Below are 71,551 nucleotides of genomic sequence, written 5' to 3'. Positions count from 1 at the left end.
CATAATGGGCTTAGCGGTAGGATACACTTTGGAAGGAGTAATCTGACAAGGAAGTATACTATGAAAGGTCTGACTCTGGGAAGTTCTGAAGGACAAAAGGACCTTGGCGTGTTTGTCCACAGATCTCTGAAGGCAAAAAGGCAGGAAAATAGGGTGGTGAAAAAGGTATATGGCTCACTCGCCTTTATCAATCAGGAAATAGATTACAAAAGCAGAGAGGTCGTGATGGAGTTGTAGAGAACTTTGGTGAGGCCAGACCTGGAGTACTGTGTGCAGTTCAGGTCGCCACATTATAGGAAGGATGTGATTGCACTGGAGTGGGTGCAGAGGAGACTCACCAGGATGTTGCCTGGGATGGAACATTTAAGTTATGAAGAGTGGTTGGATAGGCGTGGGTTGTGTTTTCTCTGGAGCAGAAAAGACTGAGGGGTTACCTGAATGAGGTGTTCAGGATTATGAGGGGCATGGATACGATGGATAGAGAGCAGCTGTTCCCCTGAGTTGAAGGGTCAGTTATGAGGGGACACAAGTTAGAAGTGAGGGGTGGGAGGTTTAGTGGGGATTTGAGGAAAACCTTTTTGACCCAGAGGGTGGTGAGGGTCTGGAATGCGCTGCCTGGGAGGGTGGGGGAGGCGGGTTGCCTCACATCCTTTAAAAAGTACCTGGATGAGCACTTGGCACGCCATAACATTCAAGGCTATGGGCCAAGTGCTGGCAAGTGGGATTAGGTGGGCAGGTCAGGGTCTTTCATGCATCAATGCAGACTCGATGGGCCGAGGGGCCTTTTCTGCACTGTAGGATTCTGTGATTCTGATTCTGAACTCATTTCATCCCAAAATGCCTTAAAGCCAATGAAGTGCTTTGTGAAGTGTAGTTGCTGTGATTTTGTGGGAAACGCAGCAGCCATTCGGTGCACAGCAAGATCTCATGATTGGCAATTTATTAACGGCCAGATAATTAGTGATGTTGTAGAGGGATGACATGGAACAATGTCCCCTGCTCCTCTTCAGAGCAGTTGCCGTGAGATTTTTTTATATACACGGCCTCAGTTTAACCTGAAGGTGAGGCACCAGCACTGAATCCCAGGTATAGCTGAGCTGGGATGTTACCTCAGAGACACGTGAATCAGCTGTGAACTGTCACCCATTGACCATTGTTCAGTGGGTTGTATCATAGAACCGCAGAGTCCCCACAGTGTAGAAGGAGGCCATTCAGTCCATCGAGTCTGCACCGACTCACTGAAAAAACACCTTACCCAGGCCTACCCTGCCATATCCCCGTAAACCTGCACATTTACCATGACTAACCTACACATCTTTGGACTCTAAGGGGCAATTTAGCATGGACAATCCACTTAACCTATACATCTTTGGAGTGTGGGAGGAGACCGGAGCACCGGAGGAAACCCACACTTGACACGAGGAGAACTTGCGGACTCCGCACAGGCAGTCACCCAAGGCTGGAATTGAACCCGGGTCCCTGGCTCTGTGAGGCAGCAGTGCTAACCACTGTGCCACCCTTGATAAAAAGGTTTTGTTCTTGGAGGCAAATGGAAATGAACTATCTTCTTGAAGTTTATCTCCAGAACAGATCTCTTGCAGAATGACCGGACGATATAACTTCATAGAGGTTACTTCTGAATAGAGGGAGGGAGAAACCAGATATTAATGTAGAGTTAGTTTAATATTAATGGTGAATTTACTGGAATCTATCATCAGAAACAGAGTGACTCAGTGGTTGGACAAGAATTAACAAATCAGCAAAGATCAGCCTGGATTTGTGAAGAGTAAGTCATGTCTGAGTAACATGGTGGAACTTTTCAGGGGACTGCTTACTTGGTGGATGGGGGTGGATATGGAAATTGTCTCTTTAGCTTTCCAGACAACAGTTGATAAAGTTTGATGCAAGAGATTATTAGAAAACAGAAAGACTTGCATCTTTATCGCAATTTGTATGACCTCAAAATGTCCCAAAGAGATAAATGGTCATTAATTGATCCATTAAGGGCCTCAATTGGAGGTGGGGGCAGGAAGGTTGATCAAGAGCCTTCCCACCCATAATTTAATGCTGGTGGAAGCAGGAAGGAGGAGAGGTTTAACTACGCCACCAACCCATCTAATTAAATGCCCTTCCTGCTCCCAAGCTTGCCATGAGGGACAGCAGAGGATTGCATTCACTAACTCTGCCCCTTCATGGATGCTGCTTGACCTGTTGAGTACTTCTAGTATTTTCTGTTCGTAGAATCCTACAGTGCAGAAGGAGGCCATTCGGCCCATCGAGACTGCACCAATCAAAATCCCACCCACGCCCTATCCCCATAACCCCATGCATTTACCCTAACTAGTCCCCCTGACACTAACGGGCAATTTAGAATGGCCAATCCACCTAACCTGCACATCTTCGGAGTGTGGGAGGAAACCGGAGAACCCGGAGGAAACCCATGCGGACACAGGGAGAATGTGCAAACTCTACACAGACAGTGACCCAAGCCGGGAATCAAACCTGGGTCCCTGGTGGCGTGAGGCAGCAGTGTGAACCACTGTGCCACCGTGCCGATAGATTTACAGGTGGGTAAGGTTATTAAGGGATACGAGGGCTAGGGCAGATAAATTGAGTCAAGGTACACATCAACCATGATCTAATTGAATGGTGTGGAGATGCTGGTGTTGGACTGGGGTGGCCATAGTAAGAAGTCTCAAAACACCAGGTTAAAGTCCGACAGATTTATCTGGAATCACGAACTTTCGGAACACTGTTCACCTGATGAAGGTACAGTAACGGTCGCCACACTACCAGAAGGACGTGGAGGCTTTGGAGAGAGTACAGAGGAGGTTTACCAGGATGTTGCCTGGTATGGAGGGGCTTGGTTATGAGGAGAGATTGGGGAAACTGGGGTTGTTCTCCTTGGAAAGACGGAGGATGAGGGGAGACTTAATAGAGGTGTATAAAATTATGAAAGGCATAGATAGGGTGAACGGTGGGAAGCTTTTCCCCGGGTCGGTGGTGACGTTCACGAGGGGTCATAGGTTCAAGGTGAAGGGGGGGAGGTTTAACACAGATATCAGAAGGACATATTTTACACAGAGGGTCGTGGGGACCTGGAATGTGTTGCCGGGCAAGGTGGTGGAGGCGGACACACTGGGAACGTTTAAGACTTATCTAGACAGCTATATGAACGGAGTGGGAATGGAGGGATACAAAAGAGTGGTCTAGTTTGGACCAGGGAGCGGCGCGGGCTAATTGTTCTTTGTTTCTCGTTTCAAGGCTTCATTCTATGATCATCTTGCTGGTGCCAGTACAGAGCGAGACTGCGGATAGTTGGGAACCTGTCTCGGGGGCAGGGAATTCAGATGGTGTTCGTAAAGCAGAAGTGGAAATGAATAGGGTTGGGAAGCATTTTCTGATCAGGGCCAGTGTGATCTCCTGGACTCGTTTCGATCGCCTCAGGGGGTCGGAGAGGAATTTCCCAGATTTTTTTTTCCCCATATTGGCCCTGGGGTTTTCATTCTGGGTTTTCGCCTCTCCCTGGAGATCACATGGTCTGGAATGGGGGGGTGGGGGTGAGTTAATAGGTTGTGATGAACAAAGCATCGTAGCTGTGAGGGACAGCTCGGTGGATAGGATATTAGGATGTAGATAGGCTGGAAAATTGGGCGGGGATCCTGGATTCAGGATTCAATCCTGGACCGCTATATGAACGGAGGGCCGAAGGGCCTGTTCCTGTGCTGTATTGTTCTTTGTTGTTCTTGTAAGAAGTCTCACAACACCAGGTTAAAGTCCAACAGGTTTATTTGGTAGCAAATACCATAAGCTTTCGGAGCAATGCTCCTTCGTCAGATGGAGTGGTCTCTGTTCTCAAACAGGGCACAGACACAGAAATCAAATTACAGAATACTGATTAGAATGCGCATCTCATCTCCTCCGGAGCCTTCAACATGTCATTGATGAAGACGAACATCTCGCCAAGGCCATCCCCACACCCCCACTTCTTGCCTTCAAACAACCACGCAACCTCAAACAGACCATTGTCCGCAGCAAACTACCCAGCCTTCAGGAGAACAGTGACCACGACACCACACAACCCTGCCACAGCAACCTCTGCAAGACGTGCCGGATCATCAACACAGATGCCATCATCTCACGTGAGAACACCATCTACCAGGTACATGGTACCTACTCTTGCAACTCGGCCAACGTTGTCTACCTGATACGCTGCAAGAAAGGATGTCCCGAGGCATGGTACATTGGGGAAACCATGCAGACGCTACGACAACGGATGAATGAACACCGCTCGACAATCACCAGGCAAGACTGTTCTCTTCCTGTGGGGGAGCACTTCAGCAGTCACGGGCATTCAGCCTTGGATCTTCAGGTAAGCGTTCTCCAAGGCGGCCTTCACGACACACGACAGCGCAGAGTCACTGAGCAGAAACTGATAGCCAAGTTCCGCACACATGAGGACGGTCTAAACCGGGATGTTGGATTTATGTCACATTATCAGTAACCCTCACAGCTTGCCTCCTGGACTTGCACAATTTCACAAGCTGTACTGTCTGGAGACAATACACATCTCTTTAACCTGTGTTGAATGCTCCCTCCACCCACATTGTCTGTACATTTAAGACCTGGCTGGCTGTAGAGATTTGCATTCTAATCAGTATTCTGTAATTTGATTTCTGTGTCTGTGCCCTGTTTGAGAACAGAGACCACTCCATCTGACGAAGGAGCATTGCTCCGAAAGCTTATGGTATTTGCTACCAAATAAACCTGTTGGACTTTAACCTGGTGTTGTGAGACTTCTTACTGTGCTTACCCCAGTCCAACGCCGGCATCTCCACACCTGATGAAGGAGCAGCGCTCTGAAAGCTCGTGATTCCTAACTGAATGTTGGAACAGACTCAAGGGGCTGAATGGCCTTCTCCTGTTCCAATGTTTTAATGAAGTTGAGACTAAAGATATTCTGAGGGCTGTGCCCTCAGCCCAACTCCAAAGACTTGAGCATATAATCTTGGAAGACACTCCCTGTGCAGTGCTGAAGGAGTGCTGCACTGCCAATGGCCAAAGGCACTGGCTTTCTGGTGAAATATTAAACCAACCCTTTTAGGTGAATTCAAAAGATCCCATGACATGATTTTGAAGAGGAGCAGGGCAGTTCTCCCCAGTGTCAGTGTGTTGGGCTAACATTCATCCCTCAATCCACATATTACCCATTGCTATTCATGTCACTGTCTGGGCCAGCATTTATTGCCCATCCCTAATTATTGAGAGTCAACCACATTGCGGTGGCTCTGGAGTCACATGTAGGCCAGGCCGGGTAAGGACAGCAGATTTCTTTACCTAAAGGACATTAGTGAACCAGGTGGGTTTTTCTGACAATCGACAATGGTTTCATGGTCATCAGTAGATTCTTAATTCCAGATTTTTTTTATTGAATTCAAATTCCACCATCTGCTGATCCACCAGGTCATGAGCTGAGTTCCTGGATCAATAGTTTAGCGATAATACCACTCGGCCATTGCCTAGTGCTTTTATCGCTCTATTGACTGTTGTATTTCTGAAATTACAACAGTGTACAAAAACCTACACTATTGACACTTCAACAATGTCCTTGGGTTGTCCTGCGGTTGAGGAAAAGGTGCTAGCTAAATGCAAGTCTTTCTTCTTGTACTGAAACGCTACGTGGAGTGCTCTGCGGAGGAGAACACCTGCGGGCTGCAGAGAGCAAGAGGGAATTCAGTATTTTAAAGCTAACCAGTGGAAAACTAACTGCACACAGCTGTGGAGGAAGCAAAGGCTTCGTCGAAGAGTCAACAATGTAGTCATTGATAAATTTACACAAAAGGCATGTTTTTTTTTCCATAGTCCCTTTTAAGTTTTGATGAATATTTCCTTTGCATGAATCACCAGTGGCTCGATATGTTTTAAAATTCCAGGTCTGCTTTGTCCTGTATTCTTCACCTGTGAAGCCCTGCGGGAGGGTGAGGGAAGGGGGAGAGGGAGGAGGCAGAGTGGCTGTGCTCTGCGTGGCACACACATTACCACACTCCCACAGGTTTGAAGCATTTTCCTCCGAAGGTCCACCAAAGGCAACACGAAAACACAAGGACAAAGACAGAAAAAGAAAAGATGAAACAGGAGTTCCCGCACTGCCCAACATGTAACCGAGTCAGACGGAGCATGGTTAGCACATGCCCTGCCATGCCCTCACCTGTCCTGATCTCTGTAACCTCCTCCAGCCCCATGACCCTCCAAGATCTCCGCGCTCCTCCAATTTAAAAACCTTGCCCAAATCCTGATTTTAATCGGGAAAAAGATACAAAAGTCTGAGGTGCGTACCAACTGACTCAAGAACAGCTTCTTCCCTGCTGCTGTCAGACTTTTGAATGGACCTACCTCGCACTGTGTTGATCTTTCTCTACACCCTAGCTATGACTGTAACACTACATTCTGCACCCTCTCCTTTCCTTCTCTATGTACGGTATGCTGTGTCGATACAGTGCGCAAGAAACAATCCTTTTCACTGTATACTAATACATGTGATAATAATAAATCAAAATCAAAATCAAAAAAGTCGCTCCAACATTTGTGGCCAAGTCGTCAGTCACTTGGGCTCCAAGCTCTGGAATTCTGACCCTAAACCTCCCTAACTCTCTCCTCTCTAAACCTCTCTAACTTTCTCCTTCCCCCATTAAGACCATCCTTACAATCTACCTCTTTGACCAAGCTTTTGATCACTTTGGGTGACTTGGTATCAAATATCTGATCAATGCTCATGTGATGTGGTTTGTGGCACCTCACTGCATCAACACCCGTGGTTGTTGAATCATAAACCGAGTGAAGATGCCTGACCTCCTTAAGCAGTTTGACTTGAGGGGAGATGTTGGCAAGGAGACGTGGTGTGAATGGAGCTTCTGTCAACCTTTCCTTCTCAGAGGTTAAATGCTTCACTGGGAATGTGAGGGATGGAACAAAGCTTATTCATTATGCATGTGCAGTGACTTGAATCGCAGCTATCACTGAGATTAGGTCCATGAATCACAGGAAGGCTCCACTCCCAGAGTAGTGACCTTGTGGATATTTGCTGTTAGCTGTGGCTCAGTGTACAGCAGTCTCTCCCTCCCTGGGTCAGAAGGACACGGACTCAAATTCTTCTCCAGACATTTAAATCCAGCCTGATACTCCGAACGCAATACTCAAGAAGTGCTAAACTGTTAGGGGTGCCATCTTTTTGGATGAAGTGTTAAATCGAGGCCCTGTTTGCCCTCACAGGTGGGGCAGGAAGAGCTGGGTTGAGTACTGATGTCATAGAGTCATAGAGGTTTACAGCCTGGAAACAGGCCCTTCGGCCCAACTTGTCCATGCCGCCCTTTTTTTAAAAAACTCCTAAGCTAATCCCAATTGCCCACATTTGGCCCATATCCCTCTATACCCATCTTACCCATGTAACTATCTAAATGCTTTTTAAAAGATAAAATTGTACCCGCCTCTACTACTACCTCTGGCAGCTTGTTCCAGACACTCACCACCCTCTGTGTGAAAAGATTGTCCCTCTGGACACTTGTGTATCTCTCCCCTCTCACTCCTTATCTCTCTGTGGTGTAGAATTCCAAACACTAACCACTCTCTAAGAAATAAACCCAACATATGTGGGAATTTACTCTGCTTTGATTTACTTTACACCTGACGTAGTTTTAAAATACGGCACCCAATTAATCCCTGGCACAATATTAAGAAATTCTAGACCCTCTCTTTCTTAATTTAGCAACCTGTGCCTCGGAAATCTCTATTTAAATAAATATGGGATATGAATGTGGTGTGGATAGATTATGATTATATTATTAACGTGATTATAGATTTAATTTTTCTTTTAGACTTCGTCTTCAGGCACCCAGGGCCAAGGTGAAGAATAAAAGAAAAGGCAACGCAACAATTAAACACATATGTGATGTACTGCATTGGTTTGAGGGGGTCTCCTAGTTTTGGTCCTATCGAGTTGGTTGGAACAGGCTGGTCTCCTGAAAAATCAAAAGGATGTGCTTTACTAACCGTACAGTTAATTACACTCAATCGAATCCTGAATTACTAACGCAAGATGCCTTACAGAAATCAATCAACTTAACTTGGATGTAAACCTATCCCGATCTGCGCCTGCACGAGCCGGCAGCAGATTATCGAGTGACGCACGTGTTGCTGACGCCTGATGGCAGCCACATTCTTCCCTCACCGTGCTGAGATGGACAGTGGGGGCGGGGAACATGTCTATGTCTGGACAATATTTACGCCGGAATTCTGCCGCCCCGCCCGCCATGGAATCGGAGTAGGTGAGAGGCGGACAATGGAAATGTCCGTTGACCTCGGGCGGGATTTTATGGCCTTGCCCTAGTCTCAGCCAACATCACTAATAAACAGCTGGGTTTGGCACTATGGGGCTGGAGGGCAGCACTGGGCCCAAAAATAAAACTGTAATTTGACTGAATAAGATTGCTTTAAAAAAGGTTTTTGTCTTATAGTTCCCCTTTGCTTGAGAAAGGATATACTGGCACTGGAGGGGGTGCAGAGGAGGTTCACTAGATTAATTCCGGAGTTGAGAGGGTTGGCTTATGAGGAGAGACTGAGTAGACTGGGGCTATACTCATTGGAATTCAGAAGAATGAGGGGGGATCTTATAGAAACATATAAGGTTATGAAGGGATTAGATAAGATAGAAGCAGGGAGGTTGTTTCCACTGGCGGGCGAAACTAGAGCTGGGGGCACGGTCTCAAAATAAGGGGGAGGAGATAAGGACTGAGTTGAGGAGGAACTTCTTCACCCAAAGGGGTGTGAATCTGTGGAATTCCCTGCCCAGTGAAGCAGTTGAGGCTACCTCATTGAATGTTTTTAAGGCAAAGATAGATAGATTTTTGAACAGTAAAGGAATTAAGGGTTATGGTGAGCAGGCGGGTAAGTGGAACTGTGTCTATGAAAAGATCAACCATGATCTTATTGAATGGTGGAGCAGGCTCGAGGGGCCAGATGGCCTAATCCTGCTCCTCCTAATTTTTATGTTCTTATGTTCTTAAGGGGTGTCACTTTAATTTGATTTGATCTGTTTGTTTGATTTGATAGATTGACCTGTTAATTTACCAAATACTCGAAAGAATATAAAGACCCCTAGGACACGTTGGCTGGAATTCTCCGGCCGTTCACACCCACTGCCAGTGAGAACGGCGAATCTGACATTCAGCCAAGTGTCCGTTCACTGCAGCGGGACTGGAGAATCCCAGCGGTGGGCGAGGATGGAGAATCTTGTCCATCTTGCTATTTTTGAAAAGAAAAACAGACTGGCTCTTTGTGGGAGCTTGCTATGCGCAAGTTGGCTGATGCTTTTCCTATTTTATAGCACTGAGTACAATTCAAAGCGTATTTAACAGCTTTGAAGTGCATTGAAACTTTTGACATATGGCCAGAGAAGTTGTTTAATCTAGTGGTTAATGATAGAACTCCCGTACTCTTCTTTGAATAGTGGTCATGGGATCGATCATGGGTGGCACGGTGGCACAGTGGTTAACACTGCTGTCTCACAGCTCCAGGAACTCGGGTTCGATTCCCTGCTGGGGTCACTGTTTGTGCGGAGTCTGCACGTTCTTCCCCATGGGTTTCCTCCAGGTGCTCCAGTTTCCTCCCAAGGTTATGAGGAGAGATTGGGAAACTGGGGTTGTTCTCCTTGGAAAGACGGAGGATGAGGGGAGACTTAATAGAGGTGTATAAAATTATGAAAGGCATAGATAGGGTGAACGGTGGGAAGCTTTTCCCCGGGTCGGTGGTGACGTTCACGAGGGGTCATAGGTTCAAGGTGAAGGGGGGGAGGTTTAACACAGATATCAGAAGGACATATTTTACACAGAGGGTCGTGGGGGCCTGGAATGTGTTGCCGGGCAAGGTGGTGGAGGCGGACACACTGGGAACGTTAAAGACTTATCTAGACAGCTATATGAACGGAGTGGGAATGGAGGGATACAAAAGAATGGTCTAGTTTGGATCAGGGAGCGGCGCGGGCTAATTGTTCCTTGTTTCTCGTTTCAAGGCTTCATTCTATGATCATCTTGCTGGTGCCAGTACAGAGCGAGACTGCGGATAGTTGGGAACCTGTCTCGGGGGCAGGGAATTCATATGGTGTTCGTGGAAGTGGAAATGACTAGGGTTGGGAAGCATTTTCCGATCAGGGCCAGTGTGATCTCCTGGACTCGTTTCGATCGCCTCAGGGGGTCGGAGAGGAATTTCCCAGATTTTTTTTCCCCATATTGGCCCTGGGGTTTTCACTCTGGGTTTTCGCCTCTCCCTGGAGATCATATGGTCTGGAATGGGGGGGGTGGGGGTGAGTTAATAGGTTGTGATGAACAAAGCATCGTAGCTGTGAGGGACAGCTCGGTGGATAGGATATTGGTATGTAGATAGGCTGGAAAATTGGGCGGGGATCCTGGATTCAGGATTCAATCCTGGACCAGGGAGCGGCGCGGGCTTGGAGGGCCGAAGGGCCTGTTCCTGTGCTGTATTGTTCTTTGTTCTTTGTTCAAAGTTGTGCGGGTTAAGTGCATTGGCCATGCTGAATTGCCCCGTAGTGTCCGGGGATGCGTAGATTAGAGGAATTAGCAGGGTGACTATGTGGGGTTACGGGGATAGGGCCTGGGTGGGATAGTTGTCGGTACAGACTTGATGGGCCGAATGGCCTCTTTCTGCACTGTAGGGATTCTATGATTACAGCATAATTATTAGATAATTGAAATTTGGAAACAGATTGGACAATACCTCAACAGACACTGAAATAAAACCGGCTCATTGTTTAACGTGCTGTAAGTTGCCACATCGATTTCGTAGGAAATCTTGCTAACATCCTGGTGGTTTGGTAACATTCGTCATAATCCAACCTCAACCAATCTGGTTACAAGGTGTCTGGTGATTGTTAAAGGATATAAAATGGAGGGACCCCAAAACTGGCTATCACAGAGGGGCAACCCGGTGCATCAGAAGAGGGGAAATGTCTCAAATGCTTGAATTTCATGGAGGAAGTTCAACTGATGTCCATGACAGTTGGATTTGTGCTGATAATTCCCAGGGTTTACGGAGAAGGGTTTGAGATTCCTGAAGGAGGGATGGGCTTGTTGGGGCGAAGTTACCGTTTCTTGTTTTCTAATAGTATCAAAACCAATGGCAGCATCCGATTGTTATGGGAGGATGAGAGATTCCTTAAGGGGTTAATTTTCTTCAGCTAGAAAATGAGAATTGAGCCAACATCCTGGTTTTGTTACTGTGTTGCAGAATCCCCGGTCCCAGTTAGAGTATCCTGGTTATTGTAAACTCATGAACAATAATGCAGCTGGAGTGGAGAGCAATGCCTCCACCGTACGCACACACACACACACCGACACACACACACACCGACACACCGACACCGACACACACACACACACACACACCAACACACACACACACACCGACACACACACACACCGACACACACACCGACACACACACACACACACACACACACCGACACACCGACACACACACACACCGACACACCGACACACACACCGACACACACACACAAGACCCTCAATCGACCATACTGAACTCTCACCTAATCGAAAAAAGAAAGACTAGTAGAACCTCAGGATGTCCCAAAGCGCTTTACAGCAAGTTACGTATGTTTGAAGTGCAGTCGGTGTTTTGAAGTAGAAAAGCCGGCATCTAACTCCCACAAACAACAGTGTGATGTCTCGATCACCTGGTTTTTAACTGATGTCGGTTGAGGGTTAAATTTTGGCCTCAGTACACTGAGGAGAACTCTCCTGATCTTTGGATGTGGCGGCAGGTAACATCAACCTAATGGGGGCGGGGGGAAGGTAGGCTTCAATTTAATGCCTCATTTGAAAGACAGCGCTTCTGACTGTGCAGCACTCCCTCAGTACAGTGCAGGAGTGTCAGCCTACATTCTCCGGGTGCTCCGGTTTCCTCCCACAGTCCGAAAGGCGTGCTGGTTAGGGGGCATTGGCCATGCTAAATTCTCCCGCTGTGTACCTGACCAGGCGCGCTGGAGTGTGGCGACTAGGGGATTTTCACAGTAACTTCATTGCAGTGTTAATGTAAACCTACTTGTGACACTAATAAATAAACTTTAAAATAAATAAACTTTACACTTTTTGCTCAGATCCCTGGAGTGGGACTTGAACCCCCGCCCCCTGATTCAGAGACAAGAAGCATTACTCGCTGAGCCTTTGCCTTCACAAGTGCTGAGCAGCCGTTGATGTTTTGAGTTAAGTGAATCCCAAGTGTTGACAACATGCATTACGGCCCACTCTGCACTCCAGCTGTGCGATTGTTGCTGAGTTTACAATAACTAGGATACTGTAACCGGGGATTCTGCAACATGGCAACAAAACCAGGATGTTGGCTCAATCCTGCTTTTTTAACGCAATGTCAACTAAAGACCATTAACTCTTTAAGCAATTTCTCTTCCTCCTATAACAGACAGATGCTGCTGTTAGTTTTGACATTGTTAGTACACTAGAAATGCAAACCCATCCCTTTTCAATAGACCTCAAAGTCCACATCCTTTAAACTTATCTAGTCACACAACCACCATATTTCCAACTCACCTACTACCCCACTATATCCCTCATCTACCCAGCTGCTCTCCATATCCCTCAATCCCACCTATTCACCTTCTCCCCATATCCCTCAATCCCACCTATCCACCTTCTCCTCACATCCCTCAATCCCATCCATCCGCCTGCCCATCTTCCCTCCATATCCCTCAGTCCCTGAGTTTACTCCCTAACCTCAACTATCCACCCATATCCCTCAATACCAACTTGTAGCGATATCCTTCAACCTCTCGAATCACTTTGCCCTCATGTCCCCCAGCTCAGCTCCCCAGCACGTCTATTAGACTGTTGCAAAAACCCATTTGGTTCAATGATGCTCCATTAGGGGAGGAAACCTGGTGTCCTTACCCAGTCTGGACCTATAAGTAACTCCAGTCCCACCCAGGTGATTAACCCTTTACTGCCTTCTGAAATGGCTGAGTAAGCCACTCATTTAGAAGAAGAAAAGGGAGAGGAAATTAACACTAGCCTTGCCAGTGATGCCTTCATCCTGAGCATGAGCGACAATGGAGTATTGGTAATATTACTAAACTCAAAATCCAGGGTCCCAGGCCAATACCCGAGGGACCTTCTCAAATCCCATCATAGCAGCTGGTGGAATTTAAATTAAATTCATAAATTTGGTATACAAAGAACAAAGAACAAAGAACAATACAGCACAGGAACAGGCCCTTCGGCCCTTCGGCCCTCCAAGCCCGCGCCGCTCCCCGGTCCAGGATTGAATCCTGAATCCAGGATCCCCGCCCAATTTTCCAGCCTATCTACATACCAATATCCTATCCACCGAGCTGTCCCTCACAGCTACGATGCTTTGTTCATCACAACCTATTAACTCACCCCCACCCCCCCCATTCCAGACCATGTGATCTCCAGGGAGAGGCGAAAACCCAGAGTGAAAACCCCAGGGCCAATATGGGGAAAAAAATCTGGGAAATTCCTCTCCGACCCCCTGAGGCGATCGAAACGAGTCCAGGAGATCACAATGGCCCTGATCGGAAAATGCTTCCCAACCCTAGTCATTTCCACTTCCACGAACACCATATGAATTCCCTGCCCCCGAGACAGGTTCCCAAACAAATATATAAAACTAATCTCAGTCAAGGTGGCTATGGCAACTATCACTGATTGCTGTTTAAAATCCATCTGGTTTATTAATGCCCTGAAATCTGCCATCCTTACCCGGTCTGGCCTACATGTGACTCCAGATCTGCTTCAATGCAGTTGACTCTTTATTGCCCTCTGAAATAGCCTAGTAGCCATACAGTTCAAGGGCATTTAGGTACGGGGAACAAATGCTGGTGTGGCCAAAGGTACCCAAATCCCATGAAAGAATAAAAGAACTTGGTGAATATGTTTTGAAGGATTTTCCTTTTGTTTTCTGGTAAAACCCTGTTTGGTTTGATTTGATTTATTATTGTCACATGTTGTAATAAGTCCTCGGAGGCAGAAGTCCCTTCACCAAAATCCCTTTGTTTACAAGTCTGACAACAGCATACAGAGTGATTTCAGTTAGCAGTCTACACTAGGAGTCCCAGAGGAACTGACACGCCTGGTTAAATACAAAGCAAATGGCTCCCTGATTGGTCCATCAATTTGGCCCTTAATCAGGGAGTTCATATTCTACCTCAATTGCTTGATTAAAGTCATTACACATGTATTAATATACAGTGAAAAGGATTGTTTCTTGTGCGCTATACAGACAAAGCATACCGTTTATAGAGAAGGAAAGGAGAGAGTGCAAAATGTTACAGTCATAGCTAGGGTGTAGAGCATTGTTAGAGAGTTTAAAAGAGTTAGAATGAAGTTTTGGAAACATAGAACGAGAGTAAAAGATAGAATTAGAAGGTATGCTGGGCACAGCTTGCAAGAAGTCGCCTTGCTCCAGCGCCATCTTGAGAGAGACTAGAGTGTTAGTGTGTTAGTAATGCTGAGAATTCTCGGTAAGGTTTATTTATTAGTCACAAGTGGGGTTACATTAACACTGTAATGAAGTTATTGTGAAAATCCATCACCTGTTCGGGTACAGTGAGGGAGAAATTAGCATGGCCAATGCACCTAACCATCCCGTCTTTCAGACTGTGGGAGGGAACCGGAGCACCTGGAGGAAACCCACGCAGACATGGGGAGAACATGCAGACTCCGCACAGACAGTGACCCAAGCCGGGAATTGAACCTGGGTCCCTGATGCTGCAAGGCAGCAGGGCTAACCACTGTGCCGCCGTGCCACCCAATATGAGGTGGCAACCAAAGTTGTCAAAATGACTCGGGTTCAAAGTGGGCAGCTTGAGGGCACAAAAGTACTTCCTCAGGACCCCGGCTTCGGCCATTTTGTGAATACTCCCTTTTGAGAAGAGCAGCTGGAACATCATTTGCCTCTTGTACAACACGGTGCCATCCAAGATTCTAAGCTTTTAAAGGACGCATGACAAACGAATCAAATGGCTGTACATTGTTTTTATTTATCCATTCCTGGGATATGGGTGTTGCTTCTTACACAATCAGCCAGTGACAGATTGAAAGCTGCCTTGGTTTCTCTGCTGACTGGGAGAAACTCAAACAACAGAAACTTCCTCTTGTCTGAAAAACCAAAAGCAATGCCTTGTTAAAAGTTAATTCTTGAGATGTGGGCCTCACTGGCAAGCTTGGCATTTATTGCTCATCTCTAATTGCTCTTGAGAAGATGGTGGTCCTGCATCAGGTCATGTGGTGTAGGCACACCCGCAGTGCAGTTAGGGGAGTTCCAGATTTTGACCCAGCAACAGTCATAGAATCATAGAATCCCGACAGTGCGGAAGGCAGCCATTTGGCCCAGCAAGTATGCACCGACCATCCAACCAACATTCAGGACCGTGTTCCCTACCTCCACCCCCCCTGACCCCAAGCATTTACTCTGCTAATCCCCTTAACCTCCACATCTTGGGACACTAAGGGGCAATTTAGCATGGCCAATCCACCTAACCTGCTCATCCTTTGCCAGTGAAGGAACAATGATATATTTCCATGTCAGGACGGTGTGTATCTTGGAGGGAAACTTGGAGGGAAACGATAATCCTGATGATCTCTTTGAAAAACATAAGAGTCTGAGATGGGTTTAACAATGTAAATACTAAGAGGTTGACTCAGCTGGCTGTGGAATGTACAAAATGGGGACACAGCCTCAAGTTAAAGAGTTGATCATTTAGGATTGAGATGGGTAGAATTTTTAATCACTCAGAGGGCTGTGAATCTTTGAAATTGCCTACCCCAGAGGGCTATATTCCAGGCTGAGATTGAAAGATTTTTGTTCTTTCAGGAAGTCAAGGGATATGGGGAGTGGGTGAAAAAGCGGAGTTGAATTAAGAAGATCAGCCATGATTGTACTAAATGGCTGAGTGGGGCTGAAGGACTGAATGGTCAACTCTTTTTCATTTCTTATGTTCTTAAGTTCTTCTGCCCTTGTACTTCCAGGTGATAGAGGTTGCTTGTGAGTTGGGCTGTAATTCCGCGAGGTTTCATCACATGACCTCCTGCCCTGTGCCAACCCAGCCCCAGCTCCAACTCCCCTGTTAATAGACAGTAATGGTGGGTACAATACCCACAATGCCCTGTGCTCCAGAAACTGCTCTATCGACACATGTAGGGACTGTGTCCCTTGTTGCAAATCACAGCCTGGTGATGGTGAAACGCAGGAAGGAAACACCCCTGTGACTCTTCTCCTGGATTGCTCATAGGGCATGAATTTGTAATTTCAGGAGAGTCTGGGATAATCCATAAGGGCTGGCAATCCTATCAGCCAGTGCTCCCTCCTTGGGAACATGTCTTTACAGTGCCGGGTGACGCAGAGGCAATCAAAAAGGATTTGGAACTGGAAACACGGAGAGTGAGCATTACCACCCCACCTTCGTGAGCCTCTGGCACAATCATATTGCTGACCCTGTACAGGGTGTGGGAAGGGTGTGGTGTTAGTCTGTACACACCAGCTGTTCCTGGCTCTGAATGCATTTTCTATTAAGCCTTTCCCTTTCCAACTCCAGCTCAGGAAATGGGCCTGAGCTTTGTTGCTCAGTTGGTGCTGAACTGACTCCAGTGGGCAAGTTTCTCTCGGATTTAACCAGTTGCTGACTGGTACCATTCCTTGACTCCCTACTCAGCACTGTGTTCGGAAGACATTAAATGTAAACCCTCATATATTAGCAGGGCTTCAGAGGAAAATCAAGCAATGTGATATTCTTAGAAACAAAATAAGATTTGATTTGATTTGATTTATTATTGTCACATGTATTAACATACAGTGAAAAATATTGTTTCTTGCGTGCTATGCAGACAAAGCATACCATTCATAGAGAAGGAAACAAGAGAGTGCAGAATGTAGGGTTACAGTCATAGCTAGGGTGTAGAGAAAGATCAACTTAATGCAAGATAAGTCCATTCAGAAGTCTGACAGCAGCAGGGAAGAAGCTGTTCTTGAGTTGGTTGGTACAAGATGTCAGGCTTTTGTATCTTTTTCCCGATGGAAGAAGGTGGAAGAGAGAATGTCCGGGGTTCGTGGGGTCCTTAATTATGCTGGCTGCTTTGCCGAGGCAGTGAAAAGTGTAGACAGAGTGAATGGATGGGAAGCTGGTTTGTGCGATGGATTGGGCTACATTCATGACCTTTTGTAGTTCCTTGCAGTCTTGGGCATAACAGTATGACTTTCATGGAATATGACGAAAGAAATATGACTTTCAAGGACCACCCAAGAGACAAATGAGACTTTGATGTAACATTTCATCCAAACAACTGCACTCTAACAGTGGAGCACTCCCTCAGTGATATGTTATGTGCTCCAATCACAAGTGCAGGACTTGGACACCCGACCTTCTGACTTAGAAGTAAAGGATTATTCACTGAGCCACAGCTGATACCGATACGGTATACCTATAGAGAGGGGTGGCACGGTGGTACAGTGGTTAGCATTGCTGCCTCGCAGTGCCAGGTTCAATTCCTGGCTTGGGTGACTGTGTGGAGTTTGCACATTCTCCCCGTGTCTGCGTGGGTTTCCTCTGGGTGCTCCGGTTTCCTCCCATAATCCAAAGATGTACTGGTTAGGTGCATTGGCTGGCTAAATTCTCCCTCAGTATACCCGAGTAGGCACCGGAGTGTGGCGACTAGGGGATTTTCACAGTAGCTTCATTACAGTGTGAACGTAAGCCTACTTGTGACTAATAAATAAACTTTATCTTTACTATACAGCACATTGTGGTCATAGCCCAACACTAACAGTTCCCCTCAATGCAAGGATCTTCATAGTTTGCGTCATGATCCATGACGAAGGCTCATCCAGACTTGAAACGTTGGCTCTATTCTCTCTCCGCACAGATGCTGTCAGACCTGCTGAGACCTTCCAGCATGTTCTGTTTTTGTTTCAGATTCCAACATCTGCAGTATTTTGCTTTTATTTTGCTTAGACTCATTAGCAGAGTGAGACCAGTCTGTACCTGCTGGAAACCCAGTCCTGCCAAATGCTCAAAGCTCTCCACTGATCAGTCCTGAATTAACTCTGGTCACTGCCACTGGGGCTGAGCATTTTATTTTACAAGAGAAACAACTGAACTGTAATCAATCTGAACTAAAAACAAGAAGTGCTGGAAAAACCCAGCAGGTCTGGCAGCATCTGTGGAGAGAGAAACAGCGTTAAAAATGTTTTGAGTCCAATAATACTCGCTTTCGGAACTTCCAGAGCTGCTGAGGTTTTCCAGAATATTCTGTTTTTATTTCAGATCTCTAGCCTCTGCAATAAAGAACAACACAGAACAATACAGCACAGGAACAGGCCCTTCGGCCCTCCAAGCCCGCGCCGCTCCCCGGTCCAGGATTGAATCCTGAATCAAGGATCCCCGCCCAATTTTCCAGCCTATCTACATACCAATATCCTATCCACCGAGCTGTCCCTCACAGCTACGATGCTTTGTTCATCACATTCTGCTTTTAGATTTAATTTGATTTATTATTGTCACATCTATTAGTATACAGTGAAAAGTATTATTTCTTGCATGCTATACAAAGCATACTGTTCATAGAGAAGGAAACTGGAGTGCAGAATGTAGTTAAGTTAAGTTAGATTAAGTTTATTTATTAGTCACAAGTAAGGCTTACATTAACACTGCAATGAAGTTACTGTGGAATTCCCCTAGTCGCCACAGTCCAACGCCTGTTCAGGTCAATGCACCTAACCAGTGTTACAGTCATAGCTAGGATGTAGAGAAAGATCAACTTAATGCAAGGTAAGTCCATTCAAAAGTCTGATGGCAGCAGGGAAGAAGCTGCTCTTGAGTCGGTTCGTATGTGTCCTCAGACTTTTGTATCTTTTTCCCAACAGAAGAAGGTGGAAGAGGTATCTCCGGGGAGGGTGGGGTCCTTAATTATGCTGGCTGCTTTGTTGAGGCAGCGGTAAGTGTAGACAGAGTCAATGGATGGGAGGCTGGTTTGCGTGATGGATTGGGCTACATTCATGACCTTTTGTAGTTCCTTTTGGTCGTGGGCAGAACAGGAGCCATACCAAACTGTGATACAACCCCAAAAAATGTTTTCTATGGTGCATCTGCAAAAGGTGGTGAGAGTCGGAGCTGACATGCCAAATTTCCTTAGTCTTCTGAGAAAGTTGGTGGGCTTTCTTATCTATAGTGTCGGCATGGGGGGACCAGACAGATTGTTGGTGATCTAGACACCTAAAAGCTTGAAGCTTTTGACCATTTCTACTTTGTCTCCGTTGATGTAAGACAGGGGCATGTTCTCCGCTACGCTTCCTGAAGTCGATGACAATCTCCTTCGTTTTGTTGACATTGAGACAAGAGTTGTGCCAGCTTTGCCAAGACTGACGACTGGTCAGTGTCATTACAAGTAATGATTCACTGAGGATTCAGCCTTTCTACAATAGTTCCATTCAGGCACACACTGCTTCACACCGGGAAAGTTTCACAGTCCACACTTGGTCCCTCAAAACCACTTAATTGGCAAGGTGCCAGCATAGAAAATCTGACTAAGAAGCCTTGTTATGTCTGTGACTTTGAGTCATTAACTCATTCTATTAGTTCTGGAGGAAATATAACAATCCAACACATTGTGTATCCCAAATAGCTTCCAGCTCTTAAAACAAATAATCTGTCAGAGTTAGAAATAAACTGATCATTGATTCTGCAATTAGGGGGATTAGATTACAATGTATTATCACCAAAAGGGGAACTGCAACTATTAGTAGATTTCAAAGCAAGATTCTTTGTAAAATTAGAAAAAGATGTTTGTCATTTCAAGAAAGCCTTGCATTTACGTAGTGCCTTTCAAGTCCTCAGAAGGGTTCAGAGCCACTGCATTTAAATAGCAATTTTAACATAGTCAAAATCATCTTCGGGTTAAATATTACAGCAAGGTTGCCAGGGAGAAGGATTGAATCAATGTTCACAAGTCAATGAGGCATCTTCGAAGTGTGTTCACTGCTTGTAATGTCAGAAACGTCTGACAGGTAAATTGTGCACAGCAAGATCCCACAAATGAGCAGATAATTGGTTTTTAGGTGTGAAGTGAAGAATAAATATCAGGCCAGACACCTTAGACATGTCATGAATCTCACAGTCAGAACTGAACAGCAGGGTGTGATAGAGATGCTGTATAGGTAGCGGGGAAGACAAGTGAAGGATTCAGGGAGCGCCCTCAAGGGTCTAAATGTGCTTTTACGATCATCATCACACCTGCTCTGCCTTAAGACAGATCCTTGGCACACAGTAGTCCAAGGCTGGAATTTTCCAGCTGTTCATGCCGGTGGGATTCTCTGGTCCCGCCGCAGTGAATGGTGATTTGGCTGAGCGCCAAATTCTCCGTCCTTGCATGCAGCGGTGATGGGGCGAAACATTCCAGCCGACATCTCTCAATCCTGTTTTTCATCTGCCAACAATTCCCTTCAATATTCACATCACCCACCTATTTTCTTTTTCTCTTTTTTTCCTGAAACGTCCCACATAAATCTGTTTTATCCATTGTTGGAAGGAGATTGACAATCAACCCTGTTTGGCCACATCATGAACCATCATTGGCCATCAAGGTTTGGGACTCAGAGACAGGGGCGTTAGCCACTGAACCACAAGACCTCCAAAATGTGCTTCCAAACCCTCCAAAAGAACGTTAGGAGGCACAATCTCACTGGAGAGATCCTCCATCGCATTCAATATGGGCTCCCTCTGAGCCAGGGTCCTATTAACCTATAGCCTTCCCAATTCACACCAAGCCCCCATTCACTCTAATGCCCAATTCACCCTAGCCCCAATTCACCCTCACCCCAACCTCCAATTCACCCTCATCCCAACTCACCCTCACCCCAATTCACCCTAACCCCAATTCACCCTCACCCCAATTCACCCTAACCCCAATTCACCCTAACCCCAATTCACCCTCACCCCAATTCACCCTCACCCCAACCTCCAATTCACCCTCATCCCAACTCACCCTCACCCCAATTCACCCTAACCCCAATTCACCCTCACCCCAATTCACCCTCACCCCAATTCACCCTAACCCCAATTCACCCTCACCCCAATTCACCCTCACCCCAATTCACCCTCACCCCAATTCACCCTCACCCCAATTCACCATCACCCCAATTCACCCCAACCCCAATTCACCCCAACCCCAATTCACTCGAATCCCCAGTTCACTCAAATCCTCAGTTCACCGGGCACAGTGGTTAGCACTGCTGCCTCACAGCACCAGAGACTCAATTGGATCACAGTCTGTGGAGTCTGCACGTTCTCCCCGTGTCTGCATGGGTTTCCTCCGGGTGCTCCAGTTTCCTCCCACAGTTTGAAAGACGTGCTGGTTAGGTGCATTGGCCGTGCTAAATTCTCCCTGAGTGCACCCAAACAGGGTGCCGGAGTGTGGCAACTAGGGGAATTTCACAGTAACTTCACTGCAGTGTTAATGTAAGCCTACTTGTGACTAATAAATAACCCCAATTCACTTTAATCCCCAATGCCGCCATCTCAATTCTGTTCATTTCAGATCCCCCCAATGTTCATTGGAGGAAACCTCAGCTCAATACAGCCCCACCCCTGCACGTAAGCTCCGCCCCGGCACGTAAGCTCCGCCCCGGCATGTAAGCCCCGCCCGGCTGGAAACCCCGCCCCTGCCAGCCAGCTGCTCTGTGATTGGGTAAAAGTTTCTATGGTGTGGCTGCGGAGCCGCTGATTGGTCAGGGCGCTGGGCACAGGGAGAGTTTGGAGGGAAGTTTGGGACCGGGAGCTGCCCGGGGGCGGAGACCGGGACACCGGCTCCCTCCTCCGCTGGCTCAGCGCCTCCTGTCCCAGTCCGAGCCCGGGACCTCCGCCATGGGACAGGCGCTGCTGCTGCTCTGCTGCCTCCTCACCGCCGCTTGTCCTCAGGATGTGCCGGCCCCGGGGCTCGGTTACCGGCGGCAGCAGCAGGAGAAGGAGGGGGACGGGCTCCGGCCACTGGCCCAGGAACCCCCACCCCCGGCCGGAGCCCGGGAGCCCGCGGGGAGGAGACGCCGAGAGCAGGAGCCCGGAGTCAGGGAGCTTTGGGGGGACGGCGGTCCCGCTCGTTGCCGCCTCCGGCACACAGGTAACGGACCGGGCGGTCCTGAGGCCAACAGAGGGGGCGGGGAGGCGGGGAGGGGGTCCGGAAGGGGCTGCATTCATTCTGGATTCAATTGAGGAATAAAAATCCCTTTAACATCGAGGAACGTTCATAACGATCAACCTCCCCATCCCATCCCACTTAATCCCTCTATCCTCCCTTATTCCCTCACATCCTAACCCACCCACCTATCCCCCTCACCCCACCCACCCATCCCCCCTCGCCCCCCCCACCCACCTACCTATCCCCCTCGCCCCCCCCCCCACCCACCCATCCCCCCTCGCCCCCCCCACCCACCCATCCCCCCTCGCCCCCCCCACCCACCTATCCCCCTCGCCCCCCCCACCCACCCACCCATCCCCCCTCGCCCCCCCCACCCACCCATCCCCCCTCGCCCCCCCCACCCACCCATCCCCCCTCGCCCCCCCCCACCCACCTACCTATCCCCCTCGCCCCCCCCACCCATCTACCTATCCCCCTCGCCCCCCCCACCCACCTACCTATCCCCCTCACCCCCCCCACCCACCTACCTATCTCCCTCACCCCCCCCACCCACCTACCTATCTCCCTCACCCCCCCCCCCCCCCCACCCACCCACCTACCTACCCCCCTCATTCTCATCACCCTCTCTCTTAATCCAGAGACCCAGCTTAATGCTGGCACCAGGGTTTGAATCCCAGCAGGGCAGATGGTGGAATGTGAATTCAATTAAAATCTGGAATTAAATGAGGAACATTGTCACTTGTTGTAAAATAAAATCTATCTGGTTCACTCAATATCCTTTTCGGGGAAGGGAATCTGCCATCCTTCCCTGGTCTGGCTCTCGTGACAGGTTGACTCTTAATTGCCCTCCGGGATGGGCAATAAATGTTGACCCAACTAGTGAAGCCTGCATTGCCATGAATACATTTTTGAACAAAATTGGGATGGTAGAATTGGCAGAGTAATGCCAAGCTAGGTGTGTAAATGGTTCACAATTGTGGGTTACACGCCCCTGGTGCATTGTGCATGAAGAGAGTCCGGTGTTTCCTCCTGGTGGTTTCACGGTGACACCCCCCCCCCCCCCCCCCCGGGCCTCCATAACAGGAAATGCCCCCATGTTGGCCTCAACATGTGCGTATTTACAGCAGTTGGGTCTAGTGGCTTTGCACATAAGGGGCATCATCTAACCTACTTGGTACATCTGAGGCAACTCGTGATCTCAGATGGATGAATTTCCGTGCTGGCTGGAGAGATACATGTCCTGTCCATTATGTGAGCCCCCTGCCCAGCTTTCGTTCATTATGCTTTCACTGGGATGTCGGACTTCACTGAATCATGCAGCACAGAAGGAGACCATTTGGCCCATCATGCCTGTACTGGCTCTTTGTGTGAGTTATTTTGTATATGAGAGTAAATGCAGTTACTGTTGAGGCAGGAATATCCAGCAGAAATATAGTGTACATCAAGACTCTATGTGCATGATCAGTAACCTTACTGTTGGTATTTTTGAAGGAGGGACATGGAGAGATTCCTACTAATTGATTTTATGAAACATATTTTACTAAATTGTACTGGAAGTATGCGGCAGACTCCATATCTGACGGTGTATGGCCTAAGGTTATTTCCAGCAGCCAAATTATAAGCTGCATTGTCAAATGCACCAAACACTAACTTCTAGTTACTTCCAGCTGATATGTCAGTGCATGTTTCTGCCATGGCACAGTGGTTAGCACTGCTCCTTCACAGCGCCAGGGACCCGAGTTTGATTCCCGGATTGGGTCTCTGTCTGTGCAGAGTCTGCATGTCCTCCCTGTGTCTGCGTGGGTTTCCTCCCACAGTCCAAAGATGTGTGGCTTAGGTGCATTGGCCATGCTCAATTGCCCCTTAGTGTCCTGGGATGCGTAGGTTAGAGAGATTAGTGGGGTAAATATGTGGGGTTACGGGGAAAGGGCCTGGGTGGGATTGTTGTCGGTGTAGACTCGATGGGCCGAATGGTCTCCTCCTGCACTGTAGGGGTTCCATGATTGGAATTAAGGGAAGCGACTTTGGCTCAAGAATAAACAGAAACATTAAGATTTGCTCCTGTGCGGAACTTGCTTTCTCACAGCTAATTGAGTTTAACAAGCTAGAACATCTGGAAGCTATTTTAAAATGATTGTGTGAGGAAAGGAGCTCCCGTGTCTGGCACTAGTTCAGCACAAATCCAGTTTGTGTCTGTGCCTTTGCCTTGCAGAGTAAGAAATCTGATCGTCTACCACAAACCTGTGCTCGTCCAAGGTTTCAGAGAAGGGTGCAGGGGAGATTTGCCAGGAATGTGGAACTTAAATTACTCGGAGATACTGGAGAAGCTGAGGCTGCATTTTCTTGGAGTGGGGATGAAGAAGGGAAGGCTTAATAGTGGCATTCAAAATCAGGCAGGGTTTTGATAGGATAAATAAGGATAAACTGTTTCCCGTGACAGGAGGATCGGTAGCTCAGAGGGGACAGATTTAGACAAAATAATCATAGGCAGCATAAAAGAAACATTTTTCTATCCAGTGAGTTGTTGTGTTTGGAATACTCACCTGAAAAGATGGTGGAAGATGATTCAACAGAGACTTTCAGAAGGAAAACTGGATAAATACTTGAAGGGGAAAGATTTGCTGGGATCTGTTCCAAGTGTGGGAGTGGGGCTAGTTAGATAACTCTTTAAAAGAGAACTGGAACAGACGTGATGGGCAGAATGGCCTCCTCCTGTTCTGTATGATTCCTGATCCACACCAGGTAGGAATATTCCACTAGAAAGATTTAATCTATGTAGATTTGGAATCTAAATGTGAAGGTTCAGAAATGTCATTTGGTTCTATATTTAGATCCTTAACTCCTTATCCTGAAGGTAAGTGACGTTTCTGATGCTGACGTACTTGAGGATTTCCTGCTTTTTTTTTTGCAGGCTGCAAATGCCAAGAAAAATGTTGTCAACTTTCTGGCCTCTTGGATGCACTGATCTTTTGTAAAAAAACCAATCCACCATTGGCAGACTTGCCTTCAGTTGCCTTGGACTTAACTCTGGAATTCCCTTCGTAAACCTCACCACCTTATTGTTTTCTCCCGCTCCTTCACGATGCTTCATTATCTCCTTGTGTGTTTTGGTGGGTGTGGCAGTCGCTAATCACCTCTGAGAAGGTGGTGGTGTGCTGCTACCACTTGTACCGCAACAGTCGCTATGGTGTTGGTGCACCCACCATGCTATTAGGGAGGGAGTTCCATGATTTTGACCCAGCCACAGTGAAGGAACAGTGATACGTTTCCAAGGCAGAACAGTCTGTGCCTTGGAGAGGAACTTTGCAGTTGGCGTTATTACCCAAGAAACAGGGTGGGAGTAGACCACAAGGCCTATCGAGCCTGCTCCGCCAATCAACGTGATCATGGCTGATCTTGGGCTTAAACTCCACTTTCCCGCCCGCTACCCATATCCATTGATTCCCTGAAAGACCAAAAATTTGCCTATCCCAGTCTAAAATGAAGATTCCATAACTCTCGGGGGTAGAGAATTCCGAAGGTTCAAAACTTTTCAAATGAACTAATTTAGAACATAGAAGAAACATAGAAAAACTACAGCACAAACAGGCCTTTGGCCCACAAGTTGTGCCGAACACATCCCTACCTTCTAGACCTACCTATAACCCTCCATCCTATTAAGCTCCATGTACTCATCCAGGAGTCTCTTAAAAGACCCGATTGAGTTCGCCTCCACCACCACTGACGGCAGCCGATTCCACTCGCCCACCACCCTCTGTGAAAAACTTACTCCTGACATCTCCCCTGTACCTACCCCCCAGCACCTTAAACCTGTGTCCTCTCGTAGCAGCCATCTCCACCCTGGGAAAAAGCCTCTGAGAGTCCACCCGATCTATGCCTATAGAAACATAGAACATTTCTTATCATCTCAGTCCTAAATGATTGGCCCTTTATCGTGTGCTTGGGTGTTTTGGAAACAGAATTACCCTATCCCAGTGGAGTTCTTTCTCGTGTCTGGCCAATATTTATCCATGATGTGGAGATGCCAGCGTTGGACTGGGGTAAAGAAAGTAAGAGTTTTAACAACACCAGGTTAAAGTCCAACAGGTTTATTTGGTAGCAAATGCCATTAGCTTTCGGAGCGCTGCTCCTTCGTCAGATGAAGTGGAAATCTGCTCTCAAACTGGGCACAGAGACACAAAATCAAGTTACAGAATACTGATTAGAATGCAAATCTCTACAGCCAACCAGGTCTTAAAGATACAGACAATGTGAGTGGAGGGAGCATTAAGCACAGGTTAAAGAGATGCGTATTGTCTCCAGACAGGACAGCCAGTGAGATTCTGCAAGTCCAGGAGGCGAGCTGTGGGGGTTACTGATAGTGTGACATAAACCCAACATCCCAGTTTAGGCCGTCCTCATGTGTGCGGAACTTGGCTATCAGTTTCTGCTCAGTGACTCTGCGCTGTCGTGTGTCGTGAAGGCCACCTTGGAGAAGTGAAAATCTGCCCTGTTTGAGAGCAGATTTCCACTCCATCTGACGAAGGAGCAGCGCTCCGAAAGCTAATGGCATTTGCTACCAAATAAACCTGTTGGACTTTAACCTGGTGTTGTTAAAACTCTTACAGTATTTATCCCTCAGAGAGCAATGCAAAAAATGGATTATCTGGTCGGTGTCGCTAGTCTAAGTTTCAGACTCTCCTCCTCTTTGGGGTCTTGCTGTGTGAAAACTGGTTGCCCCATTTCATACAAGTGATTTCTCTTCATAAGATACTTTGTTGGTTGTAAGGAACTTGGGAACATTCTGAGGAGGTGCGTGTAAGATGTTCTAGAAATTTACTTTTCATATAAATAAAATAATCGCCTTTGCTGCCACCAGGACCGCTGCAGTTGCTGTGGTGTAGGTACATCCACCGTGCTGTTAGGGAGGGAGTTCCAGGATCGGGTCACTATCTGCGTGGAGTTTGCCCCTCCCCACTCCCCCCAATCTGTGTGGGTTTCCTCCCACAGTCCAAAGATGTGCGAGTTAGGTGAATTGGCCGTGCTAAATTGCCCCTTGTCAGGCGGACTAGCTAGGGTAAATGCATAGGGTTATGGGGATAGGGCCTGGGTGGGATTGTCGTCAGTGCAGACTCGATGGGCAGAATGGCCTCCTTCTGCTCCGTAGGGATTCTATGATTTGATAAAAATCTTGGGGAGGTGGTGACGTGGTGATAATGTCACTGAGCTAGCAATCCAGAGGCACAGGCTAATGCTCCTTGAAATCCCAACATGGCAAACTGGTTGAATTTAAACTCAGTAAATCTGGACTTGAAAGCTAGACTGTGAAACCATTGTCGATTTGTTGTAAAAACCCATCTGGGTCACTAATGTCCTTTTAGGGAAGGAAATCTACCATCCTTACCTGGTCTGGCCTACATGTGACTCCAGAGCCACAGCAATGTGGTTGACTCTTAACTATCCTCTGAAATGGCTCAATAAACCACTCAGTTCAAGGGAAATTAGGGATGGGCATAAAATGCTGACCTTGCCAGCGACATCCACATCCCCCGAAAGGATAAAATAAAAGGTTCTCCTCAGACGGTTAAGGGGAGATTTGCACGGGGGGTTTGAAATCTCAAACTGTCTTACTGGATTAATTAAGGGGTAAACTATCTCTAGTCATAGACAGGTTGGTAACCAGAGGACACGGTTAAGGGAATTGGCAGAAAAAAGATGGGTGGGATTATGAGGAAATGTTTTATTTCAGTGAGTTGTAACAATGTGGAATACAGCGGCTGGAAGGGTGGTGCAAGGGTGATTCCATAATGACTTTCAAAAGGAAATTGGATCAGGACTAGGGAGAAATTAGCAGGACAATGGGAGGGAGCGGGGGGGTGTGGCAATAATTGTCTAATGATGGACTGAATGTCACCCTCCTGTACCTATGAGGTACAGAGCATGATGGGAGTTGAACTAAAATAGGAGGTATTAGAAAGGGCAGGATCAGGAGCATTTGGACCCAGTACTGTACCCCAGTGTTATACAGTGACAAACCCAACCCCACCAGTACTGTACCCCAGTGTTATACAGTGACAGTCCCGTCCCCACCAGTACTGTACCCCAGTGTTATACAGTGACAAACCCAACCCCACCAGTACTGTACCCCAGTGTTATACAGTGACAAACCCAACCCCACCAGTACTGTACCCCAGTGTTATACAGTGACAAACCCAACCCCACCAGTACTGTACCCCAGTGTTATACAGTGACAGACCCGTCCCCACCAGTACTGTACCCCAGTGTTATACAGTGACAAACCCAACCCCACCAGTACTGTACCCCAGTGTTATACACTGACAGACCCGTCCCCACCAGTACTGTACCCCAGTGTTATACAGTGACAAACCCAACCCCACCAGTACTGTACCCCAGTGTTATACAGTGACAGACCCGTCCCCACCAGTACTGTACCCCAGTGTTATACAGTGACAGACCCATAATGTGAGGAAAAGGTGCACACCCACTGCTGTTCTTGATGAGAATTAATACCTGTTATATTAAATAACACCTGTTAACCTGTTGTATTAAATAATATTGTTTATATGAAGCCAGTGTAAACCTGGAAGAGAATTGCGTCCCTTCCTTGCCTCCAAATCCTTCCATGTCCTTCACCCTCTACAGTTAATATCCTCCAGTCTGTCAGATCTCTCTGTGCCTCCAGTTCTAACTTCATGATTGTTCCATTGCTTCACCATTGGTTGCATCCAGCTGCCTGGTCCTGAAGTTCTGGAATTCCTCTCCATCTCTCCCCTCCTCTAAGACGCTCCTTAAAACCTACAACCTTGACTCACCCTCGCCTCTTTAAGGCTCGGTGTCATTTTTGTTAACTCGAATCACACTTTGTTTAATCTTCCAGTTCCAGATTATGTTGTGGGTGATGACGTCACACCGTTGGTTGCCGCTGGTTCCGATGTTGTCTTGGTACCTGAGGGGGTTGCGGCGAATGCTACCATTGCTCTAGTTGAGGTGCCTAATTCTGACCCAGAGGCTGGAATCCGGTTTGAGTGCAAGCTTGAGGGCGAGGGGCACTTTCAGCTTCGAAGAATCTACCAGAGAAGTTACTTAATTGTGACCAATGCCAGCCTTGATCGGGAGAAGAGGGCGGAGTACAGTCTAACGCTGGTAACCTTGGTCAAAGGGACTCCAGTCTTTAAGGGGAATGTCCAATTCGTGGTAAAGATCACCGATATAAATGATAACGCCCCAGTCTTCGGTAAAAGTGCCTACCGGGTGTCCATAGCGGAGAACGATCCTCCGAACACCACACTCCTGACGGTGACAGCCTCCGATAGTGATCTTGGTGCCAATGGCCACGTCACCTACTCTATTCTGGACATCCCAGTGGCGGGGACCCCTGTATCGTCGTTACTTGGCATCCATCCCAACTTGGGTATTATTTACACCCTGGTATCGTTTGATTATGAGCGACTGAGAACTGTGGACGTTGTGGTTGAGGCCAGAGATGGTGGCCATCCTTCAACCAGGACCACGGTGCCCGTGAGGCTGGATATTCGAGACATGAATGATAATCGCCCTGCCTTCGTGTCCCCGGCATCACCAAGAATCATTGTGTCCCTTGGCACAGAGTTGGCAGTTGCTGCTGGGGAATGTGCGCCCGGGAAGACTGGTTTACTTGTGCCTAGTGTGTCTCCATCACATCAACGTCAACGGATCTACGCGGTGACCACGGTGAAAGCGGAGGACGCTGATACCGGCGCAAATGGTGAGCTCCTCTACGAGCTCGTGGGCAGTAGCCAATGGGGGCTCTTCGACATCAACGGCAGCACCGGGGAGATCCAGGCCACGGTTTGCAACCTCAGTGAGCTGTTGGCGAAAGACTGGACCATCTCGGTGCGTGTGAGGGACCGCGGGAACCCACCCCTCTCCTCCATTGCCAACTTCACGCTGACCTTCCCCTCTGTCTCAGTGCCCACTCACGCAAGTGAGAGGCTGAGTGCCTCGGTTGTCACGGTGATCTCTTTGGGAGCGCTATTCCTCGCCCTGCTGCCCATCCTGATTGTACTCCGGCTCCGATGCAAAGCCGAGAAGCGGGATGCCCACGCGTACAACTGCCGCCAAGCGGAGACCACCTACCAGCTGCACCCAAAAAGGCCCCTGAAGCAGATCCAGAAAACCGACATCACCCTGCTCCACCCGGGGGGCCGCAGTAGGCAAGGGCCAAAGGCCGGAGAGTCCTCCATCCCTCCGCTCCACCCTGCCACTCCTGAGGGACCCCAGCATATTCAGGAGGAGTGCGCGGAAGTGGGGAAACCCTATCCCACTCTTCGAAGGGACCGAGACTCCCAACACCACCAGTTGCTGAGGGAGCTGGTTAGGTTGTCCATGGCTGGCTTCTCAGACTGCACCCTGGAGCTGACATCCGTCTCACCACATGTCCAGGTAAGAGGGGCTCCTCCCAAACCAAGCGGGGGAAGCTGCTGGCTGTGTGGGACCTGCAGATCTCTGGAGAAACATTGACTAGTAATCCAGAGGTCCAGGCTAATGCTCTGGGGACATGGGTTCAAATCCTGGTGGTACAATCTGGCCTATGACGCTAGTCCCTAATGGTGACCATAACAATCCTCATCAATTGTTGTAAAAACCCATCTGGTTCACTAATGTCCTTTAGGGAAGGAATTCTGCCATCCTTACCTGGTCTGGCCCACATGTGACTCCAGATCCACAGCAATGTGGTTCACTTAACTGCCCTCTGAAATGGCCCAGCGATTCACTGAATTCAGGGGAATTAGATAGCGAAGGGTAACAAAAGCTGGCCTTGCCACTGACACCCACATCTCATGAAAGAATAAAGAAAATGTTTTTTCAGCATTTGTGCAACTAATGAATCTGTACTCCTGATACTGTGCTTCTCACCATGGCAACAGGTTTTGAAATTTGAGAACAATGCCTCTCTTTCTGGCTGGGCGCATTGCAGGTTTCACCAAGGTATTGATGCTGTTTACTACTCTGTTGTTATGGTGGTGTAGTGGCATTGTCACTGGACTAGTAACCTCGAGACCCAGGGTAATGTTCCAAGGACCGCCACTTTGAATTTGAATCCCACCACTTTTGAATTTGAATTCAATAAAAATCTCAAATTAAAAGTCTGCTGATCACGAAACCATCGTCGATCGTCGGAAAAACCCATCTGGCTCACTAATGTCCTTTTTAGGGAATGGAATCTGACATCTTTACCTGGTCTGGCCTACATGTGACTCCAGAGCCACAGCAATATGGTTGACTCTTAAAACAAGACACTATTTAAGGGGCAATTAGGTTTGCGCAACAAATGCTGGTCTTGCCAGCAACACACATACGCAAGAATAAAGAAAAAACGAACGAGTCAACCAGATCTAACCTTCTGGAATGATGAGATTGCATGGTCTCTGTGTTGTAGTGTCTCTGGCTGCCATTATTGCCAGCGAGTTGTATGTTTTCAGTTCCTTCGTAAACAGTGGGCATCCTGGGATTGTGGAGGAGCAAAGGAATTTGCAGATCCGTGTAGACCGCTTGTCTTAAACTAGGTCCAAAGCAAATCACCCTGGGTGCAGGAAATCTGAAATGAAACAGAAAATGGTGAAAATATTCAGCAGGTCTGGCAGTATCTGTAGAGAGAGAGAAAGAGTTAACTTTTCAAATTGGCTGTTCTAATGAATGGTAATTGACCAAAAATGTTAACTTATTATTCTTTCATGGGATGTGGGCTGGCGAGGCCAACATTTATTGCCCTTGAAGGTGAACAAAGAACATTACAGCACAGGAACAGGCCCTTTGGCCCACCAAGCCTGTCCCAATCGCATTGTTCTATCTCGACCAACCTCCTGTATCCCTCTATACTCTGCCTGTTCATGTGTCTAACCAGGTAAGTCTTAAATGTCACTAACGTATCTGCCTCAACCCCCTCACTTGGCAGTGCATTCCAGACCCCCACCACCCTCTGTAAAAAGAAACTTCCCCCGCACATCTCCACTGAACCTTTTCCCCCCTTACCTTGAACTTGTGCCCCCTTGTAATTGTTATTTCTGCCCTTGGAAAAAGCTTCCAACTGCTCACCTTATCTAAGTGGTGGTGAACTATTTTCTAGAACCGCTGCAGTCCATGTGGTGTCGGTATACCCACAGTGCTAGTAGAGAGGGAATTCCAGGATTTTGACCCAGTGAATGAATGGTGTTATATATTTGTAAGTCAGGATGCCGAGTGGTTTGGAGGGGAACTTCTAGGTGATGGTGTTGCCGTGTGTTTGCTGCCTTTGTCCTTCTGGATGACAGCGGCCACGGGTTTGGAAGGAGTTGTCAAAGGAGCCTTGGGGAGTTCCTGCAGTGCATCTTGTAGATGGTACACACGACTGCCACTGTGCGTCGGTGGTGGAGGGAGTGAGCATTGAAGGTGGTGGGTAGGGTGCTGATCAAACAGACGGCTTTGTCCTAGATGGTGCCGAGCTTCTTGAGCGTTGCCGGAGCCGCATTCATCCAGGAAAGAGCTGGTGCCTTGTAGATGGTGGACAGGCTTTGAGGAGTCAGGAGGTGAGTTACTCACTCTGGGATTCCTAGCCTTCGACTGCTTTTCTAGCCACAGTATTTATATGGCTGGTCTAGTTCAGTTTCCGGTCAGTGATGTTGATAGTTGGGGATTCAGCGATGGGAATGCCATTGAATATCAAGGGGAGAGCATTTCTAGCTCCACAGATGCTGGGCTCATCATATTCCAGCATTTCCCTGTTTTACCAGAAGCTGACGCACCGATACAGAATGGAATACAAAGAGGAAGGAAATGATGCTTCACGTGTAGAGAGCCTTGGCACGACGCTAAAAATATGGAATCCTTCATGCATTTCTGTGTATCACACCTCAGGAAGCTATACTAACCTTGGAGTGCAGAAAGGATTAGGAGGGGAGGTTGGGGGGATGGGGGAAGACTTGCAGAATACTGAAATGCCTGGATAGCGTGGACGTGGGGAAGATGTTTCCATTAGTCCGAGCGACTAGGATCCGTGGGCACAGCCTCTCATAGTAATCATAGAAACCCTGCAGTACAGAAAGAGGCCATTCGGCCCATCGAGCCTGCACGATCACAATCCCACCCAGGCCCTACCCCCACATCCCTACATATTTACCCACGAATCCCTCTAACCTACGCATCTCAGGACACAAAGGGGCAATTTTAGCATGGCCAATCAACCTAACCTGCACATCTTTGGACTGTGGGAGGAAACCGGGGCACCCGGAGGAAACCCACACAGACACGAGGAGAATGTGCAAACTCCACACAGACATTGACCCAAGCCGGGAATTGAACCCACGTCCCTGGAGCTGTGAAGCAGCAGTGCTAACCACTGTGCTACCGTGCCGCCCTCTGAGTAAAGGGACGACCCATTAGAACTGAGATGAGGAGGAATTTCTTCAGCTAGAGGGTGGTGAATCTGTGGAATTCATTGCCACAGGAGGCTGTGGAGGCCAGGTCATTGAGTGTCTTTAAGGCAGAGATAGATTCTTGATTGGTAAGGGGATCAAAAATTACAGGGAAAAGGGGTTGAGAAACATATCAGCCATGATTGAATAGCGGAGCAGACTCAATGGGCCAAATGGCCTAATTCTGCTCCTATATCTTATGGTCTAAAGCATTCACCAGAATTATATGGGCTAAAAGGGTTAGATTATAGACCAGGTTATTCAGTAGACTAGGCCTGTATTCCATTGAGTACAGAAAATGAAGAGGTAATCTAATTGAAGTGCTTAATATTAAAGAGATTCAGTAAAGAGACATTATTTCCTTTGGGAGAGGCCAGAACAAGGGATGCAGATGGTAGTCTAAATCTGGAACTCTGAATTTGGGTTAATTTGGAGTTTTCAGGATTGAGATGGGTACATTTTTGTTGGTCAGGTGTCATGAGGGACATGGAACTAAGGTGAGTAAATTAGAGTTAAGGTAAAAAATCAATCCTGATCTAATTAATTTAGAGTCTAAAGAGCCTCCGGTTCCTATGTGGTAGTGTCACAGATCACTTGGAGTCGGGTTGCTGTGGCAACATGCATTATTTATATGCAAGTTGTAACCTAGACCTATGGAAGGTGATGGTAGAGGCTCCAATGTTATTCCTATTACATGGCTGACTAGGAGTTTCTCTCGCTCTTACCGTCTGTCATCGGTGTGCGTTGGCAGGATTGATAACCAAAGTTTTTGGCTGTGTTATGAGCATACCTTCCTTGGCTATCTTATCCGGGGGTGGGATTTCAACCCCAAGAACTCCCTGTTCCTGTGTGGTGGACGGAAGAACTACAATTGCTCTTTGACTGTTTGCGGCTGATGCCAAGATCAGGAAAATCCCAGCCTGTTAACTGCTATAGCTGTTCAGCTCAAAGTGAGAGTTATCAACTTGTTGCTGGCAAAAAGCTAACAATTGGTCCGGGATCCATCCCTACGTGAATACAAAGTGGGACAACACTCACTGCATTGTTCTTCCAGCTGTGCATGTCTACTCCAGATGTGTACAAGGTTCTGCCAAGGGTTATGGAGGCTAATTGAGCTTCCTGCAGCTCCTGGTTTGGATGTTTCCAGTGACAACGTCGCACCAACCCCCCCCTTGAGTATAGGTCGATGAAGATAAACTATTTCCTCTGGTGGAGGCAGTCCAGAGCAAGGGGTAGAACCAGACCGTTTACACAAAGGGTAATAGGGCTCTGGAACTCACTCCCTCCCTCCTAGTCTGGGAAACCTGGCCTATAATTTAATCCTTTTAGCCCTGGTTTCATTCTGATTTCCAAGGCCAGAATGTCCTTCCTGAGGTGCAGTGTCCAGAACTGAATGCACTATTCGAGATGGGGATGACCAGAGCACTCTACAATTTTAACACAACATCCACCCTTTGTATTCCAGCCCCCTTTGAGATAAAAGTCAATGTATCAATAGCACTTTTAATTATTTTTCCCCTTTGTCCACGAGTGTTTAATGCTCCTTACACATAGGGTCCCTGGATATAAAAATCACTATGATCTAATGGGTAGGTTTTAACACAAGTGAGTGATTCTGCTTAATGTAAAGGGGAGATCAGTGCCTTCATTGAAATGGCAAGTCAGCACATTAATGATTATCGGGTCAAGAGTGTTTCTGAACAGGGAAATCTCATCACACCCACCAGATAGAGACCTAAATAGACAGATCTCTTTCCTCCGCCCCACCTCCCAGCTCCAAACCCCCGGCCAGAGGAGGGAATCTCCCCAGGTGACCTCGTGCAGCGATAAGTGGGTCACAAAGGTTTTCTTGGGTTTTGATATTTCGAGTCAGAATAAGAGATTTTAAAAGAACTCCTGGGCATTGCCAACGGCTGTTTCTGGATCGATAGAGGGAGAGGGGTCAAGCCGTGCATTTTTGATCCGTGTTTTTCCTCATACAACACGTGATGTGATCTTCCACAATTCCTCTGCCGCCTACTTTCAGTAAGAAGTCTCGCAACACCAGATTAAAATCCAACAGGTTTATTTGGAATCACGAGCTTTTGGAGCACTGCTTCTTCCTCAGGTGAGCAGTGTTCCAAAAGCTTGAGATTCCAAATAAACCTGTTGGACTTTAACCTGGTGTTGTGAGACTTCTTCCTGTGCCCACCATACTACTTTCAATCCAAACCTGTGAAGGTGTTTAGAATAAATGTATTTGGTTGGGTTTTCTGCCAGTCGATGCACCCAAAGGTTGAGAGGGGAGGAGAGAAAGTTCGTGCACTTTAACTAATCTAAATTCAAACTTAAAAATGAAAATCCAGCCTGAGCGATCCAGTACTGAGGGAGTGCCGCACTGTCAGAGGGCCAGTACTGAGGGAGTGCCGCACTGTCAGAGGGCCAGTACTGAGGGAGTGCCGCACTGTCAGAGGGCCAGTACTGAGGGAGTGCCGCACTGTCTTTCAGTTCAGACATTGAATGGGGGCCCCAACAGACTCAAAACATGGGCTTGGATGATCCCACAACACTATTCAGAGAGCAGGGGTGTTAATTATTTAAATGGAGAGAGATAGCAGAACCCTGAGAATCCCTACAGTGCAGAAGAAGGCCATTTGGTCCATTAAGTCTGCACCAACTCTTTGACAGAGCAACCTTCCTCGGCCCTATCCCTGTAACCCCATGTATATACCCTGTTAAGCCCCCTAACCTACACATCTTGGGACGCTAAGGGGCAATTTAGAATGGCCAATCCACCTAACCTGCACATCTTTGGAGTATGGGAGGAAACCGGGGGGGGGGGGGGGGAACCCACACAGACACGGGGAGAACGTGCAGACTCCATACAGTCATCCAAGGCTGGAATTGAACCTGGGTCCCTGGCACTTTGAGACAGCAGTGCTAGCCACTGTGCCATCGTACAGAGGGATCTGGGTGTCCTGGTAGATGAATCAGGAAAGATTAGTTTTCAGGTATAGCAAGTGATCAGGAGTACAAATGGAATGTTCTCATTTATTGCAAGGGAAACTAAATATGAAAGTAGGGATGTTTACAGTTGAACAAGAGACCACATATAGAATACTGTGGACAGTTTTGGTTTCCTTATTTAAGGAAGGATATAAATGAGGTAGAGGCAGGGTCACTGTATATATTTTAGGCCGAGGTAAATAGATTCTTGACGAACAAGGGAATCAAAGGCTATCGGGAGTAGGGGGTTAAATGGAGTTGAAGCCAGAATCAGACCGAACATGATCTTACAAAGAAAAGTACAGCACAGGAACAGGCCTTTCGGCCCTCCAAGCTGATCATGATGCCCTAACTAAAAAAAAAACCAACCTTCTGCCCTTACTCGGTCCGTACCCCTCTATTTCCTCCTTATTCATGTACCCATCCAGATGTCTCTTAGACCATAAGACATAGGAGCAGAATTAGGCCACTCGGCCCTTCGAGTCTGCTCCGCCATTCAATCATGGTTGACATTTTTCTCATCCCCACTCTCCTGCCTTTTCCCCCATAATCCCTGATCCCCTTATTAATCAAGAACCCATCAATCTCTGTCTTAAAGACACTCGATGACCTGGCCTCCACAGCCTTCTGTGGCAAAGAGTTCCACAGATTCACCACTCTCCGGCTGAAGAAATTCCTCCTCATCTCTGTTTTAAAGGATCGTCCTTTTTGCCTGAGGTTGTGCCCTCTGGTTCTAATTTTTCCTACTCGTGGAAACATCCTCTCCACGTCCACTCTATCCAGGCGTCACAGTACTCTGTAAGTTTCAATAAGATCCTCCCTCTTAAATGCTGCTAATGTGCCTGCTTCCACCACCAACTCTGGCAGCAAGTTCCACCACTCTCTGCGTGAAAAACTTCCCCCGCACATCTCCCTTAAACTTTCCCCCTCTCACCTTGAACCTGTGCCCCCTTGTAATTGACACTTCCACCCTTGGAAAAAGCCTCTGACTATCCACCCTGTCTATGCCTTTCATAATTTTGTCGACCTCTATCAGGTCTCCCCTCAGTCTTTCCAGTGAAAACAATCCTAGTTTTTCCAACCTCTCCTCATAGCCAACACCCTCGAGACCCGGCAACATCCTGGTGAACCTTCTTTGCACTCTCTCCAAAGCTTCCACATCCTTCTGGTAGTGTGGTAACCAGAACTGCACGCAATATTCCAAATGCAGCCAAGGTTTTATATAGCTGCAACATGATTTCCCAATTCCTGTACTCAGTGCCCCGGCTGATGAAGGCAAGCAAGCCATATGCTGCCTTAATCACCTTGGCCACCTATGTCGCCACTTTTAGGGAATTGTGGACCTGCACGCCCAGATCCCTCTGTATGTTAATGTTCCTAAGGGTTCTGCCATTTACAGTTTTAAATTCATACCCAAGTTTGATCCTCCAAAATGCATCGCCTCGCATTTGTCCGGATTAAACTCCATCTGCCGTTTCCGTGGCCAAGGCTCCAGTCTATCTATATCCTGTTGTATCCTCTGACAATCCCGGTACTATCAGCAACTCCATCAATCTTCATGTCATCCGCAAACTTACTAATCAGACCACCCACATTTTCCTCCAGATTATTTATATATACTACAAACAACAGAGATCCCAGCGCTGACCCCTAAATGCTAAGCAAGCATTTATTGCCCAACCTTAATTGCCCTTGAGAAGGTAGTGGTGAGCTGTTGCCTTAAACCGTGACAGAATAAGGAAGCGAAGTGCCTTCATTGTGGGGATTTGTTTTTTGTGGGACATGGGTGTCGCTGGCTGGCCAGCATTTATTGCCCATCCCTAGTTGTCCTTGAGAAGGTGGTAGTGAGCTGCCTGATTGAATCGCTGCAGTCCCCGTGCTGTGGGTTGACCCACAATGCCGTAAGGGAGGGAATTCCAGGATTTTGACCCAGTGACTGCGAAGGAACGGTGATATATTTCCAAGTCAGGACGGTGAGTGGTTTGGAGGCGAACTTGCAGGTGGTGATGTTCCCGTGTATTTGCTGCTCTCGCCCTTGGAGATGGAAGTGGTCATGGTTTTGGGAGGTGCTGCCCAAGGATCTTTGGTGAATTGCTGCAGTGAGTCTTGTAGACAGTACCATAAAATAGCACCATGATGTGACATTTTGACCAGAATTAATCTGCAATTGTATCTTTAGTATTCACAATTTATACATCCCTTCCTGATCTCCTGGTTGCTTGATTTGATTTCCTATTTCTCCCCTCCACCTCACCTTTATCCGAGTGACTATTTTGTTCATATTGAAAGCCACTTTAACTGGCAGGAGGAGGTATCTTAGAGCTGAACCTGTTGTAGGCTACCCCACACGGATAAGACTAATTCAAACTCAAGCTGTGTACTTCTGTTTTAAAAAAAAACATTAATTCTCGCTGTCGTTGGTAAGGCCTGTATTTACTGCCTGTCTCTAGTTGCCCTGAGAAGGTGGTAGCGGTGGGCCACATTTTCCAGCCATAGAATCATACAGTGCAGAAGGGACCCTTCGGGCCATCGAGCCTGCACCGACACACGAGAAACGCCTTACCTCCCACCTAATTCCATTTACCAGCACTTGGCCCATAGCCCTGAATGTGATGACATGCAAATTGCTCATCCAGGTACTTTTTAAAGGATGTGAGGCAACCCGCCTCCACCACCCTCCCAGGCAGCGCATTCCAGACCCTCACCACCCTCTGGGTAAAAAGCTTTTCCTTACATTCCCCCCCCCATTGGCAGCAGGTTTGGTAAACACTTTCTTGCTGGGCCTCTTCAGAGATCAGTTAAGAGTCAACCGTGTTGGTGTGAAACTGGAGTCATGTGGGCTCAGACTGGGTAAGCGGCATTAGTGAACCAGTTGGGTTTTTTTTGCAACAATCCAGCGGATTCCTGATCACTTTCACTGAAGATGACCTTTTATTTTCCAAAATTTTAAGAATTCTAATCCTCAAACAGGATTTAAATTTACGTCCTTTTGTCCAGTAGTCACGGTGGCACAGTGGTTAGCACTGCTGCCTAACAGCACCAGGGACCCGGGTTCAATTCCCGACTTGGATCGTCTCTGTGTGTGCAGAGTCTGCACGTTCTCCCTGTGTCTGCGTGGGATTCCTCCGGGTGCTCCGGTTTCCTCCCACACACCAAGGTTAGGTTGATTGGCCATGCTAAATTGCCCCATTGTGTCAGGGGGATTAGTGGGGTAAATTAACCTTAGTCGGGGGATTAATAGGGTAAAAAAAATGGGTTCCAGGGATAGAGCTGGGGGGGGGGGGGGATTGTTATTGGTGCAGACTCGATGGGCTGAATGGCCTCCTCCTGCACTGTAGGGATGCCAGGAACACCGTACAGGGGTAGAATTCCTGCTCACTAAGCTCTAGTTTTGAGCATGCTCTTAAAAGGTAGAATCAGGGGAGCTATTCCCCCCCCCCCCCCCCCAAGAGTGAACGGGCCATGGTGGGAGAGAGAGAGAGATGGAATGACTACTAATGGGGAGTGTCCTTTCCTGTCTTACAGCAAATCTCCCAGCTGCTCTCCTTGCTGCATCAAGGACAATTCCAAGCCAAGCCAAATTTTCGAGGAAATAAATATTTAAGGACCTACAGGTACGTTCTCCTCGGAGCGGAGCAGGCCGAGAGGAGATTTGATGGAAGTGCTTCAAGGCTTTAGCTACAGTAAATAAAAACAAACCATTCCCCAATGCTTGAACAGTCGATAATTTAAAGTGATTGTCAAGAGTACCAGAGGTAACATTAACTCATCCCTTTTTAATGCAGCAAGCAGTTAGGATACGGAATGTGCTTCTTGACAAGTTGGTGGTTATTGATTCAGAAGTTGCCTTCACAGAGGAGCTGGAGAAAAAAGTTGAGGATCGAAAGGTTGCAAGGACCTGGTGAAAGAGTGGGAGTAACTGGATTGCTCTCTGAAAGAGCAGAATCCATAGAATCCCTACAGTGCAGAAGGAGGCCATTCGGCCCACCTTCGGGGCAATTTACCGTGGCCAATCCACCACATCTTTGGACTGTGGGAGGAAATCCAAACAGAGACGGGGAGAATGTGCAAACTCCACACAGTGATCCAAGCTGGGAATCGAGCCCGGGTACTTGGTGCTATGAGGCAGCATTGCTAACCACTGTGCCCGTGCAGCCCACTTGATGGACTGAATGGCCTCCATCCGTGCTGGTTCTATGAATGGCTGTTTGGAACTGGAAGCTTCCTTTACAGTCAGAATTAAAGGTACTTGCAAGCATTGGTTAGCGCTGCTGCCTCACAGCGCCAGGGATCCAGGTTTGATTCCCGGCTTGGGTCACTGTCTGTGTGGAGTCTGCATGTTCTCCCCGTGTCTGCGTGGCTTTCCTCCAGGTGCTCTGGTTTCCTCCCACAGTCCGAAAGACGTGTTGGTTAGGGTGCATTGGCCATGCTAAATTCTCCCTCAGTGTACCCGAACAGGTGCCGGAGTGTGGCCACTAGGGGATTTTCACAGTAACTTCATTGCAGTGTTAGTGTAAGCTGGCTTGTGACAATAATAGATAAACTTTAAATTTAAACATTGGTCAGTGTCAGGAGGATGTGCGTTCAGGTCCCACTCCGGATACTCGAGCCTATCATCCAGTCTCGTTCTCCGAGTGTAATGCTGAGGGAGTGCTGCTTTGCTTTCGGGTGAGACATTAGACTGAGGCACTACTTTCCCCCCTCGGAGAGGTTTGATCCCAAAGCCCATGCTTTGAATACGATTAGGGGAGAGTTCCTCCCTGTGTTCCGGTCCTATAATTATCCCCCAAACACATTCCGTCATTATCACCTTGGTGTTTGTGGGATCTTGCTGTGCACACATTGGCTGCTGTGTTTCCTATATTACAACAGTGACTGCACTCCAAGAAGTACATCATTGATTGTGGACCATTTTGAGATGTCCTGAAGTTGATTTTTAAAAATGGATTGACAGGCTATATTTAGGCCAATATTTATTACCCATCCCTAATTGCCCCTTGAGAAGGTGGTGGTGAGCTGCCTTCTTGAACCTTTGCAGTCCATTTGGTGTAGGTACACCCACAGTGCTGTTGAGGAGAGAGTTTCAGGATTTCCCTATTAAACTCTATGCCTTGGCTAATTTAAAAACAAGTTTACCATATGCCTTTTTAACCACTTTATCCACCTGTCCTGCTACCTTAAGGGACCTGTGTACCTGCACACCCAGGTCCCTCTGTTCCTCAGTGTTTCCCAGGGTCCTGCTGTTCATCATGTCCTTGTCTTGTTTGTCCTGTCCAAATGCATCACCTCACACTTATCCAGATTGAATTCCATTTGCCACTGATTAGCCCCTCTGACCAGCCCGTCTATATCCTGTAATCTAAGGCTGTCCTCACTATTTACCAGCCTACCAATTTTCATATTGTTTATTTTTTCCCCCGTTGTCACAGAGCTGCAATGCAGGAGAGTGACCGGACTAGTCTGAAGGACAGTGGGCAGGGAGAGAGTGAGGAGGGAGACAGTGACTGCGACACTGGCACAAACTCACCCATTGAGCAGCTGCTCGAAGAGGGACTGAGCGACTTGCTGTCCCGGGGTGGCTGGACGACACCAACAGGTGAGAGGAGTCTTTGCGTTTGCATGTCCTGTCTCTGACCGACTGTCCCTGCCATTGCGTCTGTCTGTCTCTCTCTCTCTGAGGGTGCATCTGTCTGTCTGTCTGTCTCTCTGTCTCTGTTGGTGTGTCTGTCTCTTCCCCCCCCCCCCCCTCTGTCGGTGTGTCTTTCTCCCCCCCTCTCTCTCTGTCTATCATGAGTAATGGTCTGGGATGTGGATGATAAAGTCAGGGATATTTGATTTGGCAAAACCGAGCAGAACAACAACAGTACTCTAGTCCAAGCTGAAAATGGGCTGATTCAGATAGTGAGTGAGCACAGCCTGACTGAGAGATTGGTCAGTTAGTTGTAGCTCTGAATGAGGGATAACCACAACATCAGTAAGGCCAGTGAACATGACAGCAAACACAGTCTCTGAAAAACAGTCCGATTCCCCTCTGACGTTCCATTAAACGTGTTTTGAGGTGTGTGTTGGCTGTTATTTTCTATTTCATTCCATTGGTTTTATTTTTAAGGTTTAGATTGAGTTTTTATTTTATATTCCAACAGTACAAACATTTTCAGGATCCTTTATTCTTGACCCACCAGCATTGTGAACAGCGCATTCGGATCCCTCGAGTGTGCACGTGCTGTTAGAATTTGATCAATTTTACCACCTTGTTGGAACTCGGGAAATGTCCTTCAGCATTCCTTGTTTTTTGTTACTTTGTGTTTGCTGATTCAATAGTTGGGAAACTAGGATCAGGAGACAAAGCCTAGAAATTGGAGCGAGACCTTTCGGAGTGAAACTAGGAAGGTTGGGTGGCACGATGGCACAGTGGTTAGCGCTGCTGCCTCACAGCGCCAGGGACCTGGGTTCGATTCCCGGCTTGGGTCACTGTCTGTGTGGAGTTTGCACGTTCTCCCTGTCTCTGTGGGTTTCCTCCGGGTGCTCCGGTTTCCTCCCACAGTCCAAAGATTGGCCATGCTAAATTGACCCTAGTGTTAGGGGATTAGCAGGGTAAATATGAGGGATTACGTGAATAGGGCCTGGGTAGGATTGTGGTCGCTGCAGACTCGATGGGCCAAATGGCCTCCTTCTCCACTGTAGGGATTCTATGATTGAGATTTTATGACACGGAATGTTAGTAAAAGTTTGGGACTCTTTTGACAAAGTCTATTGATAGTCAATCAAATTGTTAATTTTAATTCCGAGCTCAGTCACCTTTTGTTATCCAGTGGTGTTGAGGGATCTGGGTCAAAGGTGGGGATATGGAGTTAGGCCACAGGTAGCACAGTGGTTGGCGCTGCTGCCTCACAACACCAGGGACTCTGGTTCAATTCCCAGTTTGGGTCACAGTCTGTGTGGAGTTTGCACATTCTCCCTGTGTCTGCGTGGGTTTCCTCTGGATGCTCTGGTTTCCTCCCATAGTCCAAAGATGTGCGGGTTAGGTGGATTGGCCATGCTAAATTGCGCCTTAGTGTCAGAGGGACGAGCTAGGTAAAGTCATGGGGTTATGGGGATAGGGCCGGGGGTGGGATTGTGGTTGGTGCAGACTCGATGGGCCGAATGGCCTCCTTCTGCACTGTGGGGATTCTATGATCTATGATATATCTCACTAAGCAGTGATGGAACAGGTTCGAAGGGCTGAAGAGCCTCCTCTTGTTCCTGTGCAAAGAAGGGGGGCTCTTGCTGTCTCGAGTAATTAGTGAGCTGTGATGCAAATGGTACATTTGGATTTTAAATATCCCAAACATGCAAACCTCCAGTTCCTCCCTCCCACACGAGGCCATCTACCTTTTCTTAAAGTGGCTGCATCTTGTTGCAATCTCTCACTGCTACACTTTAATATCTAACACATTCTCCCTCCCTTCCATTCTGACAAAAGGGCTCGAAACATTGTCTGTCTGCCTCCTTACAGATGTTGCCAGGCTTGCTGAGTTTTAGAACATAGAACATAGAACATAACAGCGCAGAACAGGCCCTTCGGCCCACGATGTTGCACCGACCAGTTAAAAAAAAACTGTGACCCTCCAACCTAAACCAATTTCTTTTCGTCCATGAACCTATCTACGGATCTCTTAAACGCCCCCAAACTAGGCGCATTTACAACTGATGCTGGCAGGGCATTCCAATCCCTCACCACCCTCTGGGTAAAGAACCTACCCCTGACATCGGTTCTATAACTACCCCCCCTCAATTTAAAGCCATGCCCCCTCGTGCTGGATTTCTCCATCAGAGGAAAAAGGCTATCACTATCCACCCTATCTAAACCTCTAATCATCTTATATGTTTCAATAAGATCCCCTCTTAGCCGCCGCCTTTCCAGCGAAAACAATCCCAAATCCCTCAGCCTCTCCTCATAGGATCTCCCCTCCATACCAGGCAACATCCTGGTAAACCTCCTCTGCACCCTCTCCAAAGCCTCCACATCCTTCCTGTAATGTGGGGACCAGAACTGCACACAGTACTCCAAGTGCGGCCGCACCAGAGTTGTGTACAGTTGCAACATAACGCTACGACTCCTAAATTCAATCCCCCTACCAATAAACGCCAAGACACCATATGCCTTCTTAACAACCTTATCTACTTGATTCCCAACTTTCAGGGATCTATGCACACATACACCTAGATCCCTCTGCTCCTCCACACTATTCAAAGTCCTCCCGTTAGCCCTATACTCAACACATCTGTTATTCCTACCAAAGTGAATTACCTCACACTTCTCCGCATTAAACTCCATCCGCCACCTCTCGGCCCAACTTTGCAACCTGTCTAAGTCTTCCTGCAAACTACGACACCCTTCCTCACTGTCTACCACACCACCGACTTTGGTGTCATCAGCAAATTTGCTAATCCACCCAACTATACCCTCATCCAGATCATTAATAAATATTACAAACAGCAGTGGCCCCAAAACAGATCCCTGAGGTACACCACTTGTAACCGCACTCCATGATGAATATTTACTATCAACCACCACCCTCTGTTTCCTATCCGCTAGCCAATTCCTGATCCAATTTCCTAGATCACCCCCAATCCCATACATCTGCATTTTCTGCAGAAGCCTACCATGGTGAACCTTATCAAACGCCTTACTAAAATCCATATATACCACGTCCACTGCCTTGCCCCCATCCACCTCCTTGGTCACTTTCTCAAAAAACTCAATAAGGTTAGTAAGGCACGACCTACCTGCCACAAAACCATGCTGACTATCACCTATCAATTCATTACTCTCCAAATAACTATAAATCCTATCCCTTATAATTTTTTCCAACATCTTGCCGACAACAGAAGTGAGACTCACCGGTCTATAATTCCCGGGGAAGTCTCTGTTCCCCTTCTTAAACAATGGGACAACATTCGCTAACCTCCAATCTTCTGGTACTATACCAGAGGCCAACGACGACCTGAAGATCAGAGCCAGAGGCTCTGCAATCACTTCTCTTGCCTCCCAGAGAATCCTTGGATAAATCCCATCCGGACCAGGGGATTTATCTATTTTCAGACCCTCCAGAATATCCTGCACATCCTCCTTATCAACTGTAATACTGTCTATTCTACTCCCCTGCAACCCAGTGTCCTCCTCAGCTATATTCATGTCCCCTTGCGTGAACACTGAAGAGAAATATTGGTTCAATGCTTCACCAATCTCCTCCGGTTCCACACATAACTTCCCTCTGCCATCTATAACTGGCCCTAAACTTGCCCTAACCAACCTTCTGTTCTTGACATACCTATAGAACGCCTTAGGATTCTCTTTAACCCTATCCGCCAAAGTCTTCTCATGTCCCCTTTTAGCCCTTCTAAGCTCGCTCTTCAACTCCCTCTTAGCCAATCTAAAGCTTTCTAGTGCACTACCCGAGTGCTCACGTCTCATCCGAACATAAGCCTCCTTTTTCTTTTTAACCAACAAAGAAACTTTTTTGGTGCACCACGGTTCCCTAGCCCTACCAATTCCTCCTTGCCTGACAGGGACATACCTATCACAGACTCGCAGTAGCTGCTCCTTGAAAAAACTCCACATGTCGGACGTTCCCAGTCCCTGTAATCTCCTAGTCCAACCTATGTTTCCTAATTCTCTCCTAATAGCCTCATAATTACCCTTCCCCCAGCTAAAACCACTGGCCCGAGGTTCATGCCTATCCCTTTCCCAGCATCCTTTGTTTGTTTCCAATTTCAGCATCTGCAGTTTTTTGCTGATCTGAGTGTACACTTGCAATTATCTGATTAAAGACATCCCGAGTGTCCATTTGGCACAGGAAAGCCACCCACGCCACCAGGGGACTCTCTGGTTGTCATGAATGGACCTCCAGCTAATGTATGAAGCCGCCTTGAGTGGCGTCTAGAGATGGATGAGGGACCAGTCGGTCTCTGTTCTTGAAATCACGTTGCTTCGGGCGGGCAGATGTTAAGGTTTTCCCAAAGCAGTTGGGAGTCAGTTGAATTTTGATGACACTTTGACAGCTTTCATGGAGTAAGAGTTTTAACAAAACCAGGTTAAAGTCCAACAGGTTTATTTGGTAGCAAATGCTTTCATGGGAACAGGATGAGGCCATTCAGCTACTTGATACTGTTCCACCTTTCAATAAGACCGTGACTGATCTGTGTACTGATTCCATCCACCCTCCTTCGTTCTCTAATCTTTTGTCTGACAAACATCTATCAAACTCAGTTTTGAAATTTTCCATTGATTGTTGGCCTGAAGAGTTTTTTTTGGTGGAGCGAGTTACAGATTCCCTTTGGCGTGAGGGGAGTGCAATCTGGCATCACCCCTCAAGGGCCTGGCCCCCATTTTTAAAGTGTAGCCCCCCCCCCCTTTATTCTGGAATCTTCTCCCACAAGTGGAAAATTGTTTCTCTCTATGTACCAAATCAATTCCTCTCATCAGCTTAAACATCTGAATTAGATCAACCCTTCCTCATCTATACTCGAGGGAAGACCAGCCTAGTCGCTGCACAATGGTTAGGACTGCTGCCTCACAGCGCCAGGGACCTGGGTTCGATTCCCAACTTGGGTGACTGTGTGGAGTTTGCACGTTCCCCCTGTGTCTGCATGGGTTTCCTCTGGTTACTCCGGTTTTTCCCCTAAGTCCAAAGATGTGCGGGTCAGGTGTTCTGGCCATGCTATATTGCCCCTTAATGATCCGGGATGCAAAGGTTAGAGGGATTAGTGATGAGGCCTAGGTGGGATTATTGTCGGTGCAGGCCCGATGGGCCAAATGGCCTCCTCTTGCATTGTAGGGTTTTTATGATCAATGCAGGAGAGATGGTGGCATAATGGTAATGTCACTTGACTGGTAATCCAGAGATACAGGTAAATAGTCCAGACACGCGAGTTCAAATCCCACCACTGCAGCTGAAATGAACTCAGTTAATAAAAATCTGGAATTTAAAACTCTAGTCTGCATAAATGTGACTGTTATCTATCATTGTCAAAGAACAAAGAAAATTACAGCACAGGAACAGGCCCTTCGGCCCTCCAAGCCTGCACCGACCATGCTGCCTGACTTAACAAAAACTCCCTACCCTTCCGGGGACCATATCCCTCTATTCCCATCCTATTCATGTATTTGTCAAGACGTCCCTTAAAAGTCACTACCGTATCCGCTTCCACTACCTCCCCCGGCAACGAGTTCCAGGCACCCACTACTCTCTGTGTAAAAAAATCTGCCTCGTATATCTCCTTTAAACCTTGCCCCTCGCACCTTAAACCTATGCCCCTTAGTAATTGACTCTTCCACCCTGGGAAAAAGCTTCTGACTATCCACTCTGTCCATGCCTCTCATAAGCTTGTAGACTTCTATCAGATCTCCCCTCAACCTCCGTCGCTCCAGTGAGAACAAACCAAGTTTCTCCAACCTCTCCTCATAGCTAATGCCCTCCATACCAGGCAACATCCTGGTAAATCTTTTCTGTACCCTCTCCAAAGCCTCCGTAGTGTGGTGACCAGAATTGAACACTATATTCCAAGTGCGGCCTAACTGAGGTTCTATAAAGCTGCAACATGACTTGCCAATTTTTAAACTCAATGCCCTGGCCGATGAAGGCAAGCATGCCGTATGCCTTCTTGACTACCTTCTCCACCTGCATTGCCACTTTCAGTGACCTGTGTGCCTGTACACCCAGATCCCTTTGCCTATCAATACTCTGAAGGGTGCTGCCATTTACTGTATGTTTCCTATCTGTATTAGACCTTCCAAAATGCATTACCTCACAATTGCCCAGATTAAACTTCATCTGCCATCTCTCCGCCCAAGTCTCCAACTGATCTATATCCTGCTGTATCCTCTGATGGTCCTCATCGCTATCCGCAAATCCACCAACCTTTGTGTTGTCCGCAAACTTACTAATCAATCCGGTATATATAAATTACAAACAGCAAAGGTCCCAGCACTGATCCCTGAGGAACACCACTTGTCACAGCCCTCCATTCAGAAACACACCCTTCCACTGCTACCCTCTGTCTTCTTTGACCGAGCCAGTTTGTATCCACCTTGCTAGCTCACCTCTGATCCCGTGTGAATTCACTTTCTGCACCAGTCTGCCATGAGGGACCTTGTCAAAGGCCTTACTGAAGTCCATGTAGACAACATCCACTGCCCTACCCTCATCAATCATCTTTGTCACTTCCTCGAAAAACTCGATCAAGTTCGTGAGACACGACCTCCCCTTCACAAAACCATGTTGCCTCTCTCTAATACGTCCACTTATTTCCAAGTGGGAATAAATCCTGTCTCGAAGAATCCTTTCCAATAATTTCCCTACCACTGATGTAAGGCTCACCGACCTGTAATTACCTGGATTATTCTTGCTACCCTTCTTAAACAAAGGAACAACATTGGCTATTCTCCAATCCTCTGGGACCTCCCCTGTAGCCAGTGAGGATACAAAGATTTCTCTCAAGGCCCCAGTAATTTCCTCCCTGGCCTCTCTCAGTATTCTGGGGTATATCCCATCAGGCCCTGGGGACTTGTCTACCTTAATGTTTCTCAAGAACCCCAATACCACTTCCTTTTTGATCTTAACATGACTCAAACTATCTCCACATCCTTTCCCAGGCTCATCATCCACCAAGTCCTTCACTTTGGTGAATACTGACGCAAAATACTCATTTAATACCTCGCCCATTTCCTCATAACAACTCATTTGGTCCCCTAATGTCCTTTAGAGAAGGGAATCTTACCTGGTCTGGCCTGTGAGTGACTGCAACCACTGCAATGTGGTTGACTCTTAGCTGCCCTCTGAAATGACTGAATAAGTCTCAACAGCTCAAGGACAGTTAGGGATGGGTTACAAATGCTGGCCTTGCCAGTGGCGCCCACACCCTGTGAAAGAATGATGGGGAAATAAAGCCTGAATGTGTAAATTTAGTCTCCAAAGCTTCACTGAATTTAGTTGCATACATCACAGGGCAGGATTTGAACTCAGTACCTCATAACTGATGATTCAAAGCCAGAGCGGCAAGCTCATTGTAAACAATCAGATAAAAGCAAAACACTGTGGATGCTGAAATCTGAAACAAAAACAGAAAATGCTGGAAAATCTCAGCAGGTCTGACAGCATCTGTGAAGAGAGAAATAGAGCCAACGTTTCGAGTCTGGATGATCCTTGACCGTTTGCCAGAGCTCAATTAGCCCCGACTGTCACAAAATAATCAATATCTCCCAGATGGGAAACTGGACACAAAATGTGTAGAAAATAGGGGAAAATATCAGTGATGTAGCAGCAGTTGTTTCTCTAAGGGACATCGTTTCAGACTCTGTAGAGGAAGCTTTAACTCTGTATCTAACCCGGTGCTGTATCTGCCCTGGGAGTGTTTGATGGGGACAGTGTTGAGGGAGCTTTACTCTGTATCTCACCCCGTCCTGGGAGTGTTTGATGGGGACAGTATAGAGGGAGCTTTACTCTGTATCTAACCCTGTGCTGTACCTGCCCTGGGAGTGTTTGATGGGCACAGTGTAGAGGGAACTTTACTCTGTATCTAACCCCGTGCTGTACCTGTCCTGGGAGTGTTTGATGGGGACAGTGTAGAGGGAGCTTTACTCTGTATCTAACCCTGTGCTGTACCTGTCCTGCGAGTGTTTGATGGGGGCAGTGTAGAGGGAGGTTTGCTCTGTATCTAACCCTCTGGAGTTAGTTACCCAGTGTGCAGCATTCCATTTCATCTTAATGAGTATATTTAGATGTCTATCATGTAGTTGGAACAGGATTGTTTCTGACTGTTCTGTTTTCTGTTGCTTGTTTCAATGCTAGGATTGAGAGCCAGTACAGGTGAGGAGCTGAGCCTAGAGGAACTCTGTTGGATGCTGCCATCACCATTACCGTCTGATTATAAGGAGAATGTCTTCAAGCCCGAGGTGGTTGAAAATTCTCCACCCAGCTGCGACGATGAGAAGAACACCTTCTCAACTTTTGGCAAGGATTCGCTGGAGTTTTATCCCAGGACAGAGGAGCCGGCTGTCAACGGGTCCCTTCTGACGGAGATGAGTGCCCTTTTCCAGCTCCTGCTGTCACAGAAAGCCGAGGCCTATGCAGAGTCGAGCCCTGAGCTGCTTTTAAAGCTCTCGGGCCGGAGGAGCATCTCCAGTGACGGGGAAGGGGACGCGAGCGGCACATCGAGCGGGGGCAGGTTTCCTGGGTGCAGTGGTCCCAGCAATAGAGCCAGACATCTCCCTGTGGTGCAGGAGACCACAGAACAGCGAGAGGAGACAGAGCTGGACTTCCATCGACTGGTTTAACAGTGAGTGAGTGATTGTTAAGTATTCAAAATCGCTGGCGATGCAGTTATTCCCCCCTCCCCCTCCATTAACCGATCGATACCTTAAACTAAAAAGCAGTTCTTGGTATGTGGGTGCCACGTGCAAGGCTAACATTTATTGGCCATCCCTTGTTGCCCGTTAACTAGATTCTGATCACCTTTGAACAGCTGGTCATAATTCTTTATTCTAGAGGGTGCTTGAAGGAGAACATCCCTCTGTCTACATCAATAGGGACGAAGTAGAAAGGGTCGAGAGCTTCAGGTTTTTAGGTGTCCAGATCACCAACAACCTCTCCTGGTCCCCCCATGCTGACACCATAGTTAAGAAAGCCCACCAACACCTCTGCTTTCTCAGAAGACCAAGGAAATTTGGCATGTCAGCTACGACTCATCAACTTTTACAGATGCACCAAAACATTCTTTCTGGTTGTATCACAGCTTGGTATGGCTCCTGCTCTGCCCAAGATCGCAAGGAACTACAAAAGGTCGTGAATGTAGCCCAATCCATCGCGCAAACCAGCCTCCCATCCATTGACTCTGTCTACATTTCCCGCTGCCTCGGCAAAGCAGCCAGCATAATTAAGGACCCCACGCATCCCAGACATTCTCTCTCCCACCTTCTTCCGTCAGGGAAAAAGATACAGAAGTCTGAGGTCACGTACCAATCGACTCAAGAACAGTTTTTTCCCTGCTGCTATCAGACTTTTGAATGGACTTACCTTGCATTATGTTGATCTTTCTCTACACCCTAGCTATGACTGTAACACCACATTCTGCACTGTCTCCTTTCCTTCTCTATGAACGGTATGCTTTGTATAGCATGCAAGAACCAACTTTTCACTATGTTAATACATGTAACAACAACAAATCTAATCAAGTCCAGGGGCACCCATGGGTTGGTGTAGGATGAGGGTCACAGATAGGTCCAGACTAGATCTCCTTCCCTGAAGGAACATGAGTCAACCAGTTGGGTTTCTGATCGTCTGGCGTCTTCTCACGGTCGCTTTTACTGAGAAACTCTGATTTCCAGATTTTCTTTGAACAGCCAGAGTGAGATTTGAACTCTGTTCTCTTTTGTTCAGTCACGTGACTATGACAGCCTCATGGGCTCTGTTGGACACTCCAATTTTTGAGCAAGTTCTGGCAGATTTGGTTGCAGGGGAACAGACGAGAGGTTGGGACTGTCGGGGAGAGCAAGAAGAAGGTGTAAAATATAGAGAAAAGTTCACTTGAGGTTTCAGGGACCACGTTGAGGTGAGGAGAAATTCCTTCACCCAGAGGGTGGTGGAATTCACTGCCACAGAAAGTAGTTGAGGCCAAAACATTGTGTGATTTCAAGAAGAAATTAGATAGAGCTCTTGGGGCTAAAGGGATATGGGAGGAAGGGGGGGGGGGGGGGGATCAGGATATTGAATTCGATGACCAAAATGAATGGTGGAGCAGGCTTGAAGGGCCGAATGGCCTACTCCTGCTTCTAGTTTCTATGTTCCAAATTCCCTTACCCACTGATAGGAAGATGGCATGTGATCTGTCCCATTACAATGGGTAATAGAATTCCCCCTCTATGTACAATGGATAGAATATAACTCTTCAAATCGTAGGTACAGTACAGACTGAGGCTGTTTGGCCCATCTTACTGCCCCAGCTTTTCACTGGAGCTATCTAATTAGACCCACTACCTCTCTTCTTCCCCCCCCCCCCACCTTTGTTCTTTCCATAGCCTTTTCCTTTCAATAAATGATTACTGGGTCGGTTTGTTTGCGCCGATGTTATTGGCATCCATGCCAGGTGTTTCCTCTGGTTCATTCAGGGTGTGGCTCTGTTAGTGCCGTTCTCATGGACAAACTGAGTGACACACACACAGCCACCCGGGAGTTTCCAAAGTGATTCTTTTCCACATAAATGATCCGATTTACCTTCAGGCTTGTTGAAAACATTTTCAAACGGGGCGCGTTGCCAGAGACTGTCGTGTCAACTCTCGGTTTGCTTTGTAATTTCTCCCATCTTGTCCAATGGCATACAGCATTTATGCTCTCACTCCACGATCTCGGCCCACATTCCCGGCACAGTGTGAGTGCTGCACTGTTGGAAGTGCCATAACTCCCAGGAGTTCAATCAGGTCTGTCCTCTCCCCTGTGAGCTATGAGGAGAGGTTGGAGAAACTTGGTTTGTTCTCACTGGAACGACGGAGGTTGAGGGGCGACCTGATAGAAGTCTGCAAGATTATGAGAGGCATGGACAGAGTGGAAAGTCGGAAGCTTTTTCCCAGAGTGGAAGAGTCAATTATTGGGGGCACAGGTTTAAGGTGCGAAGGGCAAGGTTTAAAAGAGATGTACGAGGCAGATTTTTTACAGAGTAGTGGGTGCCTGGAACACGTTGCCGGGGGAGGTAGTGGAAGCGGATACGGTAGTGACTTTTAACAGGCATCTTGACAAATACATGAATAGGATGGGAATAGAGGGATATGGTCCCTGGAAGGGTATGGGGTTTTAGTTAAGTCGGGCAGCATGGTCGGTGCAGGCTTGGAGGGCTGAAGGGCCTAATCCTATGCTGTAATTTTCTTTGTTCTTTGTGTGTAAAGGGGAAACTGGGCAACTACGCGGGGAAGAAAAGATGGATATGTTGATGAGAATGATATAAAGAGGGGTGGGAGGCTCGCTGGTGGAGGGGTGTGTGTATTTGAGGAGGGGGGGTGGGCATGCGTGTCAGGAAGGGTGTGTGTGTGTTGGAAGGTGTCTGCACTGAAAATCCCAAGTACTGCTTTCTCTCACAATCCCTACAATGCAGAAGGTGGCCATTCAGCCCATTGAGTTTGCACTGACCACAATCCCTCCCAGAGCCCCACGTATTTACCCTGCTAGTCCCCCTGACACTAAGGGACAATTTAGCATGGCCAATGCACCTAACCAGCACATCTTTGGACTGTGGGAGGAAACTGGAGCACCCGGAGGAAACCCTCGCAGACACAGAGAATGTCTGTCTGTGTGGAGTTTGCACAGCGACCCAAGCTGGGAATTGAACCCGGGTCCCTGGCGCTGTGAGGCAGCAGTGCTAACCACTGTGCCGCCCCTTGTTTAGCGTTAGCCTTACTATTGGAGTTCCAGTTGTGCATTAAATATGGGGAAGAGTTCATGAGCCTAGCCCCTCGGTCTGTATATTATTGACACATTTACTTTCTGTTGTAGATCTCATGCGCCGATCATCGCGAAGAGTTGGATGAATCTGGAGGAGGCTGGTCGTTCATCAAAAGTCACGTCTGTTCCCAATTGGTTCCTGAGGGAAGTTGGGTGCAAAGTTGAAGAAACCAATGGATCTGGGAGTTCAGAATTCTGCTGCATGGAGTACCTGGCCTGGATTGACACTGATTTACCACTGGGCCCCCGACACCCTCCCTCCGGGGGGGGCACTGAATGGGTGTTGAAGCGATGGGTCAGAACAGCAGAAACTTCCAGCATAGTCACTGAGCTAAGTGCCTCCCGTCCCAGGACTGGACCCTGTGGGAGTGTTGATATTTTTATGTGAATTCATCAAAAGGATTTTGTAAATATTTCTCCATGTTTTACAGGTATCTTACTGAAAAGATGTTTTTGATGAATGTTTTGACCTTGTCCTGTATCTATCGCAGTTAAATACGACAAAATATTTTTCTATTCTATTTAATGATTTATTCCCGACTCCATGCCTAGGATTTATATATTTGTATATTTTTCTGTCACCTTCCTTTGTTACTCAAACTGCCAATGTATATTTTGCTTTTTACAATAAAAGTTGTGGAAACTTGGAGGAATTTAAATGTGACGTGGGCTTTACAGCAAGAACTTCAGTGAAAGGTTCAAAGCTCATCTGCCACCAGCACCTTTGTCCAAATGACCAGTGTCAGTGTTGGCAGACGTCTCCACTCTGGGGGCCGGAAGGGCAGCACGGTGGCACAATGGTCAGCACTGCTGCCTCACAGCACTAGGGACCCAGGTTCGATTCCCAGCTTGGGTCACTGTCTGTGTGGAGTCTGCATGTCCTCCCCGTGTCTGCATGGGTTTCCTCCGGGTGCTCTGGTTTCCTCCCACAGTCTGGAAGATGTGCTGGTTAGGTGCATTGACCCAAACAGGTGCCGAAGTGTGGCAACTTGGGGAATTACACAGTAATTTCATTGCAGTGTTAATGTAAGCCTTACTTGTGACTAATAAATGAATGAACTAAAAGGTCCAGGGAGATATTGCCCAGTTAGCTGAATATTGCTGGTTGGAAATGTCATGGCATCCAATAGAAACAGGCTCAGGATGGAAACTATAATGGTCAGCACTGATTTCATAAGGGATGCATCTGCTCTGGTTCAAAGATGTTCAGGTTAGGTAATTCGCCAGACTAAATTGCTCCTTAGTGTCCAAGATATGTAAGTTAGATGAATTAGCCATTGTAAATGTTACAGGATAGGCTAAGAAGTCTCAACACCAAGTTAAAGTCCAACAGGTTTATTTGGAATCACGAGCTTTTGGAGCGCAACTCCTTCATCACCTGTGCCCACCCCAGTCCAACGCCAGCATCTCCACATCATGGTTTCAGGATAGGAGGGGAGGGCTTGGGCAAGATGCTCTTTCGGAGAGTCAGTGCAGACTCAATGGGCCGAATGGTTTAATTCTGCACTGTAGTGATTCTATGATTCTGTTGAGCTCTTCGAAGTAACATCAGAAAGGTAGATAGGGTAATGTTGTGGATGTAATAGACAAGAACCTTGGTCTTTGAGCTAAGGCGTTGAGTAAAGTCAGTGCAGGTGGGATCAGGACAGAAAAGTGGCGACAAAATTGAAAATGGAACGGGGATTGAGTTGCTGCTCAAACTAGCAGAAGGTCGAAATGTGTGTCCCACTGGAATCGGTGCTGGGACCACTACAGTTGGTCAACTTGGGCCAGAGAATTAAGTGTACGATAAATTTGTAGATTATAGAATCAACAGTGTAGAAGGAGGCCATTCGGTCCATTGAGCCTGCACCGACAATAATCCCACCAGGTACTGTCCTATCCCCATAACCCCACATGATCCCTTCGTGTCAGAGGAGCAATTTAGCATAGCCAATTAACCTAACCCGCACATCTTTGGACTGTGGGAGGGAACTGGAGCACCCGGAGGAAACCCACACAGACACGGGGAGAACATGCAGACTCCACACAGACAGTGACCCAAGGCTGGAATTGAACCTGGGTCCCTGGCACTGTGAGGCAGCAGTGCTAATCACTGTGCTGCCCCCAATGATAAATCAAATTGAGATAGAAGAGGGCAGTGACAAAGTACAAGACATTAGTAAGTCTTCAGAATGACTGTAATTAGTGCAATAAATGTGTGTTAGTACATTCTGGTAGGATGAATAAGGTGAAATAGTCACTGGGAAACAAGGATCGAAATGGGGCGAAGGAGCAAAGTGATCCATAGTTACAGATGCATCATTAACACTCGCAATGCAGAGGGCCAAATTAAATGCAAATGAAACACTGATTTAATTTATTGTCATATGTATTGGTATACAGTGAAAAGTATTGTTTCTTGCGCACTATACAGACAGAACATACCGTTCATAGAGAAGGAGAGTGCGCAGAATGTGTTAGTCATAGCTAGGATGTAGAGACAGATCAACTTAATACAAGGTAGGTCCATTCAAAAGTCTGACAGCAGCAGGGAAGAAGCTGTTCTTCAGTCGGTTGGTACGTGACCTCAGACTTTTGCATCTTTTTCCCGAAGGAAGAAGGTGGAAGAGAGAATGTCCAGGGTGTGTGGGGTCCTTAATTATGCTGGCTGCTTTGCAGAGGCAGCAGGAAGTGTAGACAGAGTCAATGGATGGGAGGCTGGTTTGTGTGATGGATTGGGCTACATTCACGACTTTTGTAGTTCCTTGCGGTCTTGGGCAAAGCTGGAGCCATACCAAGCTGTGATGCAACCAGAAAGAATACTGGGAGGGGTAACATTGAAAAGCAGAGAAGCTATTTGACGTTTACATAGAACCTTGCGTAGACTACATTTGGTTTACGATGCACAATTCTGATTTCCATATAATGAGGATAGAGTGTGACTGGAGAAGTAATAACAGAGGAGATGGAGATTCGAGAAATGACTCAAAGATTCATGAGGAGGATTGAGAGGCGGCACGGTGGTTAGCACTGCTGCCTCACGGTGCCAGGAACCCAGGTTAGATTCCAGCCTTGGGTGCCTGTCTGTATGGAGTTTGCACATTCTCCCCATGTCTGTGTGGGTTTCCTCCAGGTGCTCCAGTTTCCTCCCACACTTCGAAGGTGTGCAGGTTAGGTGGATTGGCCGTGCTAAATTGACCCTTCGTGTCCTGAGATGTGTAGGTTAGGGGGATTAGCGCGGTAAATATTTGGTTATGGGGAACAGGTCTGGGTGGGATTGCCCCTTAGTGTTGGGGGATTATGTGGGGTTACAGGTAGAGGGCTTGGGTGGGATTGTTAGTGCAGTCTCAATGGCCTGAATGGCTTTCTGTGCTGTAGGGATTCTATACCATCAGGAAACATGGAAGGGCAGGAAAGTGTGATGCATCCCCATTTAAACAGTTACAACACAAGAATTTAAACTGACTAATATGGAGCAAAGTACTTGTGAGAATGCCAAAGGTTATTTTATTTAGTGATTTAGGAGACTGGCTAATTTTAGCTGGCGCTGTGGACCAAACTGATGAGTACAAAATTCGTCTTGTTGAAGAGAAACCGCAGTCTTGTTCATGGCTGTTAGAGAATTTCAAACAATATCTAAATGATCACTCCCAGCAATGTGTCTATATTGGCAATGCTCCCCCTCCCCACACATGATGATGGGACACAGGTCGTGTGATTTTCCCCATCGGGTGACAGTTATGGAGGGTCTCTGCGATTTCTACATCACCGACGATGGCCGCTCCTGGGAATGAGAAACTACTAAATAAAAACACGCCGACACCAGAAAGAGATGTGAGGTATTGCCTACTCTGATCCTCCACCTTTCCTTAGGAACACCAACTCTTCCATTCCATCCGGGATGTCCTTTTCGTAAGGTGCTGAGCAGGGGTGGAATGTGGAGAGATAGCGAGGGTTACGACGGACTGAGCTCAGGAATGCAGTCGCTGCTGGGTCAGTTACACCATTGGCCAGGATCACTGAGCCTTCGGACAGTAGTCCTTCCTTCTCCAGCAGGCCGATGTCCCTCAGATAGTCCGCACTCTGCCCCTGGCTCAGGAACACAAAGTCAAACTTCTCCACCCCGAGCAAAGACTTGAATCGAGGAATGGCCTCAGTCGAAGGGCCAGTGATCACCTGGAACTGGAGCCACAAGAGAAGTGTCAGAACTGAATGCTCGGTTTGTTTCGGATGCGGGGGCTTCATCAGAGGGGACAGAAGATGCTCTCAGTGGATGGATAGTAAGAGAAACACGTACACTCGAATCAGTGGGTTTCTGGGGCTCAGGGAAGCACTCGCCTCTCTGTCAAAAGATCGTGAGTTCAAACCCCACTCCACTGACCAGCACAAAATCCAGTCTGACGTTCCAATACAGCGCAGAGAGTGCTGCACTGTCAGGGATACCATCTTTCAATGACAAGTTCAAACAAGATCCTTCATGTAATGAGAAAAAGTGGCTGAAAGGCCTCCCCTGTTCCATTGTGACAGTATCAAAGGGCTGAATGGCCTCTGTCTGTTCCTGTGTAGCAGTATTGAGGGGCTGAATGGTCCTCTCCTCTTCCTGCGTAAATATCAAGGGGCTGAATGGCCTCTGGCTGTTCCTAAGCAACAATATCGAGGGGCTGACTGACCTCCTACTGTTCCTGTGTAACAGTATTGAGAAGCTGAATGGCCTCCTCATATTACTGTGTAACAGTATGGAGGGGCTGATTGGCCTCCTCCTGTGAGGTTCCTCTTCATAACTAATGGTATGGGTCAGGGGTCTGTGTCTGTCCCCCCCCGCAAACACAGCGAAGGAGCGAAGTCACCGTGACTACCCTGGTTACCTGTGTGTGTTTCAGTCCAGCCACCAGTATCATTTCCTCAGCAACCTCGGCAGTTTTGGGATCTTGCTCCAAGGTGTACAGCTGAGCTCCGGGGGAGAGGAGCCGAGCGATGCGAATTGCTGAATAACCACAACCTGTTCCCAGCTCCAGAACGCTGACCGGGACAATACGCCGCACCGTCGCATCGAGGATCTGACCTGGGAGACACCCACAGTTACACACAACACTCCGCGATGGATTTTACAGAATCTTACAGGCCAGAACGAGGCCATTCAGCCCATCATGTCTGTGCTGGCATTGTGAAAAACGTTACTCAATTAAACCCACTATTTTTCAGCGAGTGGCACTTTCTTTCACCTCTGATTCAGAAGGTTGTGGATTCAAGGCCCACTCCAGAGAATTGAGAACAAAATCTAGGCTGACACTGAGTGCAGTCCTACGGGAGTGCTGCACTGTCAGTGGGTCAGTACTGAGGGAGTGCTGCACTGTCAGAGGGTCAGTACTGAGGGAGTGCTGCACTGTCAGAGGGTCAGTACTGAGGGAGTGCTGCACTGTCAGAGGGTCAGTGCTGAGGGAGTGCTGCACTGTCAGAGGGTCAGTACTGAGGGAGTGCTGCACTGTCAGAGGGTCAGTGCTGAGGGAGTGCTGCACTGTCAGAGGGTCAGTACTGAGGGAATGCTGCACTGTCAGAGGGTCAGTACTGAGGGAGTGCCGCACTGTCAGAGGGTCAGTGCTGAGGGAGCGCCGCACTGTCAGAGGGTCAGTACTGAGGGAGTGCTGCACTGTCAGAGGGTCAGTACTGAGGGAGTGCCGCACTGTCAGAGGGTCAGTACTGAGGGAGTGCTGCACTGTCAGAGGGTCGGTGCTGAGGGAGTGCCGCACTGTCAGAGGGTCAGTACTGAGGGAATGCTGCACCGTCAGAGAGGGGCAGTGGAATTAGTTTGGGATTAATACAGGGCCACGGGGGAAGGGGGGGGCGGGGGAGCAGTGCAGTGGAATTGGTTTGAGGATTGATACTGGCCTATGGGGATAGAGCTCGACAGTAGGATTTGTTTGGGATTGATACAGGACTATGGAGAGAGAGCGGGGCAGTGGGATTAGATTGGGATCGATACAACGATATGGAGCAATGGGGTTTATTTTGGGATTGATCTGGGTAAGAGCTCACACAGACATGATGGACTGAACATGTCTGAGCTTGAAGCTAGCTGAAAGGGTTTGGAGTTATAATCTCTCTGCCCAGATAGTGTGGAGGTTCCGCTTACCTTTCTCAGGGCCAGTGCTGGTCACACACACGTATCTGCGGCACCACTTGTCCAAGGTGCTCAGCACACTCTCAGGCTTCCCATGTGTCGAGTGCATCAGAACATAACGGAACACCCGTTCTTCCCGGGAAATTCCGGTCAGGCGGGTCCACAACCAGCTCAGGAATCGCTGACGGTAGAGGCGGAACAGCCGGCGGTCATAGCGGCTCGCAAGGGCAGTACAAACCGGCAGTACGACGGCAGCCAGAACAGGAAACCACATCTTCAGCTGAGAGCAACACAACATTCAAAGTCTTACTGACCCCCGAGGAACTCCACATCCTGCAGTAACTGCGACTGACAAACCTTTCCACTAAAACAAACCGTTGTGGCTCTGTGGGTAGTTCAATCTTGCACCTGAGTCAAAAGGTTGTGAGTTTAAGACCCTCTCCATGGTCTTGAGCACGAACTGCTACAGACATTCATTCCTGCTGCGTCTACCGAGGGAGCCCTGCACTATCAGAGGGACAGTACTGAGCGAGTGCTGCACTGTCAGAGGGGCAGTACTGAGGGAGTGCTGCACTGTCAGAGGGGCAGTACTGAGCGAGTGCTGCACTGTCACAGGGTCAGTACTGAGGGGGTGCTGCATTGTCAGAGGGGCAGTACTGAGGGAGTGCTGCACTGTCAGAGGGGCAGTACTGAGGGAGTGCTGCACTGTCACAGGGTCAGTACTGAGGGGGTGCTGCACTGTCAGAGGGTCAGTACTGAGGGAGTGCTGCACTGTCAGAGGGTCAGTACTGAGGGAATGCTGCACTGTCAGAGGGTCAGTACTGAGGGAGTGCTGCACTGTCAGAGGGTCAGTACTGAGGGAGTGCTGCACTGTCAGAGGGTCAGTACTGAGGGAGTGCTGCACTGTCAGAGGGTCAGTACTGAGGGAGTGCTGCACTGTCAGAGGGTCAGTACTGAGGGAGTGCGGCACTGTCAGAGGGTCAGTACTGAGGGAGTACTGCACTGTCAGAGGGTCAGTACTGAGGGAGTGCCGCACTGTCAGAGGGTCAGTACTGAGGGAGTGCTGCACTGTCAGAGGGTCAGTACTGAGAGAGTGCTGCACTGTCAGAGGGTCAGTACTGAGGGAGTGCTGCACTGTCAGAGGGTCAGTACTGAGGGAGTGCTGCACTGTCAGAGGGTCAGTACTGAGGGAGTACTGCACTGTCAGAGTGTCAGTACTGAGGGAGTGCCGCACTGTCAGAGGGTCAGTACTGAGGGAGTGCCACACTGCCAGAGGGTCAGTACTGAGGGAGTGCTGCACTGTCAGAGGGTCAGTACTGAGAGAGTGCTGCACTGTCAGAGGGTCAGTACTGAGGGAGTGCTGCACTGTCAGAGGGACAGTACTGAGGGAGTGCTGCACTGTCAGAGGTGCAGTACTGAGGGAGTGCTGCACTGTCAGAGGGTCAGTACTGAGGGAGTGCTGCACTGTCAGAGGTGCAGTACTGAGGGAGTGCTGCACTGTCAGAGGGTCAGTACTGAGGGAGTGCTGCACTGTCAGAGGGTCAGTACTGAGAGAGTGCTGCACTGTCAGAGGGTCAGTACTGAGAGAGTGCTGCACTGTCAGAGGGTCAGTACTGAGGGAGTGCGGCACTGTCAGAGGGTCAGTACTGAGGGAGTGCCGCACTGTCAGAGGGTCAGTACTGAGGGAGTGCTGCACTGTCAGAGGGTCAGTACTGAGAGAGTGCTGCACTGTCAGAGGGTCAGTACTGAGGGAGTGCTGCACTGTCAGAGGGTCAGTACTGAGGGAGTGCTGCACTGTCAGAGGGTCAGTACTGAGGGAGTACTGCACTGTCAGAGTGTCAGTACTGAGGGAGTGCCGCACTGTCAGAGGGTCAGTACTGAGGGAGTGCCACACTGCCAGAGGGTCAGTACTGAGGGAGTGCTGCACTGTCAGAGGGTCAGTACTGAGAGAGTGCTGCACTGTCAGAGGGTCAGTACTGAGGGAGTGCTGCACTGTCAGAGGGTCAGTACTGAGGGAGTGCTGCACTGTCAGAGGTGCAGTACTGAGGGAGTGCTGCACTGTCAGAGGGTCAGTACTGAGGGAGTGCTGCACTGTCAGAGGTGCAGTACTGAGGGAGTGCTGCACTGTCAGAGGGTCAGTACTGAGGGAGTGCTGCACTGTCAGAGGGTCAGTACTGAGAGAGTGCTGCACTGTCAGAGGGTCAGTACTGAGAGAGTGCTGCACTGTCAGAGGGTCAGTACTGAGAGAGTGCCGCACTGTCAGAGGGTCAGTACTGAGAGAGTGACGCACTGTCAGAGGGTCAGTACTGAGGGAATTCTGCACTGTCAGGAGGTCAGTACTGAGGGAGTGCTGCACTGTTTGAGTTGCTGTTTTCTGTGTGAGACATTGAACTGAAGTATCTGAAAAGATTGTAAAAGATTCCAGGGCCACTATTTTGACGAGGGGCTGGGGTGTCACATGGTTTGCAATTCTACTGCAGAGTGCCTGAACCTGGAATGCTGCGTCTTTCTGAAGCACCAAGCCTGACCTGAATGAAGCTGGCTCAGTCGTTATACTGCACATCTTGCACTGGTGAAATATGTGCTAACATGAAACGTGCCAGGTAACCATTGTGTAACAGCTTCACACATCACCTGAGCCAGTAAAGGAAAACTTTGTTTGGGGCTTCACTCCAAGATATAAGAAACAATCTTGAAATAACGGGGAACCTAGATAAATGCAAATGATACAAAATAAGGAGTGGCATCAGGTCCTTACCATGGATGGTGGCAGAGTGATCCATTCATCTTTACTGTCAAGCTGGCCAGAAGTTGTGATCTGGGGATTTGGAGTTTGGAACCCGACTGAATTATTGTTCTTGTCAACACCGAGACTTTTGGTCTAAGAACATTCTCCACCAAGCAGTGTCAGGTGTGGCTGACAGCCAGTAACAGTCAGTTTATGTGTCGTTTCTGTCCAACCCCAGAGTCCACTCAGTCACTCACAAGAGCCAGACACAGGAAAAGATGAGGGAAAGGCGCTGAGCATAGACAGACCTGTACCTCAAACCCATTTAGAAAATAGAAGCAGGAGTAGGCCATTCAGCCCTTCGAACCTGCTCTACCATTCATTTTGATCATGGCTGATCATCGAATTCAATACCTTGATCCTGCTTTCCCCCCATATCCCCTGAGCCCCAAGAGCTATATCTAATTTCTTCTTTGAAATCACACAATGCTTTCATTGAATAGAATCCCTAAAGCACAGAAGGAGGCCAGACAGCCCATCGAGCCTGCACCTATCCCCATAGCTTCACGTATTTACCCTGCTAGTTCCCCTGATACTAAGGGGCAATTTAGCATGGCCAATCAGCCTAACCTGCACATCTTTGGACTGTGGGAGGAAACCGGAGCACCCGGAGGAAACCCACGCAGACACGGGGAGAACGTGCAAACTCCACACTGACAGTGACCTGAGGCCGGAATTGAACCTGGGTCCCTGGCGCTGTGAGGTAGCAGTGCTAACCACTGTGCCACTCCTCTATACTCAACTACTTTCTGCGACTTATATTTCTCAATATCCTGACCAGATTCAAATCAATCCAGTTCAGTCTCGAATGTTCCAAGTCCTCCCCAGCAATCACAGCCTTTGCGGGAGGAAGGTGGAAAAAGTGTGTCCAGATTTTACTGTTAAGTGGCCCGGCTCTCATTCTCAGGTAATTTCCTCCCATTCCGACACCACACGGCTCTGAAGGCTCAGCCATAATAGAATATATCGGAAGCACAGAGGAGTTGGAAGAGAGGCACAGTGGTTAGCACGGCTGCTTCACAGCGCCAGGGATCCGCATTTGAATCCCGGCTTGGGTCACTGTTTGTGTGGAGTTTGCACATTCTCCCCGTGTCCGCGTGGGTTTCCTCCGGGTGCTCCGGTTTCCTCCCACAATCCAAAGATGTGCAGGTTAGGTTGATTGGCCATGCTAAATTGCCCCCTTAGTGTCAGGGGGGCTAGCTAGGGTAAATATGTGCGGTTACGTGAATAGGGCCTGGGTGGGATTGTAGTCAGTATAGACTCGATGGGCCAAATGGCCTCATTTTGCACTGTAGGGATTCTATGAAGGGGGAAGAGGAGAGTAGGTGAATCTTGGTCCTTTCAGATCCCCTGCAGAAATCTGGTTGACTTACCCGCTTGGTCATACTTCACCCGCCAGCTTTTGATGGTGAGTGTCCGCTGGATTGTCGACCTAGTGTGGCATCACATCCATACGCCGCCCCTGTCCGCGTGCGCCCTTTTCTGTAGCAGGATCCCCTCCCTTTGGCGTTAGACCAGTGAGGTCACCTCATCAACAACCTGCGCACAATACAGAAGTAAAATACTGCAGATGCAGGAAATCTGAGATGAAAACGAGGGGGCGCTGGAAATATTCAGCAAGGCAGACAGCATCGTGGGAAGCAGAGTTAACCTTTCTGGTTAAGACGATTGGTAGGTGAAAGATCATATTGACCTGAAATGTTAACACAGTTTCTCTCGACCTGGCCTGCTGAATAGTTCCAGCACTTTTGTTTTTAGTTCAACAACAACTTGCATCTACGTGGCACCTTTCACTTCGAGAAACCTCTCCAGTCGCTTCCCAGGAGCGATTACCAAACAAAATCTGGGTCACATAGGGAAACATTAGGCAGGTGACCGCGACGGTGGTTAAAGAGGAAGGTTTGGAAGGAACATCTTGAAGAGGGAGCGAGATGGCTGGAGAGGTTTAGGGAGGGAATGCCAGAGTTCCAGAGTCAGGCTGTTGAATGAACGGTGGCCAATGGTGGAAGCGATTAAAATTGGGGGCAACGCACAAGAGGCCGGAACCAGTGGAGTTCTGAGATGTCAGAAGCTGTAGGGCGGGAGGGGGTGATAAAGTTTTGGAGGGCTGAGAGTGTGGAGGGTAATTTGAACACAAAGGGTGAGAATTTTAAAAATCAAGGTTTTGTCAGGCCAGGAATCAGTCTCCAGCTGTCCCAAAAAAGATGGCGGTGGAACGAGACGACTTCTTGTGAGTTGTCCACAGCATACCCTCTAATTCCATATTGCATAGTTCTATGCTCTTAAAACTTAACTCTGACTCCTTTAAACTGTCTAATAACGGTCTCATAGAAACCCTACAGTGCAGAAGGAGGCCATTCAGCCCAATGAGTCTGCACCGACAACCATCTCAGCCAGGCCCTATCCCCATAACCCCTGATACTTACCCCACTAATCCCTCTAACCTACGCATCCCAGGACACAAAGGGGCAATGGGATGCATAGCCAATGCACCTAACCCGCACATCTTTAGACTGTGGGAGGAAACCGGAGCACCCGGAGGAAACCCACGCAGACACGGGGAGAACGTGCAAACTCCACACAGTCAGTGATCCGAGCCGGGAATTGAACCCGGGTCCCTGACGCTGAGAGGCAGCAGTGCGAACCACTGTGCCACTGTGTCACCCATTTGTCACCGATCTTGCTCCACACCCTACCTGTAATTGCAACATGATATTCTGCACACTCTCCTTTCCTTCTCCCCTATATACTCTATGAATGGTATGTTTTTGTCTGTAAAGTGCGCAGGAAAGGACGTGACGTCACAGGTGGAGAAGGTGGTGAAGAAGGCATATGGCATGCTTGCCTTTATAGGACGGGGCATAGAGTATAAAAGTTGGGGTCTGATGTTGCAGATATATAGAACGTTGGTTCGGCCGCATTTGGAATACTGCGTCCAGTTCTGGTCGCCACACGACCAGAAGGACGTGGAGGCTTTGGAGAGAGTACAGAGGAGGTTTACCAGGATGTTGCCTGGTATGGAGGGGCTTAGTTATGAGGAGAGATTGGGTAAACTGGGGTTGTTCTCCCTGGAAAGACGGAGGATGAGGGGAGACTTAATAGAGGTGTATAAAATTATGAAAGGCATAGATAGGGTGAACGGTGGGAAGCTTTTCCCCGGGTCGGTGGTGACGTTCACGAGGGGTCATAGGTTCAAGGTGAAGGGGGGGAGGTTTAACACAGATATCAGAAGGACATATTTCACACAGAGGGTCGTGGGGGCCTGGAATGTGTTGCCGGGCAAGGTGGTGGAGGCGGACACACTGGGAACGTTTAAGACTTATCTAGACAGCTATATGAACGGAGTGGGAATGGAGGGATACAAAAGAGTGGTCTAGTTTGGACCAGGGAGCGGCGCGGGCTAATTGTTCCTGGTTTCTCGTTTCAAGGCTTCATTCTATGATCATCTTGCTGGTGCCAGTACAGAGCGAGACTGCGGATAGTTGGGAACCTGTCTCGGGGGCAGGGAATTCGTATGGTGTTCGTGGAAGTGGAAATGACTAGGGTTGGGAAGCATTTTCCGATCAGGGCCATTGTGATCTCCTGGACCCGTTTCGATCGCCTCAGGGGGTCGGAGAGGAATTTCCCAGATTTTTTTTTTCCCCATATTGGCCCTGGGGTTTTTCACTCTGGGTTTTCGCCTCTCCCTGGAGATCACATGGTCTGGAATGGGGGGGTGGGGGTGAGTTAATAGGTTGTAATGAACAAAGCATCGTAGCTGTGAGGGACAGCTCGGTGGATAGGATATTGGTATGTAGATAGGCTGGAAAATTGGGCGGGGATCCTGGATTCAGGATCCAATCCTGGACCGGGGAGCGGCGCGGGCTTGGAGGGCCGAAGGGCCTGTTCCTGTGCTGTATTGTTCTTTGTTCTTTGTTCACGAGGGGTCATAGGTTCAAGGTGAAGGGGGGGTGGTTTAACACGGATATCAGAAGGACATATTTTACACAGAGGGTGGTGGGGGCCTGGAATGCGCTGCCAGGCAAGGTGGTGGAGGCGGACACACTGGGAACGTTTAAGACTTATCTAGACAGCCATATGAATGGAGTGGGAATGGAGGGATACAAAAGAATGGTCTAGTTTGGACCAGGGAGCGGCACGGGCTTGGAGGGCCGAAGGGCCTGTTCCTGTGCAGTATTGTTCTTTGAAACAATATTTTTCTCTGTATCCCAATACACGTGACACTAATAAATCAAATCAAAGGGATGACCCTGATTCAGAAGGGATGTGAGTGTTGTCCAGGCTGGAGGGAAGGTTCAGGGTGGTTCCACCTCTTACTGTAGGCTCTGGGCTGGGGGAGATGGTTTGTGAATGGAAGACATAAGCATGCGCAGTGCGGTGTATCCACTTCATTGGGCCGATTCATCAGCGCGCTGCACTCTGGGATATGGAGTCCGCCATTAATGTGCCTGCTGAGCCCCAATCGCAGCATTGCTTCAGCCTTCGGGCTGCACCTAGAGCACCACGTGGAGCAAACCTCCTTCCACAATAAATATTAAAACACACAGTTTTAGAAAAAAAAGTTTGCTATTTTCTATGTATAGGGTTAAAATTAAAAACGCTCAACAATTTCACTGGACTTCCAAAATCACCTGGCTCCAAAGCAGTTCCAATATTTGAACAACCCTGTTGGGCAGGGAAATGTCGGTCTGACTGGAGCAGATTTCAGAGTCTGCCCACTTCCGTCACTATACCTACGTGAGAGAGAAAATCCCCTTACCAAACCCTGGGCTTAGACAATTGTTGATTAAGTAAGCAGTACATTGCCTGGACAATCCAAAGGGAACATTTGTCATCCAGTTCCGGCTCCTGCAGGTGATCCCCTCGGACGGAAGAACCGGGCAACGTGACAAACTTCTAACCGGAAGGCTCGTCATGTTAAAAACATTTCTGCAACACCTCCCAGCGCCCTGGAGGTTAAGGGGATGGAATGAAGTTTTAAAGCTCCCAGCCTAATGCCAATTGTTATTATTTTATGAGTTAGCTTATGGTCAGAAATGGGGCTGGGCAGAGGAAAGGGAGGGATTGGAAAAGAAAGATGAGCATTTTAAAATCGAGGAGGAAACAATTGCAGAGTTTGTTGATCACGTTCCCTTGATAAAAGCAAATTGCTGCTGGAATCGGAAACATAAACAGAAAATGCTGGAAAATCTCAGCAGGTCTGACTCCACAGATGTTGACAGTAAGAAGTCGCACAACACCAGGTTAAAGTCCAACAGGTTTATACCATAAGGCAAATACCATAAGCTTTCGGAGCACTGCTCCTTCGTCAATGACGAAGGAGCAGTTCTCCGAAAGCTTATGGTATTTGCTATCAAATAAACCTGTTGGACTTTAACCTGGTGTTGTGAGACTTCTTCCTGTGTTCACCCCAGTCCAACGCCGGCATCTCCACATCATGTCCACAGATGTTGCCAGACCTGCTGAGGTTTTCCAGTATTTTCTGTTGGTGTTCCCTTCATTCCACTCTGGAATCCCACACATTAACACCACACCTCTCTCCCATTCTTCATTGGGAAGTAATTTTTAAAAAAGTTTTTAAAGTTTTAATTTATTAGTCACAAGTAAGTCTTAGATTAACACTGCAGTGAAGCTACTGTGAAATTCCCCTAGTCACCACACTCCGGCGCCTGTTCGGGTCAATGCACCTAACTAGCACATCTTTCAGACTGGGAGGAAACCGGAGCACCTGGAGGAAACCCAGGCAGACATGGGGAGAGCGTGCAAACTCCACACAGACAGTGACCTAAGCCAGGAATCGAACCCAGGTCCCTGGCGATGTGAGGCAGCAGTGCTGACCACTGTGTCACCATGCTGCCCCGGATGCAATAGATCAGTGAAGAAATCTTGGAATACAAATAAATTGCCAAAAGTAGCAACACAAGTTGATAAGGCCACACATAGTACAGGCATGAGGTTCATTTCTAGAGAAATAAAATACAAAAGTGGGGAGGGAAAGCTAAACTTATCTAAAATCTTAACTGGTGCACCCTTGGGAGTGGCCTGCTCAATTCATCAGTAAAAAAAGGATAGTGTCCATGCTTGCCGAGTGAAAAGGGATGTTGAAGCACTGGAGAAATTGCAGAAAAAATGACAGGGATATTGCCAGAATTGATGTGTGCAGCCATGGGGAAAATTGAACAGGTTTGGGAGTCTTTTTTTTCCACAAAGATCAAGAGGGAGACTTGATGGATGTTTTTTTAAAAAAATGATGACATGGTGGATGTGGATCTTTCCACTTTTGGGGGGAGAATTGGATGCCCACCTTCGTTCTGAGGCTCTAACGCATTATATGGTATTGCCACCAAGTTCAGTGTGAAAGACTCAGATGGAGCAGGAGATCAGGAGCAGCAACAATGCATTCTACTTGCAATTTACCTTCAAGTGCAGACAGACCTCTAGGTTTATGCCCATACGTGGTTCAGAATGTGTGAATTCTTTGGGCCAGGAATGCTTGCAACATGAAGGAAAAAGGTGCAAAAATCCCAGGGAGAGGAGCACCGTTGAAGACAAGTGTCCCAGGCAGCGGACAGGGAGTGGTCCCAAAAGAAGTGTCCCAGCCAGGGATAGGAACATGAAGAATTTCCAGCCAAGTTAAAAGTCGGAAAAGGGCTGCAGTTACCAGATTTTAAATGCAGAGGGCTCAGGACAAGCTTGGACAATCAAAGAGAGTTCAGGAGAAGTCTGGGCAACCATAGAAGGCAGCAGGAAGTTGGTTCTCCACGCTGAGGGCTGTTGGAGGCAAAGGTACCCCTTTGGAGCAGTAGCGTTCTGATTGGCGTGGCCAGGAAGCTGAAGTTGTGCTTATGTGTTTGAGTGTAGATTCAGATATCCAGGGGAATGGAATCTCAGGAGAGGAGATTGAAATCCTGCAAGGTGGGAGGTGGGCTGTTGTTGAGGTCATCTGAGTTGCTGTGAGTTTTGGAGAGAATTCCAAAGGTGAAGACCGGAGTCCTTCATGAGACAGAGTTTCAGTGAGATTGGTTGACTAAATGTTTACTGGTGTCTGTGTATGCTGTTGAGAAATCCATGGACTCTGTCTTGGTCCCGTTTGCTATTCAGTGTGCAATGTGGCTTCTTTTGACCACAACCGGCCGGTAAATTCACAAGTGCCTCATATTAACCCTGAATATTAGAGTATATGATAGATATTGTAAATTGTTTTATCTTTCTGACCTTGTAAAGTTTATTTTTGTTTGTTCAAAAGCTGTGGCATCTTACGGTTTTATTCACTGTGTAAGTATCTTTGCCTACTTTAATCAAAACATTATTGATCTCTAAAGAATCTTACAGAAAAACCCTGGGGATTTGGCCTTGAATCAAAACAAAACACAATCTATAATCCCATAGCCCATCATATCTCCCACTGTATCACCAAACCAGGGGACCAACCCTGGTTCAATGAGGAATGTAGAACATGTTGGTAGCAGCATTAGGCATATCTAAAGGTGAGGTGCCAACCTGATGAAGCTACAACAATGTAAGCAGCATGTGACAGACTAAGTGGCCCCACAACCAATGGATCAGATCAGATCTAAGTTCTGTAATTCTGCCACATGCAATCATAAATGATGGTGAATAATTAAACAACCAGACAGAGGAAACTGCTCCAAAGACATCCCCAACCTCAATGAAGGGGGACAGCTAACTACATCAGTGAAGAATTTACAATCATTTTCACTGAAGTGCGGGGTGAATGATTCATTTCAGTCTCCCCCTGAACCCCCCACCATCAGATACCAATCTTCAGGTAATTTGATTCACTCCACATTAAGTCAGAAACAGCTGAGGAATTGAATACTGCAAAGGCTGTGGGGCCCTGACAACAGCCTGGCAACAGTACTGAAGACTTGTGCTCCAGAACTAGCCGCATGCCTAACCAAGCTGTTCCAGTACTGGCATCTGCCCAGAAATGTGGAAAATTGCTCAGCTATGTCCTGCCCAGAAAAAGCAGGACAAATCCAACCCGGCCAAGTACTCCCCATCAGTCTGCCCTCAATCATTAGTGAAGTGATGGAAGGTGTTTTCAAGTGGCACTTGCACAGCAATAATCTGCTCACAGATATTCCATTTTGGTTTTGCTAAGGCCAGTCTGTTCAGAACGCATCACAGTCTTTGCACAAACTGACAAATGAGCTGAACTCCAGAGGTGAGAGAGTCATAGAGGTTTACAGCATGGAAACAGGCCCTTCAGCCCAACTTGTCCATGCCGCCCTTTTTTTTTTTAAAACCCCTAAGCTAATCCCAATTGCCCGCATTTGGCCCATATCCCTCTATACCCATCGTACCCATGTAACTATCTAAATGCTTTTTAAAAGGCAAAATTGTACCCGCCTCTACTACTACCTCTGGCAACTTGTTCCAGACACTCACCACCCTTTGTGTGAAAAAATTGCCCCTCCGGACACTTTTGTATCTCTCCCCTCTCACCTTAAACCTATGCCCTCTAGTTTTAGACTCCCCTACCTTTGGGAAAAAATATTGACAATCTA

General features: G+C 47.9%; 2 protein-coding genes across 2 annotated transcripts; one reads left to right on the top strand and one right to left on the bottom strand.

Annotated features, from left to right (window-relative positions):
- Nucleotides 1–21,958: 21,958 nt before the first annotated feature.
- Nucleotides 21,959–54,780, top strand: pcdh12 (protocadherin 12). Its single transcript, XM_078231789.1, has 6 exons — nucleotides 21,959–22,229; nucleotides 29,125–30,668; nucleotides 40,187–40,275; nucleotides 42,091–42,257; nucleotides 50,494–50,984; nucleotides 54,184–54,780. The coding sequence occupies exons 1-5, from the start codon at nucleotides 21,977–21,979 to the stop codon at nucleotides 50,976–50,978; spliced, it is 2,538 nt and encodes an 845-aa protein (XP_078087915.1). The 5' UTR covers nucleotides 21,959–21,976; the 3' UTR covers nucleotides 50,979–50,984; nucleotides 54,184–54,780.
- A 2,824-nt stretch (nucleotides 54,781–57,604) lies between these two features.
- LOC144505651 (transmembrane O-methyltransferase homolog) lies at nucleotides 57,605–60,543 on the bottom strand. Its single transcript, XM_078231788.1, has 3 exons — nucleotides 60,245–60,543; nucleotides 58,980–59,176; nucleotides 57,605–58,296 (listed from the first exon to the last, which is right to left on the bottom strand). Exons 1-3 carry the CDS (start codon nucleotides 60,528–60,530, stop codon nucleotides 57,961–57,963), a joined length of 819 nt encoding a protein of 272 aa, XP_078087914.1. The 5' UTR covers nucleotides 60,531–60,543; the 3' UTR covers nucleotides 57,605–57,960.
- Between the last annotated feature and the right edge of the window lie 11,008 nt (nucleotides 60,544–71,551).

The sequence above is a fragment of the Mustelus asterias genome, chromosome 16 (genome assembly GCF_964213995.1).
Source record: "Mustelus asterias chromosome 16, sMusAst1.hap1.1, whole genome shotgun sequence".
Taxonomy (NCBI): Eukaryota; Metazoa; Chordata; class Chondrichthyes; order Carcharhiniformes; family Triakidae; genus Mustelus; species Mustelus asterias.
The sequence above is the reverse complement of the archived record's forward strand: the minus strand, read 5'-3'. Positions and strand labels throughout refer to the sequence as shown.

What these genes read in the sequence shown, in the direction of transcription:
- LOC144505651 (XM_078231788.1), bottom strand. Translation starts at nt 60,530, where the DNA reads ATGTTGTGTTGCTCTCAGCTGAAGATGTGGTTTCCTGTTCTGGCTGCC. An exon ending in CAGCACTGGCCCTGAGAAAG is followed by an intron (nt 59,177 to 60,244) that starts GTAAGCGGAACC and finishes GGTGTCTCCCAG; the next exon opens with GTCAGATCCTCGATGCGACG. An exon ending in CTGGACTGAAACACACACAG is followed by an intron (nt 58,297 to 58,979) that starts GTAACCAGGGTA and finishes TTGTGGCTCCAG; the next exon opens with TTCCAGGTGATCACTGGCCC.
- pcdh12 (XM_078231789.1), top strand. Translation starts at nt 21,977, where the DNA reads ATGGGACAGGCGCTGCTGCTGCTCTGCTGCCTCCTCACCGCCGCTTGT. An exon ending in TTGCCGCCTCCGGCACACAG is followed by an intron (nt 22,230 to 29,124) that starts GTAACGGACCGG and finishes TTAATCTTCCAG; the next exon opens with TTCCAGATTATGTTGTGGGT. An exon ending in TGGCTGGACGACACCAACAG is followed by an intron (nt 42,258 to 50,493) that starts GTGAGAGGAGTC and finishes TTTCAATGCTAG; the next exon opens with GATTGAGAGCCAGTACAGGT.